Source organism: Scleropages formosus, chromosome 19 (assembly GCF_900964775.1).
Source record: "Scleropages formosus chromosome 19, fSclFor1.1, whole genome shotgun sequence".
Taxonomy (NCBI): Eukaryota; Metazoa; Chordata; class Actinopteri; order Osteoglossiformes; family Osteoglossidae; genus Scleropages; species Scleropages formosus.
In genome coordinates this window covers 14,289,813-14,361,901 of record NC_041824.1, presented here as the reverse complement: position 1 = coordinate 14,361,901, position 72,089 = coordinate 14,289,813, and the positions used below count along the sequence as shown (strand labels likewise).

Sequence of the window (72,089 nt, the reverse complement as noted above, 5' to 3'; positions counted from 1 at the left end):
CTCGGAAGATGGCTTTGGAAAAGGCGACGTGTAACGTGGTGGTGTGGTGGATGGCGCCGGTGTCTCACAGCTCCTGGACAGTGCAGTTGGACGTGGGTTTGACTCCTGCTCAGTGTGTGTGTGTGTGGAGTTTTGACGTTCTCCGTGTGTTCACGTAGGCTTCTTCCCGCACTCCAAAGACCTGTGTTTCGGGTCATTTGGTGACTCTAAATGGCTTGCAATGTGTGCGTGTATGCAGGTGTGTGATACATTTCTCTGTTGTATAAATGGGTGAATAATTGCAGGTAGTGTTCTGTAGTGTGTCTAAAACTGTAAGTCACCTTGGATAAAGGTGCCGCCAAAACACTAAATAGCGATCATTGTATGCTGCTTCGGAGAAAAAGCGTCTGCTAAATGAATACATGTCATTGGTAGCACCTCTTGATAAAGTGAAGTTGAGCAATAATGTTTAAGCCATGGTAATAGTTAGTGACGAAAGATCCCATGTGTGCCCAAGGGATTCGTCATTCAGCCCTAATGGATGTTGCGGTTTAGTGAGTGACACCTATTCAGACAAAGGGTCCGGAATCAAACGCAAACCTTTTTCATGGGACTCGTGCGCCTGGTCGTCGCCACAAACGTTTGAGGAAACAAAGAGCGCACAGTAGAAGTTTCCATGCTCTGTGCTTGTAGGGTTGATTTGATAGTTGGTTTATGATCCTCTCTGCCAGCATTCATTCATTCCAGAGACTCCCCTGAGGGAAAAAGCTTGATTGTAATACCTTTCTGTAGCCCTGGCTTTCACCTGAAGAGCCTGGGAAGATTTACGACCTCTATGATCTCACTTGGAAGACCTCGCTTTCGTCTCGTACCACTTCGCTCCCGCAGGAGGAAAGCACATATTTTTACCCAGACAATCACGTGCTTAAACCTGCGGCCTGTGATCCCAGTAGGATTAACTAAACTCCCGTCTCAATCGCTGTCATAATCATATCTCGTTCTCGCTACCAATTAGCTCATGCATTACATCAGCCTTGGCAATCACTTAGGTGGTGGCTGGGAGTTGCTACTGAGTTACCGTTCTGTACGTGCATTTACCTGGATTTACCCCCGAACGGAAGCCCGACGGTGATGTTTGGCAGCGTTTGCTGGTAACTGCGTAACGATCAGCTGGGAAAAAGTGATTTGTTCTCCTGAAGCATTTAAAGTGTGAGTTGTGCTAATCCCTTAGTCAGGCACAGGAGAAGATTTCACTTCGCTAAAAGTGATTATGTCGTGACGATGATGATTACGAAGGTACGGAGGCTTTCTGCCGACACCTCCTGACAGGGGGCTCAGGTCTTGTTTGCTTTGTGGGAGGTAACAAAACAACACCCTACTTCAACCCACAGGATACAATTAAGGCTTTAGCAGCTAATTGTGGTTCCCTCCAGCCTTGGCGCCGTATTGCATTTCACTGTGTTTCCTAAGCTGCCTAAGGAGGAGATTATCCCATTGCTGGGTTATGTTTATGTATACACCAGACATTTTCTTTGACAGGCCTGGGCGTTACAGGTGTCTGGGTCTCATCTGGGTCTTGTCTGGGCTGCAGAGAAGGTGACGTCTCGGCAACGCTGTTTATAAAATTGGGAGGATCGGCAGAGGTGTCAGCTTGGCACTCGCTCTTTCTACAGCAGCTTGATTTGATCATTTTGACAAAGTACTGGGTTATAGCCGTGCCCATTCATTAAAAGAATTCAAATTATGCATCTGGACCATGTTGCATGTCATGCTTTGTACAAACAACCTTCAGATGGGGGTGGTGTGACGGCTAACTGCCTGCAGTGGAGTCCCATTGGTAAAACAAATGGTCTGGCTGTTTCTCGGAGCCATAAACAAGCCGAGCTTTCTTTGCTGCCAAAAAGAGCTGAAGCAGGCAGTGTTATGAGCGACTCGATCCATTTAATCAGAATTGAGGCAGGAATTTAATAAAAGGGTAGATGAAGCAATTGCGCTGTGCTTAGAAATGCATAGTAGAATGAAAGATTGCATAGAAGGTGTCTAAGGCAAGATAGGAAGAGGTTATTAGGGTACTGGGGGGGGGGGGAAGGGGGAGTTTATTAGCAAATTCCAACTGTTTTAAATTAGTACCCCGACTTCCTGATGCTTGGGTTATGTAACTATGAGAACAGCAGATTTAAAAAGGAATGTCAAGGCCAGTTTCATACCAGTTTTGCACCCTATCATGCCTGTTTCAGTCTGCTTATATGTGTTAATTTAGCTGATGTTTTTCTCCAAAGAAACTGACAGTTTTAATTTACTTCTACTGATTTAGCCATTTGTTTGGCTGTTTCATTTAACTGGAGCAGTTAAGGGTAAGTAACTTGCACAAGGCCACAATAGCAATAGATGAGATTTGAAACAGCAACCTTTAGATGTAAAGGAAACAGATCTAACTAGTACAGTATGAGCTGCCTCACTTCTGACCTCTGTAAGGTTTTTACATTTCCTCATGAAGCAGATACTTTTCTCAAGAGTCACTCCCAATGTACACTATGTAGCCCACACTTTTTTTTTGCCCAAAGTGACTTATAGTGCTAGAAAGACTATGTACAAGGAGTCACTTATCTATAAACCACTGAAACCCACTTTCTCTTTCACGCACACACACACACACACACACACACACACACACTATGGGCAATTCAGAGTAACCAGCTCTCCATGTTTTTGGACGGAAATCAGAGTACTCAGACAAAACCCACGCAGACTCCATATGGACCGAGTGAGGGTCAAACTCGTGTCCTCTTGCGCCATGCAGGGGCTGTACCATGTACCATTGGTTAGAGCTGCCACCTTTAGAGTTAAAGGTGTGTGACACAAGATGCCGGAGACCGCTGGCGTGTACTCGTGTTTCCTTTATTGTCACTCGACGCAGACGATGGATCGGCTCACGGGGAAGGGAGCGGAGGAAAAGGGGGGACCGGGTAGCGGTACAGCGAGGGGCGGTCTTGAGGTGCGGGCAGGGTTGGGCGAGGTCGTCTGAGCTTCGTTCTCCCAGTGGGTGCATCTGGCATCCGCCTCTCATGTCTTTTCCGTCTTTCTCTGTCACTGTCACGTGCCGCAAGGTAGCTGGTTCAAATCTCACCTACTGCTCTAGCGCCCTTAAGCAAGGTACCCTGACTTGTACTGGTTAAATTACACAACTGTGTAAGAATCGTTTGGGGGGAGGGAGTCTCCGCATCCCTGTTAGCTTTGCTTCTTGTTGCTCCCATTTGCGTCGGTCTGTCGGCCCCTCTGCGACAACCCCCAGCTTCCCCCCCTTGCTGTGTTTGTGTTGCGTGTGGATAGGAGCCTGCAAATTCCTGACTATTCTTATTTACACTGAGTTCCCACTTGCGATAAGGCGGCCTCACCTGTGAGGCATCAGAGTTAGTCACACCGAGCGCACGGCTCGCTTCGGAGCTCTGTTCGCTCGGCCCCTCTTTGCCATGACACTCGCTGCCTGCCAGGGCAACGTGGGGGTTCGACGAGTCCGTTCCAGCGCATGAATTTTTGCTGCTCGAGCAGCAACAAGTAATTACTATCAGATGCAGACTTCCCATTAAGGGAATGATTGTGTGAGAAAGTTGAGGTCCTCTTTCTGTCTGCTCTGCTCTGCCTGCGTTTTCCACCCTCCAGCCCGCATCACGATGAGCTCTGGCCGCACCCGCAGCTGCTATGATTCCAGGTAATTTGTGCAACACTTGTTTTTCCTCCTCAGTCCCTGGAAAAGAGCCAGCAGTCACAGCAGGACAAAGCCAGCAAAGGGACTTATTTTTACATTTAGTTGTTTAGCTGATGCTTTTCTCCAATGCAAGTCATAAGGTTAAGCTACACTGCAGTGATTTACCCATTTATGCAGCTATGTAATTTTTAATGTTTCTTTTCAAGTGAAACCTTGCTCGAGGGTTCTACAGCAGGAGGTGGGATTCAAACCCTGATCCTCTGAGTAGAAGGCAGAAGCTCAAATCACTACACCACCTAGTGTTCCCCAGTCCTATCGTTGAACCCCACTGACCCATCAGCCCCACCACCTTCCACAACGACACCCTCCACTGTAGAGCTGGAGATTTTCTCTGAGGTCAAGCAGTGTTTTGCGACACCCTCTCTTTCTCCAGCAAATGTTCTTGTCACATTTCCCATGTAAGGCTGTGTGGGTGTGGGAGTTTGTCAGAGGTTCGGTAGCAGGGAATCCCTTTTTTGGTCATATTTGAAGAGGTGGAGGCCAAAGGCCAGCTGGTGAAAGGAGGAGGGAATGACTCCAGCAGCGTGACAGAGCTCAGCCTTGCGAAGCAGACATACCTCCTCCTCCTCCTTCTCCTCTTCTTCCGAATCTCACAGCTCAGAGTAGCGATAAACCAGATGCAACTTGATTGTTTTCTTTTGTCCCCGGGAGGAACTTCTTTATCAGTTTCACAATTTTTCACTCTTTGTCAGACATGAGTGTTTGCGCTCAGCTCCTTCACCGTGAGTGAAGAAAAAGAACTTTTTCACACTGAGTCCGAACCGGGTTTCAGCCCTTTTTGTCATTACTGAACAGTTAAGGTGTGTCATACACACAGCACTTTCACGACTTCATTTAGCAAATGTGTTCTTCCAAAGCAACGTATTATCATTATTGACTGATATTTGTCTTATTTTTATCCATTTAGACACTTTTCTCCAAATCAACTTACAACGCATACTCTGTAGTGTTACTAGCCCACACACACTATTCACCAAGGTGACTTACACTACCTGATACACTATTTACACTGGGTCACTCATCCATACATCAGTGGAACACACTTTCTGTGTCCCTCACGCTATGGATGGACCTGAACAGCATGTCTTTGGACTGTGGGAGGAAACCAGAGCACCCAGCGGAAACCCACGTGGGGAGAACATGCAAACTCCACCAAGACTAAGCAGGGACTGAACCCACATTCTCTCACACCGCCCAGGTGCTGTGAGACAGCAACACTACTCACTGTGCCACCGTGCCACCGTGCCACCCCCAGGGTGACTTACAGTGGTAGATACACTGCTGTAACTGCACTCTGCACCATCATGCAAACTTGAGCTGTCTGTACTGACAAAGTACAGGGTCACCAGTAGGATACCAGAGCAGGACATCCTCTGGGGACATTTTGGTCCATGTCTTCTATATTAACCTCTGTATCCTTAGTCATGTCAAGCAGTATCATAACATTGCATTTTTGATGTATAGATATATTATCATGGGTTACAAATATTTTATATTACAATGAAAAATGTCCCAGCCATGTGCAAGAAGAAAGAATGAATTTGTTCACTTTTTTGCTGTAACCTGTAGCTTTTCAAACATTTCTGACATGTTAAAACAGGATTATGTTACACTGGTAGATTATCAAGATTTCGCTACTATTTTCATAATCAGATATCTGATAAGGGTTGTGGGTAGTATAGTGCTTAGAGCTGTTCCCTTGCAGGCAAAGGAGGTGTTGTAGGATTGTTGCTCATGGTACTTACCCTGAATTGCTCCAGCAAAGATAATCCACTTTGATAAATAAGTTGTTTAGTATACAAACCCAACATTATGAGTTATTCTGGAGAAACATGTCACCCATGAAAATGATTGAATAAACAGTAAATAGGCCTGGTGTAAATGTGCTTGACTTGTACTACTATATTTGTACTCCTGACTGGAAACCATATAAAGGAATATCTCAAACATAACCAACAGCTGATGACAAACAAGTCTATGTGTCAACAGTTTGGTGAATCGACGACTAAACATGACTGGAGCCATGGAGCGTGTTGGTTCAGTGTGAAACACAACACTGCAGTAAATAATCCAGCCTTTAGATTATTCACTCTTCGTGTCCTCTGACCTGCAGACCGAGGGTGTGGATCTGCATTGGGATGTGACCGTGACCATGGCTGCCAAGTGTTGCAGATGGAGAGGAGCATGCTTTCCCATACCTGGAGCTGTAGTTCTGCTGAGCGATCCAGTCTTACCAAGTCACCTCCTAACCTGCACAAGCTGCTGGCTGGGTTGAAAGATCTAGGCCTTTCAGATGGCGTATTACCTTCCCTTAAAGAAAAGAACCCCACAAACTGATATTATTAAATGGACAATTTTGGGATGAAGCGATGTGTAAACATGCCAAGATTTGAAAAAACTCAAAAGTATCCTTATCCACATTTTAAGTGTTCCATACTGGGACAAGTGAGAATGAAGCAAGTATGATAACCTCACTCACACACACACACACACACACACACACACAGTCTGAAGCCACTCGTCCCAAGCAGGGCTGCGGTGAGCAGGAGCCTAACCCAGCAACAAAGGGCCCAAGGCTGGAGGGGGAGGGGGCACACCCAGGATGGGACAGCAGTCCATTGCAAGGCGCCCCAAGCTGGACTCAAACCCCAGACCCACCAGAGAGCAGGACCTGGCCAAACCTGCTGCACCATCATGCCACCGTGCCACCACACCCCCCTTGGATGATAATGACAGAATGACATATAGACTAAATTTTTTTGACAGTGTCAGCCCTTTTTGTTTATATTACTAAATGCTACAGAGTAACACACCTTTAATGATGACATCTATTATGTGTGATCAGGAGGATTTGTGCAGTTACATTTAATTGGCCAAAGAAGAATCCAGCAAAACAGACAGTGAGGATCTGGCAAAATAACCCCCAATTAGTTTCTAAGCTCAGTTTGAACGGAGGAGAGTCTGTGTGTTATCTTTGTTTTGTAAAGAAGACAGTGCTTGTCTGTGTGAAATTTGCTACATGAATGATTTTTAATTATCATTATCATCGTGGAATTCCCTCCTTCACATTGCTGTAAATATTTGTGTTGTGTCCAGTTCTGTGAGTCATTCAAAGCCCTGACTGAGAAAATAAAATAAAAGCAAACAATCTGTGGGACCGTGGGATGCGACCGGGATGAGAGGCGCAGATGAAAAGGTCTTGTGAGGTGGGCTCTGCACTGATATAGAAAAGCGTGGTGGGAAACCTGGCTGACTCATCACCACGAGCTGCTAAATAAAAGGTTTGGTGCTTTGCTTTACCTTTATGGGATGTCCATGAAAGGCCTTGAAGGGCGCACTCCCTCCCAAAACACAGGCCTCTCCCAGCATTCTTTTGCTCCGATAAGCATGAGTCTTGCCATTTCAGGAACAAAACACAAGGGAAATGCTTTTTTTCCCTTTAAGCATAGCAATTTAGTCTGGTTTTGTCTGGGTTTCAAATTCCACCCACAGAGGCGAGCAGGAAATTGGAGTCAAGAAAGTTTTCAGAGTCACTCTTTTTGATGTTCTGCATGTTGAGACCAGTGGAGATGGCTGATGAATGCTGTCGTCTCAGAGGCATTAATGTGCATGTCACAGTGCCTGGGTGGTGTGAGAAAATGTGGCTTCGATCCCCGCTCAGTCTGTGTGGAGTTTGCATGTTCTCCCCGTGTCTGCGTGGGTTTACTCTGGGTGCTCTGGTTTCCTCCCACTCTCCAAAGACATGCTGTTCGGGTTCCCCCATAGTGTGTGAGTGAGAGAGAGAGTGTGTTCCACTGATGTATGGCTGAGTGACCCAGTGTAAGTAGTGTATCTAGCAGTGTAAGTCACCTTGTGAATAAGTTGTGTGGGCTGATAACACCACATAGAGCTCATTGGAAGTCGCTTTGGAGAAAAGTGTCTGCTAAATAAGTAAACGTGAACAGGAGGACTAATGAAGGAAAGGTACAGTTTATTAGGGTATTTGCAGTTGTCATCTTGGGGGACAGTTATGAAAATTATGTTGGCAGGGACTGAAAATACATTTTCCCATTACATTAACTTTTGCCATGGACACCAGAAACAATACAAAATGACACCAGGAACCAAGTAAAGATCAAACCCCCGCCTCCAACCTACTGTGGTAACACTGCAAGCTGTGGCTGTGGCAGTGCATAGCAGACTACCAATAGAAGGATCTGAGCATTATACCATGCAATTAAAGAAATATGCTTGTAAAAAGTTAAACAGCTGATGAAACAGTACATTTACCCATTTTGCTGACACTTTTCTCCAAAGCGACTTACGATGTTAAGCTACTTACCGTTACTTACCCTTTTACACAGCTGGGTAATTTTACTGGAGCAATTTAGGATAAGTACTATGCTCACAGGTACTAGAGCCAGAAGTGAGATTCAAAAGGCAGCAGCTCTAACCACTAAGCTACCAGCTGCTTTGGGTACAAACTCAGAAGGCCTAAAATATATGTCACAAACTATATACCAGTTTTTTATGGGTTTAAATGTGTTGTATATAGTCATGTTTAATTTAAATGCATGAATGGGTTTTCCTCCAGTGTTCTGAAGGAACTGAGGGCTAAAGTAGGGTTGGTGTGTGGTATCGTGTTATAACAAATCTGAATTGGTGCACACGTGTGTTTGTGTATAGGGGTATGTGCGTGTCCACGATAGAAGTGGCTGAACTTGGATTCCTCTGGGGCTCTTTCATCTTTCAGACAAAGGCTTCACCAGCGGGGGCTGCAGGAACCCTACTGACCCGTGAAACAACAGCCGACACACCCATCCTGCCGTTGAACGGCACTCCCCTCCGACCATTTGACTTTGTCCACATTCCCCTACATTCCACATCGCCCCCGGAGGACTATGAAGCAGTGCCCTTTAGTACTGCAGTGTGATCTTTGACCCTAAGGCATGTGTGCTTGGCCAGCTATTCATACAGCCAGCTGCGAAATGCAGTATTGAGGGCCAGTAAGGTGTTTGTTTCATCAGGACACCAAGTTCCGTGGACAATTCTTCGACCAAGCTGAGCTATCGTGATGCACCACACATTCAGGACTCGAGGCGAGGACGTTCTATATAACTGACAACATTTACATTTATTCATTTATCTGATGCTTTTTTTTTTTTTTTCTCAAAAATTAACTTCCAGTGTCAAGCTGCTCCAACTATTTACCCATTTATACACCCATGTAATTTTTTTTACTGAAACAGTTAAAGGTGAGAGGGGCATGGTGGCGGAGCAGTGCAGTGGGTTTGGCCTGTGCCTGCTCTCTGGTGGGCCTGGGGTTCGAGTCCCGCTTGGGGTGCCCTCTGATGGACTGGCGTCCCGTCCTGGGTGCGTCCCCTCCCCCTCCAGCCCTACACCCTATGTTGCTGGGTTAGGCTCCAGCTTGCTGTAACCCTGCTTGAGATAAGCGGTGTGTGAGTTTAGGGTGATTACCTCAGTCAAGGGCAGAAGAGCAGTTGGTCAGATTCAAACATTTAAGGCAATGCCCCTAATTACTGTGCTACCAGCTGTCCCTGAGATGTGGGTTCAGAGTTAAGTTTCAGATCCACCACAAACGTGTAAATATAAGCTTTTCCCGTGGGGATTCTAGCGTTAAACTAGTGAGAAGAACTGCGGTGACTGTGAGGTAGTATGCAAGTGCGATAAAGCTGGTGCCTGTGGCCTAACGGGAGTGTTTGAGACCATAGCTGTGTTTGTACTGCTTGTCTGAGTCACCCCCTGTACTCAGTAGAGCCTGAAAGGAGACATTCATTCACAAACAAATTCCCTTGACTGTGGCTCAGTTTGCTGTTGCCAAGGAGGACAGACTGCCGCTGACCTGCCAGAACAGTGGGCTCCCGTGGACCCCTGCGGCTTCTGTGGGTTCATGGGACATCCTGACAGAAGATACGGTGACTCAGCGCCGCGCTTACCAAACCCGCCACCTTTCACTTGTACAGCTGAGCAATGCAGAAAGCCCGGAAAGGCCTTTCGAAATGAGCTGTCAGGCCTTGGACAGTCACTGCATCATGGAACGACATGAAGCCACTACCCAAGGTGTATTACGGGGTACAAACACAGAACCGTGATTTCTAATCACTGTAACAAATGCCAGTAACTATAAAATGTAAAGGAGAACGAAGTTGAGCAAGGTGTTTAACTTTGAAGGAACTAAATCACAAACACAGCTAAGAAGGTGAGTCATATTATGTCCATTGTCGGTTGACAATGCATGTGACTGTTAGCTGGTAGCCCACTGGTTAGAGCTGTTGTCTTTAGACCCAAAGGTTTGAATCCCACCCTCAGCTGTAGCACCCTTGAGCAAAGTACCTACCCTAAATTGTTTCAGTAAGATTTCCCAGCTGTATAAATAGGCAAACAAGCCTAGGTTGCTTTGGAGGAAAGTGTCAGCTAAATATATTTAAGAGCTCTTACAATTAGCATTTTGATAAGTGAGCTTTCAATAAAGGGAGGTGTGGTGGCATAGTGGGTTGGACTGGGTCCTGCTCTCCAGTGGGTCTGGAGTTTGAGTCCCACATGGGGGGCCTTGCAATGGACTGACATCCCGTCCTGGGCGTGTCTCCTCCCCCTCCAGCCTTATGCCCTGTGTTGCCGGGTTAGGCTCCGGTTCCCCGTAGGGGACAAGCGGGTCAGACAATGTGCGTGCATGCTTTTAAAGGAACATGAAATGACTAACAGAGTTCCTAAGAGGCCAAGAAGCTGGTGTCTGAACTGCATTGGTGCATTTGTTGCAGAATTATTTAATGTGTCAAGGAAACGGTTTCAAAAACATTGACAGCATGTTGCAAAAATGGACAAATTACAAAGAGGAACAGTGGTCACCAGTCTAAGGTCATTGGCAAGGATAGAAGTCGAATAGATAGAGCAATATGTAGTGGACCACCATAACAGTAAATGGAACAGAGAGCATTAGCAGAAGTCAAATGTCATTTTGAGAAAAGTTATTTTATGTTGTGAAACTCTGTGCACATCCTGTGCAAGGATTCCAAAAACCCATTGCAACCACAAACAACCAAAGACAACCTTTTATATTGAGCAAGGGGCAGGGCGTGGAGCAGCAAGCTTTAAGAATGTGCTGCTGGTGGTTTAGTGAAGGTTTCCATCTGCAAACACATTCCATGTGCATGGAGATCTGGCTGTAATCTTGGAGCTAAAGCCTCTGGGGTTGAGGAATGCCAGGTATTCTGGGGGAGATTACTCTCCTGCCCCTGGTGCACAGGGCAGCTTGCTGGGTGCTCAGAGGTCCAAGGGGCTTCTTACCAGCTACCCTCAAATAACTGGGAAAGGTGATGGTTTGCCTTCTGTATGAATTCCTACTGGGTATCTAGGCTTGATGTCTGAATTAATCACAGATATTATTATCACGTTCATGGTTTTATCAGGAAAGAATTTTCTTGGCTAATTAAACTGCTCTTACATTCATTCAACTGATGCTTTTGTCCAAAGAAAGCTTACACTGTTTTAACGATGCACACAGCAGGGGAATTTTTACTAGAGCAATTCAGTGTATGTATTTTGCCTAAGAAGGTGGGATTTGGATCAGAAACCACTGAGGCCAGAGGGGGAAACTGTAACCACTGTGTTACATGTAGCTCCTCTTTTCTGAAATGGAAACCTAATTCACACACAGTGGCTGAAGCTGCTTGTCCTGAGCGGGGTCATGGCGAGCCAGAGCCTAACCTGGCAACACAGGGCGTAAGGCTGGAGGGGGAGGAGACACACCCAGGACAGGACGCCACTCCATCACAAGGCACCCCAAGCAGGGCTTGAACCCCACACCCGCCAGAGAGCAGGACCCAGCCAAACGCACTGCACCACTGCATCCCCCTAAACCTAATTCATGAAAACAGAAACAAAACCCAATGTGCATCTTGTCAGGACCCAAAGGCTTGAGAGTCTACTTGACAGTATTTCCACCTTTTTATTGAGGATCTGTTTGTCAAGGGTACTACCCTCAGTGAATTCATGTATCAATTAAATACATAAAGGAGTACTGGCAAAATGTATGGCAGGTGACCAAAAATGGTCAAAAGAGGAAAAAATCAAACTAATGAGTCACTCGGAGTAGTTGTGGGAATTTGCTGCCAGTGCTACAACAGGGGAGCTATTCGGAGAGGGCGGTTTATGAAGAATAAATACCAGATTCCCTGAGAAAACACAAGTGGGTCGTGCCCAGCTGGACTCAGAACTGACCGCTGGTGTATAACTTGGCGTTGGGCCACCGCTGAGTCCGGGAACGACTACTACTGTGTGGCACGATGGGGTTCTAAAAACCACCAATTGTTTTCCTCCTTTCATATCAGTTAGCGGTGGATTTTGATCGAAGTTTAAAAGTTTAAGGGAGTGCGTGGGCAGGAGTTAGCAGGGAAGCACAGAAGAATCTTAAGCAAATACAAAGCTGCCTTTTTCAAAATCTTTTGAAGAAACATTCAATGGGAATCAAGTTTTGTCGTAATTACAAAGCTGGAGAAAATGAACTTTGTATTTTTAATGAGAGCAACCTCAGGTTCTTCTTTTAAAGTGTAGCTCTGTAATTTGAGTAGAAAAAAGTGTAATGAATACATTAATTAATCCAGTAAATTAAAATGCAAAGTAAAGCATTGTCTCCTTGATTTTGTTCACCCTGAACTGTGTACTCATACATTTACTAGATGCTTTTCTCCAAAGCAACTTCCAATGAACTCTCTGTAGTGTTATCAGGCCACGCACCTTATTCACCAAGGTGACTTACACTTCTAGGTAAACTACTTACGATGGGTCACTCATCCATACTTCAGTGGAACACACACACTGACTCACACACTATGGGGGAACCTAAACAGCATGTCTTTGGACTGTGGGAGGAAACCAGAGCACCCAGAAAAACCCACACAGACATGGGGGAACATACAAACTCCACACAGACCAAGTGGGGATCAAACCCACGCCCTTTCACACCACCTAGGCACTGTGAGACAGCAGCACTACTCGCTGCGCCACCATGCTGCTGGTGGTAGTCTTCACATATACATCATCACTATTATTTTTAGATTTTTCAAGAATGGTTTAAATTTTCCTATTCATGGTGTACCCCACCGGGATAGTTCAGTGAGTCTGGGATAGGCTCTGGACAACAGTGACCCTGAAAAGGACAAGTGGTTAATGACAGTGGATCAAATTCACTGGTTAAAATTTTGGGTAGCACTAATGCCTTACAGTGCCTGGGGTGTGCATTTGGAGGTGGGCTCAGTGTGTGTGGAGTTAACTGCTTATTCTCCCCATGTTCACCTGGGATTCCTCCTACCATCCAAAGACATGACTTTAAGGTGAAGTGGTGACGCTTAACCTTGTCTTGTGTCCTCTGCTCACAGGATAGGATGGGCCACCATCACCCTGAATTAGACAAGCAAGAACTGCACATTCTTGCCTGCTGGACCTATATCTGTAGGCCAGTCTCAGCACTGTTTTATTAAGAGAACAAAAAATTCAAAGCGGATGAAAAAGCAGGAACATGGATAACTTTGATAATAATTATTACAATAATTTCATGGTAACAGAGGGCAGATGGAAGGGACTTTTGTATTTACGCATCATATTAGCATTTTTCACAATTGCTTAGAGACGATGATGGTGTATATGCGATGTTGATAAGAACATGTGGCTTGACAAACTTTAGAGGTATGATCTATGAAAATATATATGCCGAATGAAATATTTTGTGTGTCCTGTTATACCAGAATCTCTGACCTGCTGTTTTCTATATCAGATTACAGCCCTAAAATATGTTTTATTGTACTTAACATTGCAGCTGCAGTGAATTGATTTCAGTTCCAAACATAGTTAAGTGTATGTAAACAATCGAAACACATATGTACAGTAATTATTCTGTGTGGCATCTGTATTTACAGTCCCCCAAACTGTTCCCCGATCTGGAATCACCGATATTTGAAGGAGACTAAGCATTCTAAACAATTCAGGAAACGTTAACTCGGCTGATAATGTCACACATTATGACAAAGACGTTGATTGTTTTGCTTCCACCTATTTAAACACTGATTACATTATAATAGTTATAGTTTACATTGTTCCAGTGGATTAAATATTTATCTGCTTTTATTTGGATCAGGCAATGAAGTGTTCCATGGGCTGCATTAGCTATTTTTAAAATGTAAAATTTGCTTTAAGAATTGCATTTACACAATTAAGAAAAGCTGTAATATCTTTCCATTAAAAAATAAAAGAAGGAATTTAATTACAAAATGCCAGATTATTATATTCAGAATATCACTACAATTCACATGAAGTCCTGTTGACTTTGATGTTACTCTTTTGGATTTTATGAACACGACCAGCAACGTCACCCATCTATATCTCGATGATATTTATGTGTTGAAAGTGAGCATGACTCTAACATTGGATGAACAAACCCAATGAACACAGTTGTAATGTTTCCTGGTTATATACTGAAATAAGGTGCAAGGATAATATATGTGTGGGGTAGCGTGTGTGTGTGTGTGTGTGTGTGTGTGTGTGTGTGTGTGTGTGTGTGTGTGTGTTTGTGTGTTTGTGTTGTGGGAAGGTCATCATCCTTTAACACCTGCTGTCTTAGACACCAGAGTCTGAGTGACTGTCATCATCTTCTTCTCAGTGTGCACCATCTTCTTCTCTTCAGCTAGTATTTTCAGTCTAAATATGGGGGGAATATTCTTTGTTAGAAATCCTGTAAACACCCAGATGTTTCCTTCCTCCTAAACAAACATCCTGAGCTACGCTGTACACATGACATGTGTAAGACAGCTGCTGAGGTGTGATTCATACTGTACTTCCAGTTACACAAAGAGAAGTGAGGACAGTAACGGTGTCGCTTTGCACCCCTTGACTAATATTTTGCTGCAGTTCACTGGGTAATGATGTCGAAAGAACTGAATATCAATGTAATAATCACGTCTTGGAAAGTCCTACTTTTCCACAGGGCCTTTGTAATGATCACATGAAGAATACATCCCAGCTCATGAACAACAGAAGTTGTGTTTGTCCAATTTGAAGATTTGGCTGAAGGTACCATGTACAAGGCACCTAGAAGATAGGCAAGAAACGGCCACACCTCAATCACTCAACCATCTCAGCCTGTTGCTCTTACTCACTTGAACTCTTCGCTGTCCAGCACCTTCCTGTACATGGTGATCTCAGCCTCCAGCGCCTCGTACTCTTGCTTCTTGTCCTTGATGTTGGCTGTCAGCTGCGTGCTCTCAGCCTCCAGCTGCTGGATGACACTGTTGAACATCTCCAGCTCCATCTTGTAGCGCAGCTCTGTGTCCCTCAGAGTGTCTTCCAGGTTCGCGTTCTGTGGGGAAGCATGAAGATGGTGAAAAGTAAACCGGCTGCATCGCTGTTTCAGCGTTTAACAGTCAAGAGTCAGTTTCATTGTACAAAGTGTGCAGCAGGGTTGACCCTTCCAGATGATAACTGACAAGCATATGGGATAAAAGTTGACATTTTGCAAAAACAGACACATCCAGAGCGGCTTTTAATGGACTTTACGAGATTAAGGGGCTTTAGAACATATACACCCAATACTGTCTGATTACATTTACTTATTTAGCAGATGCTTTTCTCATAGAAAATACAATTTGTTCATTACATTAGGAGAAAGAGACATAGCTGCAGATGTGTGACTCTTAAGGAAAGTTAGTTTGTTTCCTTCACCATATGCACAGGCGTTCATCACACAAGTAGCTGCATAAAACTTTGCCAGAATATCACACCGATTCGTAATCACCTTCCTCGTATTTTTTTTTGAGATACATTATAAACATTTATTACGTCAACAATAAACAGGACCAATGGTTACATTCCTCATGTTCATATAAAAGAGCCCTGCAACCAATATGAAAAGGAATATTATACCTCACTCCGCTCAGCTTGCAGCGTAACCTCTAGCGAGTGCAAATGTCTACGTGTCTCTTTCAGCTGGTTCATCGCCTCTTTGAGAGCTATGGTGCTTTCTGATACCTCAGCAGTGATATTTGTGATCTGAGAAATGCACACATTGACAAAAAGTCAGGAAAGAAAACCACCGGTGTCAAAAAACACACAAACGTCACACACATATTTTGTGCTACAGTGGACAAGCTTTGGTGATAACGCACTACCTCTGTTTCATGCTACGCTTTGACCTCTTCCTGGATATCCAAAACTATCTTCTCGTATTTGACCCTCATTTCCTCTAGGATCTTCGCCAGATCCTGTCCTTTGGAAGTGTCCACCTCTACATGGACACATGACTGGGTGATCTTCTCACGACACTCCGTAACGCACTGTCACCAAGAGAGTTCATTCAATACTCACCCATGACATTATTTACTAGTGTGGGATGGAGTATAAATACCATAATTTCCCACACATATTCCTTGTAATATGCATCAATATATCTAAAAGTTTACAGACACTCAATTGTTTGCAGTAAAATGGCAACCCTATCTAGAAACTGAAAAGTTGTTTGGAACTGTAGTGAGAACACGTTTAAGCCTTATATTTGTAAATACATTTTAGCTATTACTTGAGTAGCAATGCTATTTATTTATGGATAAGTAAATAACGGATGTTCCGTTTTAATTTTATTGTTGCAAAGAAGGAAGAATTTTCATTTCAGTGCAGAAAAAATAAAGGTTGTGAGGCTTGGTTACAGTCACTAGTTAGGGTTAGGGGTTAAGGGTTAGAGGGACAATTGTGATATTAAGCAGGTTACCCATTGTAATGGTCTGGGCAGTTTCTTTATCTTACATCTGCAAAGTCTTCAACACATTCCACAGATGCCAAAGTCTGGAAGCTCCCACAGGTGCTCACCTTCTGATGGCTCTTCTTCAAGAGTATCCGTTTCTCATTCAGGGCCTCAATTTCACTCTCCAGGTTCATGCAATCCACATTGGAGCCGTCCAGACCTTTCCTCATTCTCACAATGTCTGCCTCTACTACTTGATGAACTCTCTTCTCATTTTAAAGCCTGAGGACACATTAGCTAAGGAGTATTGACCAAAACAGTGTACTCAGACACACTCAGACACACACACTAGACATCTGAGAGGTGAGAGGTTCTTGTCATTGTCTAAGCTATGACCTAAAGCTGTGTGTACACAGCCCCTGTGACCACAAATACAACATATTTTCAAAAAAGAAATGAAAGAAAAATTAAACAAAGAAAAAAGAAACTCACTTTATTCGGAAATCTTCCAAAGCCAATCGTGCATTATCAGTCCGGATCCTAAGCGTTTCATTTTCTGAAATCCTGTCTGAAATCTCTAGGAAAGATATTGGAAGATTCAAATTTTGCATTATTCCCAAAAGTGCTTTGTCAAGTCAACGTCAACTTTATTGTCATTCCACTTGTATATGAGTTGTTTGATATTTATTAAAGAACTTGTCTTCATGTAGTATCAGAGGATTGTGGTACATTTACAGCAGTTTGAATGAAAGTTTGTGTCCCAAAGGATCTGGTCTGGCAAAATTTGTCATTACTATTCATTTAGAGTTTGCTTTTTTATTTGCACCAAGCTGTAATCTGTATCCTGGTTCATATTAAATACCGTTAACACTCTTTTTTCATATGAATTTGGGAATGTTTTCTTGATGCAAACTCTAATATAGGACCTAGAATGTGTGAAAACATTCTAAAAAGACTTGTCATTTTGGAAAAGTGCTTTAAAAGGGGTTGCAGTTCAGACTTTGTAGAGATGCTGCAAAAGAACTGCTGAACAATACAGTCAGGGTAAACTTGGCAATGTCAAGCTCACCTTCTTCCTCAGGTCACTGATAATGCCCTCATAATGGCTGTAGTCCATTTCTGTGATACTCCGCTTCTCCAGGTCTTGCCGGATCTTGATTTCTAGTTTGCTGTTGGCCTGTTCCAGGTTGCGCACCCTCTCCAGGTAGGAGGCCAGCCGCTCATTTAGGTTTTGCATTGTCATCTTCTCATGTCGCACGTCAAAAAATCTGTGGTCCATTTGGAGGTGTCTGGAGCTAAAATTGGAGCTAGTCACCTTGGAGATCCGTGTCCCACGTCCTCCAGCACCGCCATGAACACTAGCTGGGTATGCCACCTTAGGTAGCACAGGGCGCTCAGGCTCTAAAGGAAAGCCCTCTCCAAAAGAGTGGTGGCTGCTTTCAGAGATGTATTCAGCTGTTGCAACGAAACTCATGGTGGCAATGACAAAACGTTTGCTGATGCTGGGGGTAAAGGCAAAGTGACTGAGGAGCACCATAGCCTTCACTTTTATACACCCCTCAAGGTCATGGCCATCACCCAACCCAAGTTGCTATCGCTGCATTGCGTACCCTTACATCTGTAGACTCTGTCCCTTCCCCTTCCAGTATGAGCTGACTCATCACAACAGCTTTGAGGATAAGACCACAGATTGAATAAGAGTAAGTTGTATTACATAAGATGGAAGGTAAAAATATTTTAATGGAATCAGACATTGGGGGTGCGGTGGTGCAGCGGGTTTGGCCTGTGCCTGCTCTCTGGTAGGTCTGGGGTTCAAGTCCTGCTTCGGGTGCCTTGTGATGGACTGGCGTTCTGTCCTGGGTGCGTCCCCTCCCCCTTCAGCCTTGCATCCTGTGTTGCTGGGTTAGGCTCCGGCTTGCCACGACCCCACTTGAATGTGCCGACGGTATTTGGATGATGCTGAGTATTTCAGGAGCTTCATGGGGTTACACTACCAGTACACGTTTCAGGTCATAGTGTCTGCAAGCATCATCTGTACATTTTCGGTCTCCAGCTACCACATCACCACATTATGTCTTAACAGCACACTTTCTACACAATTCAGATATAGGATATTTATCAATATGCTCAAAGTTCAACCCAATATTTGTAAGACCTTTAGACATAGTAAAGTTTAATGTGACTGGCAAAGTTCACATTTTAATCTCAACAAAATGAAAGGTCAAAAGACCTGTTGAGTGGATTAAGACAGGGTTCATTTGCATTGTTGTCATTTAGTGGAAAATAACTGCAATCAGTTGTTCTCTCTGTTGAATCAGTGTTATTGTCTCTAAAGGGGAAATAAATTATGTCTAAAGTGAGTGAAATTTATCTAAATTAAAAGCCTGATCCAGTTAATATTTGGAAATTCCAAAAAGACTAATTTTTTCATAACTGCACATATAAGGAGTGCACTTTTACTTCATAAATTTTATTTTCAATAAAATAAAAATGAAGATGTAATATATAACTATAAAATCACAGAGAAAACACTAAAAATCTGTCTCCATGGAACAGGACATATAAAGAGTTTTTTGATTCTTAACACATGGACATAGTTCAGGACATGCTGAATAGTAGAAGTGTGAAACAAAACATCACCCTAATCTAGGAACTTGGACAGTGTTGTATATGACGATAAAAGAGGCCATAGAAATTTACACATGTGGGACCTGTACACTTCCACTAGGGATCCCTCTCTTTAGGACAGGGACTTTTGCTTATAACCTCCATGTTTTGCTGTTGGGGGGTGCGGTGGCGCAGTGGGTTGGACTGCAGTCCTGCTCTCCGGTGGGTCTGGGGTTCAAGTCCTGCTTGGGGTGCCTTACGGCAGACTGGCGTCCTGTCCTGGGTGTGTCCCCTTCCCCCTCCGGCCTTACGCCCTGTGTTGCCGGGTAGGCTTTGGTTCCCTGTGACCCTGTAGGGGACAAGCGGTTCTGAAATTGTGTGTGTGTGTGTGTGTGTGTGTGTGTGTGTGTGTGTGTGTGTGTGTGTGTGTATGTGTTTTGCTGTTGTTCATTTACTTAATCTGCTAATATGCTTCCACTCTGAGGTTAGAGTTGAAAGATTACAGTATATTTCTGTCCAGCGAGTCTTCTCACAGACTTCAGTAACATATGGCAGTTCAAACTTCTGATCTCTTACCATGGAAATTTTGAGGGCCCTGAGCAGGCAGGTTTCAGCATTGCTATTTTAGTAGTTTTTATTTTGTGGTTTGGGACATTCAGTCCCTTGTAATTTTATTTTGGGTCATTTAATTTTATGGGTGGCATCTCATTCCCAAACTGGTGAACAAAAAAGCACATTTTTCCGTCATGTTTTAGTTTCTTTATGTTCCACCACTTTTTCAGACAGGTTTCATGACATTAAAAAGACCCATAAAAACACAGAAATTCCATGTAATAACTCTGGGGAAACAAAGAGAGAAATAGAGCGGAGAATGGAAAGATGGTTGTCAAAACATTTACTTTCATTGGCAAAAAGCAGAACAGACAAGCAATGGGAAAAGACCGAGGTCTATCTATTCTCAGGTATGTAAGAGTTTCATAAGAATATGTAAAAACATTTTGGTCCAAAGTGCCTCATAATGCCTAAAACTTCTAAAAGGCAAATTTTAAAATTCATTTTACAAAAATAAGACAAGATATATTTTTTCTAAGGGGTGCGGTGGCGCAGTGGGTTGGACTGCAGTCCTGCTCTCCGGTGGGTCTGGGGTTCAAGTCCCGCTTGGGGTGCCTTGCGGCGGACTGGCGTCCCGTCCTGGGTGTGTCCCCTCCCCCTCCGGCCTTACGCCCTGTGTTGCCGGGTAGGCTCCGGTTCCCCGTGACCCCGTAAGGGACAAGCGGTTCTGAAGATGTGTGTGTGTGTGTATTTTTTCTAAAAAAAGAAAAGCACAAAAATATTTAAATAATTTAATAACACTTTTAGGAAAAAAAATCTAATCAAATGTACACATTTTTACTCCTGACCTTAAGTTTTTGAAAAAAAAAAATATTTGGACATGCTGTATAGACACAGGGGGGTGCGGTGGTGCAGTGGGTTGGACCAGGTCCTGCTGTCCAGTGGGTCTGGGGTTCGAGTCCCGCTTGGGGTGCCTTGCGACAGACTGGCGTCCCATTCTGGGTGTGTCCCCTCCCCCTCCGGCCTTTACGCCCTGTGTTGCCGGGTAGGCTCCGGTTTCCCGTGACCCCGTATGGGAAAAGCGGTTCAGAAAATGTGTGTGTGTGTGTGTATAGACACAGTTTTGAATCTAAATTCTTTTGGTCTATTTCCACTTTTTGTAGCAGATTCATTGCACAAATATATCCATCCATTCAATTTCAATAGCAGCTTCTGCTGAGCTGGACTGTGGAGAACCAGAGTCTATCCTGGAAGCACTGGGTGCAAAGCGAGGGGTGGGGGATGGGTGGGAGACACAGGATAGGATGCCATTCTATCATGGGCAAATATATGTATATTATAACAATGAAAATATTTTAAAAATTTGTATTTTTTTAAAGGGGGTACAGTAGGTTGGACCAGGTCCTGCTCTGCAGTGGGTCTAGGGTTTGAATCCCGCTTGGGGTGCCTTGCAGTGGACTGGTGTCTTGTCCTGGGTGTGTCCCCTCCCCCTCCGGCCTTACGCCCTGTGTTGCTGGGTAGGCTCCGGTTCCCTGCAACCCTGTCTGGGACAAGCGGTTCTGAAAGTGTGTGTGTGTGTGTGTGTGTGTGTGTGTGTGTGTGTGTGTGTGTTTGTGTGTGTGTGTGTGTGTGTGTGTGTGTGTATTTATTTTTTTAAATACCCTATTGACTTTATTTAGTCCTCATTGAAGTTTGTTGAGTTTAAAGTTTAGAGATTCGAAGGTTTAGACAAGAACAGGGCAACACATTTTTAGATAATTTTCTTCCAGCTGGAAAGAGCCAAACCTACAAAAACTTCTAAATTGAGTAACCTTTAGAGTTTTACAATATTATCATTTATATGCAATATAGTTCTGCTGTCTACCATGATGTTAATACCATCAACAATCACAAATTTACATCCTATACTTTTTAGTGATCAAACACAGTTGCATAAAAAAATGAATTTTAGAATTAAAATTAAAAGAACTAATAAAATCTATTTAAAAAAAAAAAGTGATACAATTAATACACTGAGTACCTCTTGCTGGGCCTCAAAAATGTAGCTGTAAAATCTGGAAGATCATCCTCTGTCAAAAACATATGGGGTCAGCAACCATTAATATCAGTACTCCGATTGCTTCTACCAAAGATGTCATGTGTTTTCTGGCACATCTCCTTGTGTCCCACAGTGCAAGAGCACGTCCGTGATCTGGTGTTACAGTAAAGTGAAAAGCTTTTCTGTAGAAGCATACTGATCTTGGCAGGCCAGCAACATTCGTGACACGGGTCATTCTTCAACATGATGACCATCGCCTTACATGGCAACTTGAATGGGGTCAATATTATCCATTACAGATAGCTTTTTGTCTTTTTTTAAGTACGTATATAGCTGGCTTGACTGTTTTTGGATGTCTTTCTCTGAGCTGTGAAAGGGATTGTTCCCCCTCCCCTACTGACACACACAGCGAGAAAGGTGGACCCTGTTAATTAACTGCAAAAAAAATGAATTTGTTGAAGCACAGAGATACAAACCATAGCTCTTTGCATAAGTTTATCAGTTCAGTCAGCAGAGAGATAACTTCATTGTTTTGTGGTATCAATTTTTATGTAGCCTGTTTGCTCACAGGAATGTTTTAGTACATGTGACACCTTGAGAACTAAACTTGTCATGTGTAAGCAAAAGACATGCACATGTACATGCACATGCACATTGTCTGAACCACTTGTTCCATACGGGGTCATGGGGAGCCAGATCCTAACCCGGCAACACAGGGCGTAAGGCTGGAGAGGGAGGGGACACACCCAGGATGGGATGCCAGTCTGTCGCAAGGCACCCCAAGCAGGACTTGAACCCCAGATCCACTGGAGAGCAGGACCCGGACCAACCCACTGCACAACTGTGCCCCCCTCAGCATATACCATTTATGAATATTGCACATCCATAAATGAGGCATTCTTTCATTCATGTTGATGCATGACAAAAAAAGTTACTTCAGCACACCAAATAGAGAATTTTACATTTACCTTATACTTCTCTCAAAAATAACTCATAATGTTAATCTACTTAAATGATTTACCCATTTATGCAGCTGGGTAACTTCACTGGAGCAATTGAGGGTAAATACCTTGTTCAAGGATATTACAGCTGGAGGTGAGATTCAAACCTGTGACCTGTGAGCAGCTCTAACTAGTGCTGCTATCATCTGTCCTGTTTACATTTATTCTTTTAATAGACCCCTTTCTCAAAAGCTATGTCTCACTCAGCATAAACAAAAAACCTTAAAAAAATCATAAATCTCAATTTTAAAGGGGAATTGAAGCAGAAGTTGACCCTTGACATAACTTCTAGGTCACTGGCTCTGACGGAATGCACACCCACAACCTTTGGGTAATTCAGTGAGAAGTCCAATGCACCAAAGAGCCAAATGTTAATTGTAAAACTGTAAACTGAGTTGAGATTTGTGTGTAATTTCTCTAGTCTTTTTCTAATAAGAAATAATGTGATATAAAAACTGATATAAAGCTAAATTAAATTATTAAAAAATGAACCAAATTCTTGATGAATCATATCGTCACTCCATGAATTCATGGAATCCAGATGAATTGCTGCTGAGACTGAATCCCCCATTTCCATGCATATAATCTCATAGAGATGTTCAAAGGCCAACAAAGGAGTAATAAAGTAGATTTCAAGAATGCAAAGGTAAGGAGTTCAAATGCAAAATATATGGTGTTTATTATATAATCAAATAACACAAAGGAAAGCACTAAAGGCTTGAGACAGATGGGGCAGAAAGGAACATGAATATTATAATGTGTTAATCTGGCATTATGATGCTCACCTTCTTGTTCAAGTCATTGAAAATTATAGCAAGAACTCCTGGATCTTACTTCCAGTGTCCTGTTGATGCTCCTAAAGTATATCTCTTAGTTGTGGACCAAATCCTCATTCAGGTCCTGCAACACTTGTTTCTGGTTAAACCATTATCCAGAGCTATAGAAGGTCATTGATTTATCCAATTACTATTCATTATTGCCATAGATGCTGGCTGAAGAAACCACCATTTGCATCACAGACCACACACACACACACACACACACACACATTTTCAGAACCGCTTGTCCCATACAGGGTCACAGGGAACCGGAGCCTACCCGGTAACACAGGGCATAAGGCCGAAAGGGGAGGGGGACACACCCAAGACGGGACGCCAGTCCGCCACAAGGCACCCCAAGCGGGACTCGAACCCCAGACCCACCGGAGAGCAGGACTGTGGTCCAACCCACTGCGCCACCGCGCCCCCTCTCATCACAGACCATTGGAAGTCAATTGTAAGAACTTGGAATTTGACTTTAGAAAGGCTGAGGAGCATGAGTTCAATAGATAAAATATATTATGAGTTGAAGACCCAAAATACTACACAATAACTCATAGTTCTCCTTGAGCAAAGATCTGCAGTGTCATCAGAAGGCTGGAGCCCTACAAAGGGCAAAGGGGCTCTCCTTTAAACTCCAACACAGTCAAGACCTGGGACAGTGTTTTGTTTCCAACCAATGGCCACACCTGGATCAGCTATGAAGACAGAACACGTCTACCTCCTACACTAATCAGGCAACAACTTTAAGAGGGTCTCAATGTTGGTGTACACGGTTCAGTGACAAGCACAGCTTACGTGTGTTGGACTTGGCCTGTGATCCTGTCAGACCATTTAGTTTAATCATGATTTTGATTCGTGTACTCTTTCTTTACTTTGCATATTTAGATGAGGAGAGATACCACCTTGGCCACTGCTATCCAGATGTTTTGTGTCATAGTACAGGCATGAAAAGCGCTCAGATGTTGTCCAGGTATTGTAGTGTGCTGCTCTCTCCCCAAATTCAAATGTTCAAAGTACACCTTAGTATTATTAAAACCAAACCTATGGAGGTGGGATGATAAGATTAATCATGTTGCCAAAGTCCACACTGTGATCAACATTAAACCAAGGGTCAGAGGACCTAATTTAGTGAAGTTGAAGTCACACATGTAGGTTGTGTGAGAGCGATTCTTATAATTTGCTAACAGTTTTTTTAATCATAGCAAGGTTATAGCATTTTTATTCAGATTTGGTCAAATTCCTTGTTGATAACATTGGTCAGTAATCTTGGCTTAGCATGAAATATTACCCAGCTGATGAGCATCTAACTATATAAAACTCTTGGAGGAATTGATTGAGCACGTTCTCAGGTGAGGTGGATGTTTCTAAATATTAAGAAACTGCTTTGTAATCTAATGCCAGAGAAAATCATACTCTGTGTAGGAGGAAAGAGATTTTCCTCAGTGGACTTGCCTGGATGCAGTAAGTGACTTAAGACAGTCTTTCGCACTGATCTCTCTATGTAATTACATGACTGCAACTGACAGACATGAGAAACTCATTTTCAAGAACACAATCTTGATTTGATGCTTAAATTTAGTTGTGGTAGTTATGCCTGCCATTAGGTCTTTGGAGATTTACCACTAATAATCAAGCTTTTTAACAATGGCTTTTCAAATAGTTTTTGTTTGGGATAGCACCATGAAGTAACACGCCAAGAGATGATTTGATAAAGAAAAAATGAACTGCAGTGTCAGGGAATGATTTATATGTTAATATTCCAATGTTTACTTTATATTTCATAATCATGGCAATTTTTTTGTATGGTGTTGGCCTCTGTTTCTCTAAAATTAGTGAAATCAAGTAGCTATAGACAAAACATCAAATTAATAAGCAGAGGATGGCGAAAGAGTCCAAAACAATACTCAGGTAAACCTACTCAAAATTCTCAAGAAGAAAGTGTCTTGCTCAAAACTATGCAAGAATCATTTTACTTGTTATTTATCAAATTAGGTTTTTAAATTGGGGCAACTGATAATGTAATGGTTTCAGCTACTGCCTTTGGTCCCAAAGGTTGCATGTTTGACTCCCACTTATAGCTGTACTACGCTTGCGTGAGGGGGTGTGGTGGCATGACGGGTTCAGTGGGTGTCTGCTGTGTGATGGGTCTGGGGCTCGAGCTCTGCTCGGGGTACCTTGTGATGGAGTGGCATCCTGTCCTAAGTGTGTCCCCTCCCCCCCTCAGCCTTGCACCCTGTGTTGCTGCATAAGGCTCCGGCTCACTGTGACCCTCCTCAGGGCAAGTGATGGATGGATGGACAGATGGATCTCTGAGCGAAGTACTTACTCTACACTGGCCCACTAAAGAAATTACCCAGCTGTATAAATGGGTACATACTCGTAAGTAGCTTAACATGGTAAGTCACTTTAGAGAAAAGCATCAGCTGAATGAGTAAAGGTAAATCATTTGGACAAATAGCAATGTTTACAGTTCTGGTATGCTTTCGTAACAGAGATCTGTGTTAAAAATATATGTTGTAATTAATCATACTGAGGCAATAAAATCAGCCATTCTTAATTAAACTTATGAATAGAAAACAAATTTAAGACCCCAGTATTGCTGTTAATCATTAATTGGCTGATGCCTTTGTTCAGTTCGGTTTGTATACTAAGCTACATGTTACCCATTTGCACAGCTGGGATATTTTTACAGGAACAGTTAAAGATCAGCATCATACCATATTTACCATAATTGGAGCAGCCCTTGATACAAAACACAAAGGCAACACAGCAGTGGAATAGTGAACCAGCAATGTTTAGAATGCAAATTATCCTTTAATGACGCACGATTAACTGTCCCATAACGAGAAAACCCAGATGCAAAATATTAATAATTTTCAAAATCACCCACTTTTGAAATCATCCCAATTAAATGGATTTATACAACTCAACACTAGAAATAAGCCTGTGACAATCAGTTTATAATTGCTATAATGCTATATCAAAAATGTAATACAATCTGAAAGGTGTATTTCATTGCCATTAGATTCATTGACTTTGCCCTGGCATGTTCTGATTTTCTAAAACTACCAAGACTTATGCAGAACACATGAAAAACTCCAAGAAATTTCTGTAGGGTGGCATAGGGAAGAGCTTGAAAGAGGAATCCATTGGAAAAATGGTTATCAGGAAGTATTTTTATTGGAAAAAGCACAACAGAAAAAGAACAGAAATGTAAAATGGACTATCTTGAGCAACATATTAATCTACTGCATGCAGGATGTTTGGGAAAATGTGCTTGAGGAATCTTATGATGTTTCCTCCTTGGTCTAGGTGCTTGAGGGCACCACTTTCCCAGTGGCCAGAACTTGGGTCATGGTTACTTCTTTTGTCTCCATGCTACTCTGCTGTTCCAGAGCATCCTGGTGTTGGGCACCATTAGTGTGAAGAACAGTAAAAAGCAACCCTTTTAGCTGATTTTCACTTATGACTTGGGTGCGTTCTTTGGGCAAAATTTGGTACTACAGTATAGTTATCTCCTTCTCACTCCTATTTTTGATGATGTTGTTTTTTATTGTTAGTGTAATGCTATCTTGATAGGAACTGCACTGTTCAAACCTTTTCCTCTCTTCTCCTTTGGTATCCCTCACTGTGACTCACTTGATGTCTCCACCATCCAGTAGCATCTTGTAAATGCAGATCTCATCCTCCAACTTCATCTTGAGGTTGAGCAGTAATTCATACTCCTGAGTTTGCTGCTAGATGTTGGTGCACAGCTGCACGAGCTCGACCTCCATCTGCTGAATGGCATCCTTGTATTTCTTTATCTCCATTTGTAATGAAACTCTGTGTCTGTCAAGGAAACCTCTAGGGAGTAGTTCTATGGAAAGGTAAGATGGAGGGGAGGGAGCAGTTATTGGCCAATGGTTCTTAGCAGTTTCAGCCCAGAAAAATAACTCCAGTGCAGGATGGAACTGATGTTTGAGAGGGACTGACCCATTCAGGGTGTAAAAGACAGGGTAAATGATAGGATCTAGGATGCAACAAACATTTGCTAGAGGCTGACCCTTCCCAAGAAAACAAATTATAAATGGAATTCAGGTGCTCCCACCTGAATGGGAGTATAAAATACATCTGTCCCTTTTTTGACTACAAATTAAAGAGAATGAAGAACAAGTGGGGTGCGCGGTGGCGCAGTGGGTTGGACCGGGTCCTGCTCTTCAGTGGGTCTGGGGTTCAAGTCCCGCTTGGGGTGCCTTGCGACGGACTGGCGTCCCGTCCTGGGTGTGTCCTCTCCCCCTCCGGCCTTACGCCCTGTGTTGCCGGGTAGGCTCCGGTTCCCCGTGACCCCGTAGGGGACAAGCGGTTCTGAAAATGTGTGTGTGTGTGAAGAACAAGTTTGTGGGTATGTATATAAGGACATATCAGCCATTAGTTGTTCTTATTTCTACTTCTGTGGTACATAGCTTATGATATTACTTGCAAATTAAATGAATATTATACCTAACTCTCCTCAACTTGCCGTGCAGTTTCCAATGAATGCACATTTTTATGCATCTCCTTCAGCTGGGAGCTGTTCTCTTCCAAAGCCTCTGTGCTCTCCGTTACTTGAATGGTGACTACTGAGATCTGCGAATTAAACATATTATCAGAAACACATGCCAGAAACAAGAGGTACGCGAAAAGACGCCTTTGGCTACACATTTTCATTGTATTAGACAAAATTAAGGAATATCGATGTGCCTTTGTTTCATAACAGGCTGCAGCGTCTTGCTCATTTTTTAGAATTATCTTCTCATACTTCGCCCTCATCTCCTCCAGGATTTGTGTCAGCTCCTCTCCTTTTGGAGTATTCACTTGCACATTCATGCCTGACTGGGAAATCTGGTTGCGAAGCTCCATAGCATGCAGTCATATTAAAAGTTTTCAATTAATACTCACCGAAAACTTTTAGTAGCTCAGCATGCAGTGAAATATCATAATTTTCCACTTACATTAAAATGTGTCAGTATATTTAGAAATTTGAAGATGTATTCAAACAGAATGATAATGCTCATGAAAATAAAACTTGTTTGTAGCTGTCGCGGAAATGAATGTACACATTTTTTTTAACATAACTGTATACTGACAGTACTGCATATTACACGTTAATGAAAGCAAAGAGACACTTTTTGTTTTTTATAAGCTGTCAGTTCAAAAATATCATTTACAATTTTCATTATCACGCTATATTGTCTGAGGAAAAAAACGTGTGAACTAATAAATCTAGATTTTCATGCACATTTAAGATAGGGGGTTTGAGTTTAAAGTCCATGCTGTAATCTTTATCAATGTGAAGACCAGAATGCCTTGGTGTCCAGAGTGATCCAAAGTCCATTTCAAAAATGTTTTGACCAAAATGTCATCATTAAAATGATTTCTTAAATATTTGCACTGACTGACTAAAGAGAGCTGGCGTTAAAGGCTTCTCGAAAATAACAGCTAGCGCTGGTATGGAAATGTCAAGCTCACCTCCTCACGTAGGTCTCTGAGAACAATTTCATAGTGGCTGTAGTACTTTCCCATGAAACTCTTGTTCTTCAAGGCTTCTTGGATCTGAATTTGTAGCCTGCTGTTGCCCTCCTCAAGTCTGTCCACTGTCTCTAGGTAGGAAGAGCCAGGCGCCTATTCAAGTTCTGCATGATGTCTTTTGCATTGCCCGTGGTTAACCATTGCTGGCCCTCCATGCCCCTTCTGGGCATGAAACTGGAGTCAAAAACTGTTGAGGTCCTTGTCCCACTTCCTCCAGCACCAGCACAGATGCTGGATGCATAGACCATATTAGCCCTTACAGAAGGAAAAGGCTGTATACGAAAGCCCTCTCCGATAGGCTTGTATCCAGTCTGAGCGACACCTTTGACCTCTGAAAAATGACTCATGGTGATAATGGCAGGTAAGAACCTGGGCTATCACCAGGAGAAAAGACAGAGTGAGGAACACAGTAACCTCTATTTTTATAAATCTTCCTGTTGTCTCCACCACCACACCCTAGAGTCTATCGCTGCTTTGCGTACCCCTCCTTGCTTAGACTCTGTCCCCTGATCTACCCAGAGCTGACTATACACTTCAACCTTGAGAATTAGGCCAAAGGAATAGTCAAAAGAAAAAAGAACAGATTGAACATCTTAATATAAGGGTTATGCTTAGGGTTAGAGGTCAGAGAGTTTAACACTATGTAGAAATAATTGAATTGAAAATTTTGGGTTACTAAACAATTTTGAAATTTGATTTGTAACAGTTGTTCATTCTGAGTTCTCATGAATAAGTCCTATCACTGAAGAAGGACTCGAGTGTGAGGTGAGATTAGAAGGGTTACTGACTGATGTGCTTAACTTTGTTAATGCTGCTGAAAATGCCATTCTTCCCAGATAGTCTGATTTTGCTTTTGAGCTCAGATGAAAGTATTATAATCTAAAAGAGCTCCATGAAAAGTATTTATTTACCTCTGAAATAGATACTTTTCTTGGTAATACAGACAAATGAATTAGTTACTGATTTACCCTTGTTGGATTGTGAAAAAAAAAAATGATGTTGGCAATTAAATTAACATATTAAATCACAATATTAACACTAAATATTAACAATCAGGCTTAAAATGATAACATTGTCAAATGATAACAAAAAAGTAAATGGGAAAATCAATACTGTACAATCTGAAGGAGCTCTGGAGAGCAGGTAACCAAAGACCTATAGACTCTATTTAGTGAAGTTGAGCTCAGGTGGGTTTAATGATATTTATAGAATCAGAAACTTCAAATGCACTTTATTGTTCTAATAATGGTAATAATATGTTTTTAAAACAAAATATTAAATAGTGTAATCACACACACACACTGAAACTGCTCGTCCCAAGCAGGGTTGTGGTGAGCCAGAGCCTAGCCTGGCAACAAAGGGCACAGGCCGGAGGGTGAGGGGACACACCCAGGATGGGACATCAGTCCATCACAAGTCACCCTAAGCAGGACTTGAACCCCAGACCCACCAGAGGACAGGCACAGGCCAAACCTGCTGCACCACCACGCCCCCCTTAAATAGTGTAATAGTATGTAATAATAGTATGAACTGTCAGTCCAAATAGTCCAGTTTGTTTGAACCGCATTTCGTTGACAGTACATTGTCATTTACAGTGCTTTTGTGAGGTTTCGCTTTGATTTCATGGACAGTACTGCCACACACCTTGAAGGGATGCACTGGATTATGGCTCCATTTGGAATCTGATGTCTTCGCAAACACTTTAACCAGGACATCCTGCGCATTTTTATTGCCTCTCCACTAAACATTAACTTTTATGTATATACAATTATACTTCTTCCACACGATATGGACTCGGACATTGTATTACCTTTTTTATTTTAAATGCAAAGTGTAGTCATTCATCTCCCAGACCTGGAGAGACCTCATACCTTGATCTTCCAGGCGTGAAAACATTTTTGTCACATTCTTTATATTAGTGCAGCTGACATAATGTATTATTCTTGAATGTGCTCATATTTTTATTTGTTTTATTTTTTACATGTGATGTAGTCTCCCAGATTTTTTCTGATGCAAATGATGTGTGAAGTTTAGGCTCCTGCATTGTTATCATGAAGAAACATAGAGCCCTGAGCATATTAATTCATAAATCATGCTTTGGTGCATTCAGTATGTGATCTTTTCAAGATTTGGGGCTTTTTGTCCACTTGGTCATATTTTGTAAATTTACCCAAAAACGAATCATATAGAATTAATGCAGAACTTGGAAAAAATCTCAACAGAACTGTACTGGCAAGGAAAGAAAACCAAGAAGTCAGTGAAAAGACTGTAAGTCAAACATTTGCTTTTATTGGCAAAGAGGCACAGTAAAGAAGGGACTGGATTAAAAAAGAATGCTGGCTGAACTGGGCACATACATCAACTGCTGTCAATGACTTTACTTAGGTCTCCCTCATTTGGTTATCATAATCTATAGCCAAACATGGAGAACATATTACAATAGTTTATTTTGCTACCGTTTGTTTGATAGGCCAATTATTATTACAATGTACTGCGCCATAATTTAATGTACTGCTTGTTGGGGTCCAGAAAGTATGAGGTTTGAGATGATGTGCCATTTATGTTGACCTTTCCTTGGTCTCTGTGGTTGAGGATACCACCTTCCCATCCACCAGGGTCTGTGTGACTGTCATCACTTTGGTCTTGATGGTCTTTTGGTCATCCAGGGCATCTTGGAGTCTGGTGTAAGTGAAAAAACAAGTATAGTCTGTCAGCTGTAACGAGACTTATGCTTGTGGATCATGTTGCTGGTAAATTTGGTACGACAATTGCCTCTTTCCTACCTTCACTTGTGATACTGCTAAATTTTGAAAGTTATCTATTCAAGCCCTCTAGCTGACCCTTCTTGGGTCTCTCACTGTAACTCACTTGAAGTCTCCACCATCCAGCAGCCTCTTGTAGGTGGCAATCTCAGCCTCCAGCTTCATCTTTAAGTTGAGCAGTGCCTCATACTCCTGTGTCTGCTGCTGAATATTGTTGCGCAGCTGCATGAGCTCGGCCTCCAGCTGCAAGATGATGGTGTTGTACTTCTCAATCTCCATGTTGTAGCGTAGCTCTGTTTCTCTCAAGGTGCCCTCCAGGGAAGCTTTCTGTGGTAGGATTATGGATAAGGGACAGGAGAAATGGCAGGTATTATCCAAAATAGGAATCAAGAAAATATAGAACACTGAGAAATGTCCAACTGATGATATGTTGACGTAGTAACTGGGCTCAGATTCACCATGAACCCCTCATTACCCAGGAAATACACAACTCTGGGAAGACAAGGGTCCAAAAAACCAAAATAAGGCTTACCAAATTTTTCTGTGACTCCAGATCAATCTCCAGTGTCTGTAGCTGTCTGCGCAAGTCATTCACTTCTGTACGTGCCCCCTGGAGAGCCTCTGTGTTTTGTGTCACCTGTACCTGCACCTCTGAGATCTACAAGGAAAGAAAACAGATAGTGTCAGTGCTTGGCAAAACAGTGGGGATAGTAATGTGTTACGGACAGAGGAATGTAGCAAGTAATAAAATCATACTGTACCGCCATAAAAAACAAGCAAGTAAAAGTAGTGAGAGAAAAGCATTTGTACCTGACTTTCATGCCAAGCTTTCAGCTCTTCCTGATTCTTTTGTGCCATCTTCTCATACTTTGCCCTCATCTCCGCCATGATCTGTGTGAGATCCTGTCCCTTTGGAGCATCTACATCTACCTGCACACCTGACTGAGCTATCTGGTTTCGCAGATCCTGAACATCCTGTAAGACAACAATAGGAAAACTGTATAGTCAAGCCAAAACTCTGACAACAAAGTATAATTTGTACTTGACCCTTAAAAATAATCTCCATCTGGTGTTACATGTATGTTAATGTAAAGTTAAGAGAACCATTGACAAAACTGAAGTCCATGTAGTTGGAAAGAGTTGGACTCTACCAAACTACTAAAGCAACAAAAAAAGATCAATTGCATGAGTGACTTGGGTTTGTTGAAAACAGTAATACTCACACTTTCATGATTCTTCTTGAGGAAGATCAGCTCCTCCTTGAGAGTCTCGATCTCGCTCTCCAGGTTCATGCGACCGATGTTGGTGTCATCAATCACCTTTCTCAAGCCTGCAATGTCAGCCTCCACTGACTGGCGGATGGACAACTCAGACTCATACCTGCATTCGAAAGTATGATGAGCTGAGGGGTACGCAGAAGGATCCGTGCAATGAATTGCTGTGCTGCGCTTATGAAAATTCACTTACTTCACTCTGAAGTCATCGGCAGCCAAACGGGCATTGTCAATCTGGAGTACGAGGCGGGCATTGTCCACAGTCGCGTCAAATACCTGCCAGGCCAAGACAGCAATGGAGACTGAGTTTATGAGTTTATATCTAGACACATGACGTGGCATCTCAAAGACAGGGAGAAATAACAATAATTCCTAGGTCATAATTTGATACACACATATTAACACAGATACATTTAGCTTTTAAGTGCTTTGGTTTGCAAGTATGGTAACATAACTGCAGTGCTCCATGGCTGAACGCAATGGCACAGATGTTTAATGTGTTGAATGGTGCAAAAGGGAGAATCATCATTGTGCACTCCCACTATTACATGTCCTGGCTGGTGTCAGAGATAAGGGCCGGGAGTCAAGTAACAAAGTCCCAGGGGATAATCATTAACAAACTGTCGGCTGGAAAGCATGCTGACGTGTCCAAATAACTGATCTAAATTAGCATAAGGTGGGGGATGGGCTGGATTTCCTGTTTCTGTAAGCAGCAGAGCAGTTGTTTTCTTAAGCTGTCCATTTTAGCTGTTAATCATATCCTGTCATAAAACAAAGGAAAATAAACACTTTGGGAGAAGCACAACGACAAAAACAGGCCACATTGCTTTACACTGGTGGCACAGATGGGCAAGAGATAGACTGAGAAGTCAGGGTCACTGCTTAGCATAACACCATATCTGTTTCGTTTTAAGCCTTCCAAGTTAGATAAAAAGCCGGCAGGAAATAGTTGAAGGTTTTTCTACAGTAATTATGCCTGCCTGTCTCCAGAGCAACAGCTTTGACTTCAGCTGAGAAAAGCCGTTCTGATCTTCCCTGTACAGCTACAGTACATTTGTGAACCGTATGCGGTCTGTTCACACAAATGACCCGTTAAAAAACTCCATAACCTAATTTATATGTCAAAAACCAGTTTTGCATGACATGTTCTAAAACCCCAGTTACCGAAAAATGAAGAAAGTCACTGCTGAAAGCAAACAGGTTCAGGACTTACATATTTTGCTGTCTTTGAAAAAAATGGTACTTTCCACCTGAGGCAGTTCATGAACAACTAAACTAACTTGCCAAAAAAACATTTTTTAATGTTTTTTTTTAACATTTTTGACCAAAGGTTTTTGTGCTCGTTCGAGCACGTCATGTATGAGTCTTTGGATTATACGGGGTGTCATTAGCTACATGTTAAACAATTACAAAATCAATAGTAAATGTCGAGATCGTCACTTCGTCTTGTTGTATTTTGTGATAACGTGACATTCCCCCACCCTACAGTAAGATAAATAATGAAATATGCCCCACCCTAGTCAGATCAGTTCCAAAGAAGTAGAGGGAAAGATTTGGAAAACATTCACTTTTTTCTTGCTGTTGTCAGTCATATATTGTGCTTTATTCCCCTTCATACATAAAGTTGTAATACAGCACATAAAGCCGAAAAATTAAATTACATTTTACTGTTGTAACAGCAGACTCTTTTCTCCGTGTTTCATTCTGATGTGCCTCTATATTTATTACCTAGGACCTTGAGTATCCTAGGTAATCCATTACCTTTTACCTCTTAGACCTAATGTTTGTTTCCCATAAAGTCATAATCAATATTAGAGCTGGAGATAAAGAAAGACAGTTAGCTAACATTTCTTTCATACTTCTCAAGTACACCATAGTAACACCTTGCCTATATCCCAACACATGAAGCAGATCCCATGAACCCCTTTATCACTTCCAATTTTATCTCGGTTTTCTACTCAGGAATTCTACTAAACAATTGTTCTATGTGCAACCTTAGAGCTTTTCCCACCTCTGCTCGTCCGGCAAGTTTCAGATAACAATGCCCTTAAGTCCCTCCCCCCTTCTGCCCCCTCAACACTCAAGTCCTGAGCAGCAGTGAGACTTAGCCTGTGCCTTTTCCCTTCTTTTCAAACTATTGGTGACCTTTATCTGTGGCCTAGCACCCTATCCCCTCACCTTCTTGCGCAGATCATCCAAGATGGCATTGTAGCGGCTGTAGTCATGGACATCAGGACCACGCTTCTCCAGGGCCTCCCGGATCTTGATCTCCAACTTGTTGTTGGCCTGCTCCAGGTTGCGCACAGTCTCCAGGTAGGAGGCCAGCCGGTCGTTCAAGTTCTGCATGGCCACCTTCTCGTTGCCCATGATGCCACCTGCATCGCCGCTAATGCTCACCTGGAAGGAGGAGGACGCGGAAACAGGGGTCACACGGCTTTGGACCCCTGAGTAAGAGGCAGAAGAAATGCGAGCCCCGTGGCCTCCCGCACCACCATGGATACTGGCGGCCCGCATGACAGGGGTAGCCGCAGAACGGTTTATGCTGACATATGCTGAGGGCACTCGGCTGGAGGACTGCGAAAAGTAGCTGCTGGATTTGAAACTCATGTTTGCTGGCTGCTGATGGAGTTCAGTGCAGGACTGCAGTGACTTTGACACGGAGAGATACAGGATGGAGCCTGTGCTGACACATTTATATACTTGCTCCAGCTTGGCTGGTTCCCATTCCCCGCCTACTGGCCCACCCCTGGCTCCTCCCTCTCTGCCTGCTTTTGTTCAAAAAGTTTATACCGTCCTATTTATTTTTCTGCACCTACCTAAACTGTCCCTGTGTCTATGTGATACTTCATAGTATAATTTAAAACTTAAACATATAAGTTACACCTATTAAAACAGAATTTTAAGTATATATATATGTGTGTATATAGATTGTAAAATAAAACAAAAATAAAAGAAAAATGAAAAGAAAATGAAATGGCAGGATTCCTGGAAAATGTTTCAGAGATGGTCTTCATAGTTTTTAAACAGAACAATACTTGTAAATTATAAAACTGTAGTTTGTGGCCAAGTAGTTTACACTCTATAATCAGCATGCATTCAGAATCTTGATCCTTTCATAGACCTGTTTTCAGGACTAGGGTTAAACTTAAAGGTAACAATTCACTGACGGATAATGAAACAAAAAACTATCGCTTCATTGCCTGAAATATGTAGTGGTAACATTCTGTGAAAAATATAACGATTTAAAATATTCACATATTGGTAAATTGATATTCCTGCCTTTAAGCTGTTATTCCGATTATAAGCCACTACATTTTTTTGTGATTGAAATTAAATAAACTCTTTGCTTAAACATTCAGGTATGAAAAGCCTGAGAACTTTTCAAACAGTTAGTTGCAGCACCATACTAATGTTTATGACTTAACTGCTTTTCTTGAATAACTCATCATACCTGGCACTGAATGACTGAATGACTTTCTGCAATAACTCAAGTCTGAACAAAGCAGTCATAGTTACGTCAAAAACCACAGAGTGATTTGTCCAAAAAATACCGGACATTATAAAAACTTTGGATAGATTCTTCATTGATTCAATTAAGGAGTTCTCAGTAATTTGGCACATGTAGAAGAGTGACTTGGTGAGTCTTTTTGGGTCACAAAGATCCCAGTCTGCGTTGCAGAAAATATAAAGTAAATATTGCCCTGTAAAAAAGGTTGTCATGATCAGCTCCCCTGCCCAGACCACCGGACTGGAAAGAGCTCAAAGGGTGAGAACAAAACAAAACTTCAGGCATCTTTGACAATCTTTCAGTTTTGTTTCTTGGATGTAAGCTGATACTGCCTCCAGCGTTCCTCAAAGATAAAATGAAAGATAACACCAGTGTGAGGGAACTTCATTGTGTGTTGTGAACAAGTTAATGGGTTTGCCAGAGGCCACTGTCAAAAAAAGTGGAGAAACAGAGCAGAGACATGATTACCTAATCTCTCATTCTTGTCTTGCCCCCCTCCCCCCCATGAGCCCCGGTCACCAGGAGGAGATAGTGCATTGAAGGATTTATGACTTTGTAAGAGGTCAGCGGCCTTTGGGCTGACAAGCTAGAATATTGTCACTCTTGTACTGGACACCTCAGTGACCTTTGTTTTACTATAAACAAACAACCAGTTGTGCTTTCTTGACAGGTTTTGTAAACTATGCTCATTAAAAATTTTGTGTAGAAGGAACAGGGCAAATATTTGTTGAAGGCTCATGTACGGCACTAAAAGGGACACCTTGCCAGGGAGACTTTGGATGGAAAAAAATGGAAAATAACCACTTGCAGAGGTATCCTGCCAAAAAGGAACAGAGACCTCAAAGTACATTAGAGTGCAAGTGTCAAATCATCTGTAAATATCACAAAATGTATTAATAAGAATATAGCATATATATAGTAGCACAAACATTGGGTGAGGTGAGTAACTGTGAAGTGATTATTTTAATAAAGCCATGAAGAGGGGAGGTAAAGTCAGCATGCACTATGGTACTCCCAGAGTAGGGTTGGCTGCTGCAATTCATTGATTATTTTCAATTTTAAACCAAGCAAACTCATTAATTTCATAAAAGGGGTTAAGTTGTTCAGTTCTCTAACACATTGGAGAGTCTCCATGTAGTACTGGTGCTGGTTAATGTGGGAAGATGGCTTGGGAATCTGTAACCTGCTCAGGGTTTCTTGTGCAACAGGTGCCGAGTTTCTGCAAGCATGTGACCTCTTATCTGACGAACAAATGCCAAAAGATTTCACAGTGTTATCCTGAGATATGCCTGCAATCAAGGCAAATGAATCTTGTCTTTTGATTTAATCCATTAATGCCCTCTTCTTCATTCTGGGTGAGCTGGTAATAACACCTGAAAGTGCCTGCACAGGTGTCGTAAGTGAAGCAGAAAAGTAATAGACAAAAGACCAAAAATGTTACGTCAATTGGTCATTTCAGTTATTTATTAGGTGTGGTCTGACAAACAATTCCAGAAACTCTTAATTATATAGTTCTGGGGAATTCTTTGTGTTTCTCTGATGACTTCACTGCACATTGATTCCAGCAGCTGTCACTGAAGGTGTTGCTCTTTGTGATCTGTGTCTCACAGAGAATAACTGACACGTTTCGTAATAGAATGAAGCTTTACAGCTCATAAACCGGATGGAAACCATTCATTTCAAACATGGTCAACAACTGTAGAGAGTAGAAACACCATCTGCTAAGCAGGTGTGCTAGTGGGGCAGTTATATAATAGAGAGTCGGGGTATTCATGGTGACCTTTTGGTTCGGATGTATTTACCCAATATATGTCTTATTTACCTATATGGCGTGATCAATCTTGATAAAGTCATGTGTTCGCTCAGTCACTGAGTGACTCATGGTAGCGTAACACGACTGTCATTCACTTGTGCACTCTTGCTATTCTTCCATGCTTCAAAATTGACTTTACTCTTCTGTTACACTGCAGAAAGAAACTCCCCCCTCCAACTTAAAGAGGTCTAAGTTCATACAAGTTCTGGCATGCTGTGAAAGCAGACCCACACCAGCACCTAACGATCAAGCCCTCTTGAGACAGAGGGGTTGCCAAACTCTCTCAGGACACTATTTTGTGTTCCAGACCTGCCCAGATCTTTATCATGTCTACCCAGAACAGGCTGCTTTTTGCAGTGACTCAACATCAAACCCAGCCTGGGCTTGAACCTGGGGCTCAGTTCCAGTCAGGGTCTGAAGATCCTCAGAATCTTTGTGCTGCTTTTGAAGTTACTGGGGTCAACCCTTTCCAAGAACCACTTTGTTTGACACCAAGCACTGCTGTGTCTACAACTCTCCCTGCACATCTGCTCGCTTTGTTAGTGGGTGGATATGGGAGTGGGTGGTGTGGCATTTAAGGACATGTCCTTTCAAAACAGGAGGTTGCTGGTTCAAAGCTCACTTTCTCCTGCCTCTGTAGTACCCTTGTTTCTACAGCAGAAGTACACAGCTGTATAAAGAAATAAATGGTAGATTTGGATAGAAGTGTTTGGAAGAACCAAGGAGTTTATGATAATAAACTTTTTCTCAGCTGGTTATTGCATGATTTTTTGAAATGTAAAACCGAAGAATCTCAAACTCGCTTCCCTCCAGATGACCTATCCATGCATTTACATTCTGTCATCTGTCAATATCACCCTTGTATTTCTTGTAATGTCAATTCTGTAAGTATAATGTTATTGTTAACATTATTTGTTTCTAAAGAAAGAAAGCTTTGTACTCTCCACCAGTTATACATGCAGCACCCCTTGTAATGTATGCTGGTTTAAGTGGTGGTACGAGACAAATTGACTGTACTCTGAGAATTGTGTGTCTGCATCTATATCTCTCCATCTGTTGTTGAAATGCCCCTTTGTTTTCTCTGAGTTGTATGTTGCTTTGGAGAAAAACTTGCACATGATTAAATGTAAATATAAATGTGACTTTCCTGTTTGATATTTGGTAATTAATGCAAGTAGACTAAAGGTAATTTTTCATTTTATATTTCATTTTCTGTGTGTAGATTCCAGATATGCAACATTTGGATGTGCTGCATCAAATAAAGGAAAGTATCCCTACAACCTTGTGTTTATAATTCAGTAAAATGAGATCCTGTCTAAATTTCATGTTACTACATTTATAAAGCAAAATCCAGTTTTAGAAGTTGGAGAAATTTAGAAAATTAATAAATGCAGCTCGGCATTGGCTAAAGATTCCAGTGCTCGCACGTTTTTAATGGTAGGTCACTGGAGGGTTTGAACATCATTCAAAGGCCACCTGAAATAACAGCTACATTTGTGCTGGAGACCCATACTTACAGGCCCTGCTTTGCTTCTAGGTCACTTAGGCCCTAGCTCCTGTCCACTAAGTCCACATGGAAGGGAGTGGGTGGGATGACTCCTTCATTCTGGTCTGGCTGGTGCAGTGTATCATTGCCTGAAGCTGAGGGGTTCATGCAAGGTAAATTGTGCTGTTTGCTTTGCCCAGGGATGATGATGGGGGGGGGGGGGGGGGGTGCGGGGTGGAGACAGCAATAAACTCACCCTTAGTTTTGACTCATGTTAGTCTGTTGATAAAATCTTATAGGTTCTTGACGCCTAAAAACCATGATACATAGATTAAAAATGAGGGTGCTACACGCCTCTTTCTGTTTTTCACAGGAAATGTTTTCCAAGATGGGAGGGTTGGGTGCTTTTCTCATTTTTTCCATCAGGGATAAACTTGGCACGTCACAAGAAAGTTTAGACATCAGCTATATGTGAAATAAGAAGACAGACATTCACCATGTGTAAGGTCTTGTAAGTTTTTAAAAAAATTTTTTGCTCTGCCTTGAGCCTTTAAATTCTTTACTACTACAATGGTTTCACTGTTTGGACTGTGGAAATGAAAAGATGCACTGTGTTTTGAAAAAAAAAAAAGTTGGAAAGCTTGTTAAAGTCCATTAATGAAAAAGGACTGTAGAGGAAGGGCAGGGAAAATAAATTGCTCCCCTACAACGTTTGTGTGCCGTATACCTAGAGATGAGGAGACCACCCACAGGGTGGGAGAGGACAGATAAACACCAGGAAATCTGTGTCACACCCATGTCATCTGGGACATCCCTGTGCTCCAGCTCTACAGTAGCAGTCCTGCCAATGTCTGGAAGGTCTGGGGTGAGTTGATGTGCATGGCTGCAGCTCCTGGGCTTCAAAGTCCTGCTGACTCACTTTCTCCTTTTGGTTTTCCACATCCTCCAGTAGCAGCAAAAGCAGCAAATTGGTTGAGTTTGAACACTTGACTGGAACTGGGCTCCTTCTCCAGTCTCCCCCACTGTGTGCCTCCACCAGCAGCCCCCGGCTCCCCAACCCTCATCGCCGCTCGGACGGTGAATGCCTCATGTGTTTGCAGAGACTAGCAAACGCATGAAACCAGTTCAGAAGCTCCCAGTGAAAGACCAGACGCTTGTTTGTTTTGGCCTGGTGTACATAACTACCAGGAACACAGCAACGGCGCAGAAACAGCCAATTCACAGAGGCAACAAAACCCAGAACTGCTAAAGTATGATTGCTTCTGCTACGGCAAGGGTTGTAAGATGTCTCTGTCCACGTTGTCAGCATGGAAGCCGAAAGCCGAAGCGCGGCAGACCGGTCGCACACCCCTTTCTACGTCAGGTTTGGCTCAGGGTTCGGGACAGCAGCTGGAGGGCGGGCAAAATGGAACAGATCCAGACATGACCTTTGACCCAGGAAAGGCAGCCATGGCTGGGAATCTGGTTCGTATTGAAGCGTAACAAAGCACTGTGGTTCTGCATTGCCCCCCTCCATCCACCCCGACTCTCTCCAACTACAACATGCACACACGCTTGGCTGTAAGAGAAGACCTTGCTCAGCCACAAGGCCTTCCTGTCGCAGGGCCAAAACAGAATGAGGAATGCGTACACAAACAGAACACAAGAGGCATGAGACGTGCGATAAGGCTAGAGTGACCAAGTACGCTAAGCAGCACTAGCAGACATGTTGAAGACAGCATGTCCATAATTAAAAGCTTCAGTCTCATTTTCCCCCAAGCCCCACTGGGAAAACAAATAACGTTCTCTTTACATGATTCTGTTTATACTTTGTGATCAACTTGACTTATGTTGGTTTTGAGAGTCGGAAAAAACCCGGTGAGCAATATGAAACAGGTTTTTCTGTTAACGCTAAAGTAAGCCTTGTGTCAATTAAAATCGCCCTCCTGATTTTTGCCAGTCTACTTCAAAGCCGCCAACGAACAACGAAATTCCTTGAACTGAATGTTCTTCTTTTATGAAAATGTCTTAAAGCAACCAGTGAAGCGGAATTGGCACCGGGAGCAGATCTGTTCGCCTGCAAGAATCCCACGGAGGGGCGGGTGGGGCTGCCGCTCTCAGTCACACAGCCGCCTTGGACCGCTGCTGTTCCATATAATGAGAGTATGGTCTCTGTTCACCATAAGTATTCCCTGATGTTTTGAAGCTGAATACTGAAGCTCAAACTTGGGTTTCCAGCTCGCACTGCTCATGCAGACACATCACAAATGCGGCATTTTTATCTCATGAAAAGTAAGCCGTTGTCACAGACTATCTCCTATAATCCACATCAGAGCGTGGAAAGTGAGACCGTTGAACATATTCTGCATATTCTACCCTTCCGAAAAACGTCAGGAAGAGTTACCGGCTTGACATTACTGCTGACACCACGACAAGACCTCCACCCACTTGGAGCACTGCTCTCCCATTAGGCTTTGGATGCCTGGCCAGAAAGTGGTGTAATTGTGCAACCCCATGACTCTCTTCAGACTGAGTTTCATATGTGCTTTTCAATCAGATTTTCAGCAAATCTCGCTCTGCAGCGGGAGATTCTGATGCCACATTTCCTGAACACCACTCCATGCAGGTGCACCACCTGAGGTTATGAGTCCGAACACAAGATGCAGTGACAGGAAGTACTTGGTAGGATTGAATCTGCAGAAAATGGGTTCTTATAAATAGCTGCATTTTCACTGCTCAGCTTGAGACCCTTCATGGCACGTAGCCCAAATGGCCTCTCACCCTGTCAGTAGCTATGAGACCAAAGTCACACACAGCAAAGGTCTTGTTTAAGTAGTGAGAGGAAAGCCCCTTAAAGCTCATTGCCCCAGTCCACATCTTTAAACTTAACATCACAGTCTGATGTAAACATCCTAACACTCATGATATGAATATATCTGGTTGTGCAAGTCAGTAAAACAAGGAGAAGTTACACTTTCATTTCTAAAATTAAGCATTCCATTCTGTCCTTCTGCAGCACCATGTTTTCCTGTCATTAGAATCTGTACCTATAAGTCCAAGATGGACATGAAAGCTGGGTATTATGTCTTATCTTTCATTAATATCGGTATTTATGGGGCATTTAATTACACACTGACTGCTATGAAACGCCATTGAGATTTGCTGAGCTGTAGTCACGACATGGAAATTTGAACACAATGGTTACAACAGTGAGGCTTTCAAATATTCTCTGTGTTACACATTCCATGAAAAGACCTCTGTCTGTTCTCAGTGGAAATTCATCCTTTCATTGCTTGTTGTTACTCGCCAGCATTATGGTAGGTTTCCAGCAGTACCAGAGTACTGAGTCCAGCGTAGAAATGGATAAAGTCTGTTGTCCCACTTGGGGTTTCTTCATCGTAGTCATGCAGCATCTCAGGTGTAAACCAGAAAAATAGCTTCAGAACATTACACAGCGAACACACAATGAGTTTATGGAAAGCTTGTAGCTGTTCTACAGATTTTCGTACTTTGCGCTATTATGCATTTCTAGTCATCTTCGCTAGACTGGTTGCTGTAAACATTGGCTAAAGAACAATTCTTTTGGTGTCAATCTGTCAAGATAAGCATCTTCTGAGAAGTCTTTTGGCCTGTCATCATTCAGGTTTGTCCAAACACTGTGAATCATAACCACTTAATCTTTTTCAGTATGTAGTTGTATGTCATACAGTTGTGCAATGAAATGTTAATGGTTATGCACCTTACTTTGTTACATACATAGCACATTTGTTGCGGTATTGGCGGCGTATCGGCTCTAGTAGTTCCATCAAGTAGCAGCAGGTGGTGTAAGTAAGTTTTGGCGCTTTGCAAAATGGGATGTGGCACTCAGGTAAATCTCAAGAGGTGTGTCTGTCATTTTATGAACGCCCTTAAACTCCCCATCCATCAGTATCATGTTTCATCACCATGGCAGCGGTGCCCTTTATCTCTCTCTGTTTCCTACCACCATAGTTCTGTGGGTGTAATCCTGGCACTTCTGGAATTCCTGTCTCTGTCTATGGCTTCCTCATCATCTCACATGAGACCAGTTAAATAAATTTGGATTATGACAATTTTAAACAAGGGTCAGCGGCAAAAAAAATGAAAGACACATTCCAATGTTTATTCGTACTAGTCCGTTGCAATGCTTATGGAAGATGCAATAAAGACAATAATACCTGTCTACCTGGCTCACTTGTTATCCCTCTTTCATTTTCTCTCCCTTGTTCTCAGGTTTGATTATGGCTTCCGAGCTTTGTCGTCAGCAAACCTTTCCTACTGATATGGATGTCCTGCACACCACTGCAGTCCTGGTTGAATTTAACCCTTTTGGAGTCCGCACTTCTAATGTGTACATTGACTCATTCAGGCTCTTTGTATAAGCAGGTTGAGCAGATCGTTGGGCTGCTATGTTGGGGTGGTATTTCTTAGCAACCGTACATAAACTGTAGATTTAAACATTAACTAAAAACCAAATAAAATCATTGACTGACTGCAACCTTCCACCCACAGCTCAGGATTCCACCAAGATAAATGAATGGAGCACATCTTTATTTCACCAAAAGACAACACTGCTGACGCACACACAACCTGCAGATTCCAAACTCCCTTATCTCTCCACGGAGGCTGGCATTAGGCGGGCCCTGTTAGGTCTTTGATGTTGGCGGTAATCTAGCTGTCGGGAATATCAATAATTCAGTCTAGGACAAAAGACATGACACTTTAGCCTTTAAACAGTTCAGTATATGGTGGGGAAATGATGGACAGAAATGTACTTATTTTTCTTCTCTTTCAGTAGGAATTGCTACCTGCTTTTTTCTCAGAAACGATTAGTTGCTCTTTTCCATTCCAATAACAGGCATTTAGATCGTTGTCCCATCACTCCTTTCCACCATCCTGTGAGCTTGAAGGCATGGAAGGAAACACAACGGTGACTAAACAAAGCACGGATAGGGGGAGCAGAAAGCCCCCCCCCCAGGCAGACATAAACAAACCAGCGTTTTTGTTAGTGTGGACAATGTGTGAAGAAATGTCCAGAAAAAACAGAGTGGCTGAAATGTCCTCTTCTCCTATTTTCAGGTATACAACAGTAAGGAAGAGGCCAAGTGTCTCCACCTGAGGAGTCCCTACAATGCTAAGCAAACAGATCAAGTTCCAAAATTGTTCCAGAGGTTTTCTTCAGTCCAGAGACAGTCAATGACTATTAAAGTTTTAGACGTACAATGTGTGACAATGCCCCACCACCAGCATGGTAAAGGTCCTGGTCCATTTTTTAACACAATAGTTGCATCACCCAGTTATCAGAGACCAGCATGTTGCATATCTTTTAACTGACCGAAGTTAGTTTTTACAGTAAACCAGGCTCCCTCTGACTTTTAGTCAAGTAAAACCAACAAATACGTAGCCAGTGCCAGCTGTCATGAATGGTGAGCTGTTTGTGTACCACGTAAGTGGAAAACAAAAGGCTGAGATGAAAATATGACCATTTGTGTAAATGTGTGCAAAATGGTATCAAGAAATGTAGAATCAGGGTTTATCATACTCACGAGGAATGAGATGGTCACTCGCTAATACCCCCTGAGCACTTTGGACCCTCACAGAGACACCTACGTAAGTCTGCAAAGACAGATTACAGATGACATGTTTTTGTTTGTTTGCTAAGAGAGGAGGTGAGGAATTAAACACCTCTGTATATTTCCAGACCCCATAAATCACAGGCAAAGGGTCTGATTCCCTTTCACAGTAAATTTATTGTCTACTGCTGCACCCTTTCTCCTTTCCCAGGCCTCCCAGTCATAGCCAAGGCACCCCTCCTCCCCTGACACTAACCCCCCTCACCTTCACACACACACACTCCTTTGCCACACCGCTGCCCTCTCCCTGATCTCCTGACTTAGTGCATTCCTTTTCCCACCCGTCATACCTGCACGCCTTTCACAGAAAGCCAGAGTCCCAGCTTGGCGTTACCCTGAAAGGCCATGGATAAAGGTTCTGGTGTTTCTGCTTTTCTGCACCTCACTGGCTTCTGAGTTAAAAGGAAGAGAAAAACAGACTAGCAGCCCAAGCTGCAAATGTATTTAGTGAAGTACTTACACAACCACTAATTCAATTCTGCAGGCACCCAATATTTAAGAGATCTAATTAACATCGTGAGAATTTTTTTGCATTGAATCATGCCTACTTGCGATATATGATTAGCTTATGCAATAAGCAGTTCATCCACAACTTGTACTTTTCATTTTATAAATTAAATCTCAGCTTAGATATCACAGTGGTAAAAACCTACATTTATCTAATAAGTAATGTAATTAGACATCAGTAAAAAAACAGTCAAAATGCACTGTGCACATTTTGGAAAGCCACCGGTATAGCAGCTAGTTATTTTAAAGTCCCTTTGCACTAACCTGCTGGTTGACTAGGAAACCTTAGCAAGAATTTTATATCTTTTTAGTGAGGCATATAAAGCTGCCATAATTTGGAGCAAATTTACTCATTTAATGTCAGAGAACTATTATAAACAGTGCGAAGAGCTTTACAGCTCACGGCTACTTTTCCTGACTGTCCACACCTGCCACCCATCCAATGACTGTGTAGAAACCAAGAACCAAACTCTATAAATACATTAAATGTGCATTTTAACCAGGGAATTTTTGAAGCTGTTGATGTCTGAATTACTTATTGCATGTAAGGCTACAAACCTGAAAGGATTAAACCACACCCGGCTGTGTAGCTGTTGGAAATAAAACAGTAAAGGGTAGGGATACAGCCTCAGTGTGGAGTAACAGTTAGTTATTTTCTAGCAACTACAGCAGCTGTGTTTTTGTTTATTTTTTAACTCAGGACTTATGCAAGGTAAAATAGAACTGTCTTTAAAATTAGCAAGATTATTGGCTGCTATTGCGCCCTCAAAAATACTACAATTCTAAGCAGCCAAGTTGCTCGTTTGTTCTGCTTACTGTTACTCACTACCATAATATACAGTAGATATATTTATTAAAAATGTGTTTAATGTAACAGTGGAGATGGTATCACTGGTGCTTTTTACCAGTGTAATAGCCATAAATGTAATTATTTGTATATAAATAAATGTTCCAAAGTAAATATACACATACTATACAACCTATTTTAAAAGCCCATGTGAAACATCTTCCTTCCTTGCTACAAGGTGCCATAAGTTGTTGTCAAAATATTAAACCACTAAAGAGCCATGTAATGTATGCTTAATATTTATTTATTTATGGTTGCCATACTTTTGAATGAAACATCCCTTAAAAGTGCAGTACAGTGGCACCGTGAGTCGCCCTGCTGTCTCAGAGTGTCTGGGTGGTGTGAGAGGACATGGGTTCGATCCCTCCTCGGTCTGTGTGGAATTTGCATGTTCTCCCCGTGTCTGCGTGGGTTTCCTCTGGGTGCTCTGGTTTCCTCCCAATGTCCAAAGACATGCTGTTCAGGTTCACCCATAGTGTGTGAGTGTCAGAGTGTGCTCCACTGATGCACGGATGAGTAACCCAATGTAAGTAGTATATCTAGCAGTGTAAGTCACCATGGTGAATAAGGTGTCTGGGCTCATAACACTATGTAGAGTTCACTGGAAGTCACTTTAGAGAAAAGTGTCTGATCCATAAATAAATGCAAAAGTCTTCAGTGGCTTTCGCTGGACATAGTTCAATGTTACTGCAATTACATTTTCAAAGTTCGCTTGCAAGAAATTAATTTATAGATCACAATTCAGTAAGCCATGTAATAAATATTAAAAGGACATCATGTTTTTATGTAAAATATCATTAGACCTACAGAGTGTTTTATAATGGAAAACAGAAAGGAAATATGCATTCTGAGAATTGCTGAGAACTGTCAAAACTTATCTTTAACTTTTCCCTATTTTACCGTTTTAATAATTTGGAGGTGTTCCCTGGGACATCATATGCTTTTTTCCGCTACCAAACTTAAATGCATTTTTTTCGCAAGAACGACAATTTCATTTTTGTGATGCGTTTGAAAAACGTGTTCTCTGATGCAGTGTGAGGTGAGGGGACTCGGGTCTTTTATCAAGATCACATATCACGACTCTAGAAATGTCCCGTTGATTAAATCACATGTTCTGACAACAACAGAGAAAAAAGCTGTACCCTCTGAAACCATTCTGAAGCTATTCTGGGAAATTAATGACTCACCCACCACAGCATTTCAGTTTTATCCTTAGGCCTATGCAAAGTAAAAAAGAGAAATCTTGAACTGTGCCAGCAAAAAGCTAACTTCTGTTTGTCGTGAACAGCAAACTGGTTTACTCACCCAGGAAGTACAGTCAACATCCTCATTGTTGGACACATTAATATGGAAGCCTTTGTTGCCTACTGAAATGTACTGTATACTCCAGTCAAGCCACATTATTGTGGATTTAATTAGGGCACTTCCAACCAATCAAGCACTGTCAACATCCGCTTGTTTGGCAACATCTCATTTCTATCGATGGTTGGAAGATTTCCATTTTCATGTTCCTTTTTTTTGTTTCCAGTCAATATATTTCTGGCCAATCAGTAAAAGGACGTTGACCAGCAGTCCAGTTTCTTGCAGGGATAGCCCAGTTTGCCATTGACAGACAGTTATATAACGTCCAAAACTGGTGTTATTATCTCTGATCACTGGCTGAATGAGGGACAGAATGTTCATTCTTTCAAACGATGGGGTGGACATTCCCTGGTCGAGCTCTGTTCTAAAAATGCCGATGGTGCCAGCAACCAGCCAATGAGGAGAAGCCCAGTGGCGCTACAGAGATGGAGAAGTGCAACGTCTCCTGTGAGAAGTTTTCCTGCAGCAAACGGAAGGGGCCAGCGCCGTCTTTAATTTAATGTAAAACACAGGCGATGACTCATAAGCAGGCGAATGCTGGCCACAACCAAAACGGCCAAAAAAACCACAGTGCGTCATTTGCTGCAGGCTTTTTCCATGGTGGGTTCCCGTTTTCTTTTCCACGTCCACATCATTAGAACTTCATATAGGAAACCTGGCAACACCACACCCTCCCTGCATCCGCTGAAGCACGTATGTGACGGGCTGCGGCACTTATTGTAGACTAGTATTCAACACCTTCACATCAGGGAAGTCTAAAAAGCAAATGACACAGACCAGATAAACTACACAGACATTGTTCTGCTTTTGTTATCCCTCCCTCCGGGCAAATGTAATAAGCTTGCTGAAAGATCATTGTCCTTGTAAAGAGGATTAAAAGAAAACGGTATGCTGTGTTGCAGACAGAAATGCGTTGAAATGCTTTCACAATGGCTGCTGTTTTCCTGCAAAAATGGGCAGTGCCCAAGGACTGGATCGAATTAGGCAGAGCCCTTCATTTAAATGAGGGAACAACGATTTGACTATGAGCACCGGCCGCATCGGTGAAGAGAAGCTGAATGTGGCGTAAAAGATCAGAAGGGCCACGAACCAACTGGCTGGCTAAAGTTTAGTGTGCACAGCAGAAAAAAGCCATTTAGAAATGCTGTCTGACACAAGTAGCCATATACAGAATAATGGGTGACTCACAGTTTTCTATTTTTTCTGAATTCTCAATTCAATCACTTAGGATCCCTCTTTAAAACTACCTTTTATCTGAATCAGTGTCACAATAGAATAATTTTGATAACACTAAAATACCAGACTGGTTGAGATTATTAAATAGCCTTTGTCACATGTTCACATGACATTTTGCTTCCCTTATGAAAACAAAGCCAAAGCTGAATCAACACAAAACAAAGCTGGGAGTGGCACTCTCAGTGGGGGCAGGGGATGGGGAGTGGCAGTAGTCATGGACCTTGCATTACAATCCTACTCTTGCCAGGTACCAGGAGCTGTGACAGTGTGTCTTTGTAAGTGCACTGCCATGGGGTGGTCATGGCAGTCTTTTATGTGGAACAAGGCACATCTTTGCTTACAATTTTTGCAAGTGTTGTCATGGCTCGGGGTAGGTGGGATGGAATGTTGTACACCTGCTTCACGAACATTAAAATGTGCTGCACTATAAATTCCGGCAGCGGAATGCAATTCAGTCCTGACAAATTTATGGAAAATTCCCTTTCTTCCGATACCTCACCCCTCCGTAAGATAAAGGTCAGACATAATAAAACTCTGATGTCTGGGGGTCACATTCAAGCATGAAATCTGTTTAGGAATCAGAAATGACTGCACAAGTTCCATTAGTGTGTTTGGCAGACATTGCGTTGCTTATGTTCCGGTCGTGGAAGCATGGAGTGACTCACGTTAAATAATCTAGTAGTGAGAACTGGCACACCTGTCAGTGATACTCTGATTCACCTTGCTTGGGAAGTTGTACAGGTTGCATTCTGCAAGATCTGGCAATGTAGTGAGAACTGCAGAAAAGATAATGTCAAAACATGACAGAAATGAGTCAGGAGAAAACTTTGCTGTTAACACTGCAAAAATAAACTGTGATGTGTTGTAATTAATAGCTATTTAGTTGTCCTACAACTTTCCAGACAGTATACTGCACATCAAATACAGCAGTTGTAGTGGTTAAAGCCTTTGCCTTTGGACTCAAACCCAATGTTCCAATCACACCTCCTACTATGGTACGCTTCAGCAAGGTGCTTACTCTGATTTGATACACTAAAAATGATTGTATTCTATCAATGGGTAAAAACACCAAAAGCTGCTTTAAGGAAAAGAATGAACTATATTAAGAAATATGAGTGAACAAGAGCAAATGGATCCTACAATCAGTGCAGGGACCTCAACAATAAGCGAAAAAGCAAAATGCTCTGAATCAAAGGAAACTATGTTTGTTTTCACCTGATCTTATCTTTGCTCTCAATGTCTCTCAATTCCTGTCCTTTTCCTGTCAATAGACCGTGTGAAACCCCCTGTTACTCAGCAGCCTTCAGGACACCTCTGGGAGTGGACCAAGTCGCTCTTGGAGGAAATGGTCTAGTTAGCTGCGAAAACAAGTTGACCCCGTAGTGTTCAGCAGAAGCTCATGGCAGAAAGGAGAAGCAGCTCATCAGTTCAGTTACTTTGGGTACATCCAGTTTGCCCTTCATACTTTGAGGCTTGCTGTAGTGATGGTGCCATTAGTTGCATCTCTGAAACACACTTGGACCCCATAAATATGTTATATTTATTCATTTAGCTGACACTTCCCTCCAAAGCAACTTACAACTATTTACACAGCTGGGTAATTTTACCAGAGCAATTTAGGGTAAGAACCTTGTTCAAGGACACTACATCCAGAGGTGGGAATTAAACCAGTGACCTTTGGGTTTAAAGGCTGCAGCACTAACCACTACACTACCAGCTGCTCCACCCTATTAAGCATTACTTTCCTCTGGTAAGGTTATTCCAGGTAAGTTTGTGTTGACAGAGCTGCTCTATGGAATGCTTTCTTATGGAAAACTTATTGTCTTGTACTTCTGTTCTATGTTGCGCCATGGTCTCCGGAGAAACGACATTTCGTTCCACAAGCTATATAGACGAATGACAATAAAGACAACTTGAGCTTGACTTGAGCTTGAGCTTTTGTGTCATACAGGTGGTACTCAATATCTTCTGCTATTATAGCTGCAACAGAGAAAGAATTATGCAGAAAAAGTTCATGATGCAAAGTTAATTCAAATTTAAAGCTTCAGGACAAAGTTAGCGTGACAAAGCAGGTGTAGTTAGTGGTGTTGGTGAAGTAGTTTCAGCTGAAGTGTAAATTGCAGGAATGACTGAAAAAAATAGTTAAACGCAATACATGTCTTTGTTTTAACGTTTTTAAAGGATATTACCTGAACCTTCAAAAATAAAATTAATTTCTGAAAATCTCCTAACTCAGTCCTTATAACACACTATTCCCAAAGACTCCTCAGCTCAGTGCAAGATCAAGCCAAGAACCAAGAATCCAGCAACCATCTGTCAAAAACCAACAGGATGCATACGCCATATAGCTAAAAACTCCTACTTGACCAAGTATATAACAGTTTGTCTCTAAGCGATTCTGTTTTATTTTGAAAAAATGTTGTTCAATTTGCAGAATGTTTGGATTCATTCAAATTGCTCTTTATTTAAAATGGCTAGCAAGTGAAAATGTGAGCTTCCTGGTGGTAGAGGAAAGAAACCCTAAACAAGTAGATTTAGAAGTTAAAGTAAAAATAATAATGTTGCCATGAAATATGATTGTAATACTGCGCGGTGGTGCAGTGGGTTGGACCAGGTCCTGCTCTCTGGTGGGTCTGGGGTTCGAGTCCTGCTTGGGGTGCCTTGCGGCGGACTGGCGTCCCGTCCTGGGTGTGTCCCCTCCCCCTCTGACCTTACGCCCTGTGTTGCCGGGTAGGCTCCGGCTTCCCGCACCCCGTATGGGACGAGCGGTTCAGAAAATGTGTGTGTAATACTGCTCTATATTATAACTCTCTGTTAGTATTCACTATTATGATGAGATGCGTTTATAAAATCAAAAGAAATGGCGAGATAATTCCAGATTTCAGCTACTTGAATATTTCCATAAAATAATAGAAAAGAAAAAGAGAAAACATGCCCTTTCACATCTCTCAACTTATATTCACATCAACACATCATCCATGGTCCTTGTTCAAGGTGAAAGAAAGTCTCACATTCTCTTATACTTTTCTTCACCTCTGCCTGTTCCATGTTCTCAAAAACCTCAGAGCACTTGTGTTGTATAAGTGTGTTTCAACCATATCAACAATTGCTAAAAGTGGAAAAAAAACAGCGTAGTCGTGGAGTAGGTTTTGTGATTCTAAAAAAGGAGTTGCACATTTGGAATCTTAGTGGGATCATTGGACGCGACATCTTACCATTTATAAAGACGTTTTCCCCTGGTATACTGATTTATGTTTGAAAACAAGTTTTGTTTCTTTTGTTCTGCAATTGTGGTCTGAGGTTTTTATGACTTCTCCCTTAAGCATTTGTATTTTGAAGAATTTCACTAAAACACTAATATAGAGCACGTTATGATGAAGCTGGCTCTACTCCTACGTACGTGTAGTTTTCAACAGGGAAACACTCCATATGTATTTAACACTTGAGTTAGTTCATAACTTCTCCCAGGCGCCATTGTTACCAGAACAAAGCCAAGGCGGGACTTCTTAAGCTCCTTTCAGGTAAAACCTGAACATTGAGGAGCTGCACGTCCTTCCAGTGACCACACCATTGTCCTTGTGTCCTTAGTTTCGGCCCCAGGATTATGGCCTGTTTGTCAGGAACGGTAGGCCACAGACTGCGAAATGTGCTGTTGCTGTTCCTGCAAGCGATGAAAGAAATCCATTTTGTTCACCTGTGCTTTAGGTGAAACGCACACCTGTCCGCCCCCCGGCTGTACCTGTGGTCACAGGGTGCTGTGCTTCTGGACGTGTCCCTGATCATGTAGCTGCAACCAGCTTGACAGGTTGGACGGAAGGTTGGGAAATCAGTTTGAAAGGCCAGGTCACATTTCACCAGTACGAGAAGAGCACAGCTAACCTTGCAGAAATATGTGATTAAAACTCTGTTTTAAGCCAAAGGATCACCGGATTGTGAAATAACTCAGTGTATCAGTTAATTAGTTTCACACTTTAGCCATTTGTCTCTTTTAACCGCTCATCATGTCATAAGCAAACACCCTTGCTTAACCTCATCAAGAGCCACTTCTGCTATCAGCCATAGCGTGACAACATTTGATTATATTACAGATCACATGTAAAATGGTGCATTTTGCTGCACACCCTGTTCTTCTGGCCAGGCCTTACTTCGAGGGTAAGAGGTAGGGGAGTACACCTTGGTGGTCCAAGGTCCAGGGTGGGACTGTTGATAATCCAGGGTGTGATGTTTATACAGTCGAAAGCCTCACTCAGGATCTCTATGTGCAGCAATGGCACACCTTTCACACTATCTGCCTGCTATGAAAATGAGACTCCCTTCAACCTCCACATCAAAAACCAAATGGATTTAGCCAAAGGGTGCAAGCGTGTGTTGGGCAGCCTGACAAAGCCACTGGCTGCACACAAGGTAAATGGGCTGGAAGGGAAACTCTAGAGGAAGATCTTATGCATCTCCAGAGTTTACCTTTGAGAGCACTGATAGCTCAGGAGTAACAGACAATACCTCTGAGGAGGGCGAGACAATAGAACCTGCACAACCAGTGTTGCCTGTTGTTGAAAAACAAAGCACAAATGGGAATATCATCTGAATCCCATTCAGCAACAACAATACAAATACAGATTTTGAAAAATTTTCAAAATATTTCTTTCACAGGAAGAGTTTTGAAAATATTTTTGTCATGCCGTTATTCACTTCTCTGCAAAATGGTGCCAGTGTTTATGCAAAGACTTGCTAGTTAGACCTATGCTTAGTGTAATGATGCATTGTAAAATACCTTCTGTCTATTTATAATCATAAAATAGAAAAAATGTTACATCAGCAACTTCTGTTTATTGTTGATTACAATTAGTAATTATTTTTTCTTTAATACCTTACATAATGTAGATTAATCCAATATTCACCTGAGATCAGTGGAACATATTTAAGTTTACAGGTATAAGTTTCCAAATGAAAAGCAAAAGCATACCTCTACAGCAATTAGTTTGTTAAAATACATATATTTTCAATACAACTGATTTTCCTCAACACCTGTATCAGTAGTGGCGGTTTTTAATTTTGCCATCCACTGAGCAGATCAGTTAGCACTTCTTTAATAACAACTTATCTCAACCTAGACTTAGCACACAAAGGTTTTTCATGAGAAGGTTTGACAACGGCTTAAAATATGTCCCAGCATACGTTTGTTTCATAAGATGAATACTTTGAAAATACCGTGTAAATGAAATTGCATTAAGTGAAAAATTTCTTTGTGGACTGATTGTTAAAAGGTAAGCATTGAGATGGTTTGCTGATCTGAGTCATAGCACAACATGGAAATATAGATTCAAATGGGAACTCTTCGGCTAAAGCATTGCCCAGACAGGATGGTATCTTTTGCTTAATGAGTTTGCGGTGCTTCCTTTTTTCAGGATATCTACTTTGGAATTTCCTTTTTTTTTCACTTGTTTGAAAATCAGATTTATGCTTCAGTAGTCATTGGTGAGATATGAAGGAAATGGTTTGTTGTTCAAGGTTTCCATCACGACAACAAAAGCAACTGGTATTCTTGGGTATAGGGGCTGTTGGCCAATGACTGGTGACTCAGTCCCTGAAGGGGGTGGGGGGAAGGTGTGGTTGTGGCTAGCTCTGGTTAACGGCTGGCTTCATGGCCACAGACAGACAAAAAAGCTAAGAAGTAAAGCAGTTTACAGATTTAAAATCCAAACCATATATAGCAGACTGACTGACTGAATGAATGAATGAATGAATGAATGAATGAAAACTTGCAGCAGTATACAATAAAAAACATACATATGGCAATGAAACATGAAGACATAAACTAAATTAATTACGCATGAAACATAAACTATGAAATATGATAGATTATTTATCATACATGTCTTTATGTCTTTAGTTGGTATTCATCCGTGAAAATGGATGAAGTGTGATAATGTGTATAAGGGCACACAAACAGGAGGCCTGCATAGAACAAAATTCAATGCTCTCATAGTGTGAAACACACACACACACACACACACACAAATCTTTGTTGAGCTTGTGCCCTTAAGATATTTACACTCTTTGAACCCCATTTTCAGTAAATCAGGGTATGCTTTATAAACGATTCCTTTTAACCTGCCTTCAGAATTTTCATAGACAAGCAGCTGCAATTAAAGCAATTTATTTTGAGTAAGGGGGAGGCTTTGTGCATTAATTTAAAAGGCAATACAAATCCATGAGTTTTAATGAGCTAGCAATCCAGCGTGTGTGCTGTATTTTAAAAATCTCTGACATGACAATGATCTGTACCAATATAATAGGGGACCATATGAAATAGAACAGCGACCCAGTACCACCTCTCACTTTGCAAACATCTACCAGTAGTGTGTAGAGTTTATATACAGCTGGAGTCCCTTATGCCTGAGTACTAGTCAGGGAAAAACCAAAAGAAAAACCAAGGCTAGGTATGCCTGTTATCTGTACAAGACAAGCTGTTATCAGGTCTGAAGCCCATTTGAGGCCCACGCATTCCAAGAAGTAATCTGAACTTCAGCCCCTGAGTTACCAAAAGAGTGGCCCCTGGAGTAGTGAAAAAAAAGACAGATGTTTAAAGAGGGAGGAGAACTGAACAACAGGTAATTTTGTCTTGCAGATTAGTATTTCAAACCAGGAATGCTGTGTTCCAGCCCCGCCCTCTTGTCCCCGCTCTACTCCACCCCTCCGCCCCCAGTTCCTCCTCCCTGAGCGTCTGGTCCAATGAGCTCCTCCTCTGACACCTCCCCTACAGAAAGGCGGTATAAAACAGATTAGTGCTCAGCTCTTGGTCTATCTCCTCGACTGTTGTAAGTGCAGCAGACAATCCTGCTTCCCACTTTTTAACTCTTCGCTCTTGCCGCTGCTCCCACCAAGACGAGATGTCAATGAAAACCAAACAGACCACCAGGTACTCCGTGGTGTCCTCCAATGTTGCCCCCCGAAGCTTCAGCAGCATGTCCTATTCGGGCCCCAGCCAGAGTATGTCCAGACAGAGCTACAGCGTGCGCAGTTCCTTTGGACCCAGCCGTGGAGCAGGGGCTGGTTTCGGAACCGGCGGGTACATCTCCAGCAGCTCAGCCTACGGAGGTGGAATCGGCCTGGGCATGAGCGCGGGCACAGGAATGGGCTTCGGCACCGGTGTAGTTGCCCCCATCACTGCAGTTACCGTCAACAAGAGCCTGCTGGCACCCCTCAACCTGGAGATCGACCCCAGCATCCAGGCTGTTCGCACCCAGGAGAAGGAGCAGATCAAGAGCCTCAACAACCGCTTTGCCTCCTTCATCGATAAGGTCAGTCCTTGTACATTTTCTACCTGTTGCTCCTGTACTTTTAGTGATATGAATGTGCCAGTCCAGTGAATGGTGTGAACCTCCACCGAGAAAAGTTCCGCAACTGTATGGCTGAAGGATTAATAATGTGAAGAAACGGACTCTGCATAAAATGTGGCCTTAAAGGGCTGATATTCAGGCATGCAAGAAGGTTAGAGGAGACAGAAAGTAATTCTGACGAGACAGCGAAAGTGTAAAACCCAAGTTCTAAAGTAGGATCCATTCTTAAGGACAAGAATATAAAACTGGCCATTTGCTTTTTCTTACTCAGATTTATTAGTGTTTTATAGTTACTGGGGATGACGAAGTGATCAATGATGGGGGATCAGAAGGGGTGGTGCAGGGTGTGTCCTCAGTAACCAGAGCACCAAATGTACATACCTTGAGATAGTCCAGCCCAGGGGTGGGTGTGGTGCGGGGCCTGCATTCAGCCTTCCTGCGCTTCTCCTTCCCATAAAAGACCACACACCTGGAGTCCACTCGTGTTACATAATACACTCGTATCTCTTTTGTTCTTTGCACTTTTTGTGTGCTTCGAGTCCACGGTGTCACGTCAAACTTTGCTCTCAAAGAAAAGCTTTCAGATGGTGTGACCCGTCTGTGTGCTGCTTAAAGAAATGCTCTTTAAGGGACACGGCGCATGAAAGAGCGGTTTCCAGAGACTTTTGAGTGCAAAGCTTTTTGCTTCTTGCCAGACATTGTGTTCCTTCTCAGCGGGCGGTTAATATTTAAAAAGGTTGCTCCAGTGTCGTGTTTCCAGTCAACACCATGTGTTTGGTTACATAAAGAGTTTCTGCTGGAAAGTAAAACAGTCAGACGGATTTCACACCATGTCTTCCTACAGGACTTAGACAACAGGCCGTAGTTCCCTTCTTGAGCCATTTACTATCTGCTCTTTTGTGACTAATTAACGGGAAATACTGCAGGCCAAAGACTGATGTGTACAACGTGTCACAAATCCATTTCTTTCGCCGCATTAGTGTGCTCTAGAGCCATTCCCCTCTGCAGTGAAACAGAGGTTAAATATTTACCATATGGACTATCTGGAAATCTCTCCGCGCTTTTTTCTCGTTGTTTTACAGCCATCGGCCCCACCTCTCAACCTCACCCTTGTAAAACAGGAAACGGAGAAAGATCCGAACGCTCACTAGTTTCCAGGCTCCCCCAGCCTCCTATTAAGGCCGCACGTCAGCCTTTCCTCTGGAAAAAAAAAAAGGCCCGAGTTCCCAAACGGAAACACATGCTTTGCCGCCTCGTGCTCAGCACACGGGTTAAAAGCCAGCTGTTTCTCAAGGGTGGCATTCCTCAAAGTTTTAAGTATAGCACAGCCCATGGCTCCCCTGTTTGAGCTGGATTTGCTGAGTCACCCTTAACCCACACTTAAAAATCAGAGTCCAGCAACACGGCCCACGGAGGCTACGAAAGCAAAGCAAATTCAGCATGCCGGCTCTTCCTCCCCCATCCCCCACAGGTGCGCTTCCTGGAGCAGCAGAACAAGATGCTGGAGACCAAGTGGAACCTCCTGCAGGAGCAGACGACCACCCGCTCCAATATCGATGCTATGTTCGAAGCCTACATCGCCAACCTGCGCAGGCAGCTCGATAGCCTCGGTAACGACAAGATGAAGCTGGAGGCCGACCTGCACAACATGCAGGGTCTGGTGGAGGACTTCAAGAACAAGTGAGTGGCTGTGTCCGAGCTTCTTGGTGCGACGTGTGTGAGGACTGTCATGTGAAGGCCTCGTGACAGTGAGCATCTGCATCTGCCTTCAAACCAGCTATGCTGATCAAAGGATTCCTGAAACATTCAATGTCATTTTAAAACTACGAGAATTTCTGTTGACGCAACACGCATCAGGCAGCAACAAGATGACGCAGCGCAGTCGCACGACTCGCACAATACCCGACACTTGAAATTAGTTTGTAAACTGTCTGGGCCTTGAGGGAGTAAATTAAATAAGACGGAAACGCCTTCATTTCTTGTAACTGCCTCTTCTGCTGAGTCTGGTGTGCCGTACGATGGAACCCTTTGCGGATAGTCAAACCAGTCGAACCAAGGGCGTGGCACGTAACATTTGCACGGCCCTCTACTTCCCTCTGCTGACACATCCGCTCATAGCACACTTTGCAGAGAAATTTTGGGCACCGCTGGCTTTCATTATTTCTTGGAACTCAGGCAGCTTAATTGAAGTCAAGGCCTGAGTGTTTGCTGTGTGAGCCTGTGTGCGTTTGCTGCGTCGGTTAAAAACACAGATGGATTTATTCACCCTCCTCTCTCCTGGCCTTTTTTAATTTCCCCCTTGTGCTAACACGGCTGTTCCTTGTGGTCCCGCAGGTATGAAGACGAAATCAACAAGCGCACAGAGTGTGAAAACGATTTTGTGCTCATCAAGAAGGTAAATGCTTCCACCCGCCTGGCCCCCACCTTTTCACATTATGACTGCACTATAAAACCATTGCTTAAGGACATAAGAATTATTGCAGATGTTGCACAGATTACGTTATGTAAGTATGTTTTGACACATGAGTTGTAAAAGAGGCATGTTCTCCTGTTCCCTAAGGATGTGGATGAGGCCTACATGAATAAGGTGGAACTTGAGGCCAAACTGGAAAGCCTCACTGATGAGATCAACTTCCTGAGACAGATCTATGAGGAGGTACAGCAGCGGGGCTTTTATATACCAGTTCATTCAGTTTATACGAAGATGTGTGTTTGTTGTGTGTGTGTGTGTGTGTGTGTGTGTGTGTATGTGTGTATATATATATATATATATTAGATCACATTGAACAAAACTCTGTGTCACTGTTTCAAGCATACAATTATACAATTTGTCATCAAACAAAGATTTTACTCTGAAAGGTTTCTTCAGTGCCTGATGGTATGTCCATCTCTACAGGAGCTGCGTGAACTGCAGAGCCAGATCAAGGACACCTCTGTGGTGGTAGAGATGGACAACAGCCGCAACCTCGACATGGATTCCATTGTGGCTGAAGTGCGCGCCCAGTATGAGGACATCGCGAATCGCAGCCGCGCCGAGGCTGAGTCGTGGTACAAGACTAAGGTAATGTGCGACACCACCATCGCAACCATCTCACTCTCTTTGCTTTGTGTAGCACTGCTCTAGTTTTCATTTGTGATGACATAATTGAAGCAGATCTTGTAGCTGTGAGAGTCATTCTGTGTCTTTTTTGCATTTTTCTTCAGTACGAGGAGATGCAGACCTCTGCCAACAGATACGGAGATGACCTCAGGTCCACTAAAACAGAGATTGCTGATCTGAACCGCATGATCCAGAGGCTCCAGTCTGAGATTGATGCTGTGAAAGGCCAGGTAAGGCCCCAGCACCTAGTATTGTTCTTCTGGTGATTTGGCTCCTCCACAATCATGTTGGTATCCACAACATAGAGGACAACCTGTGAAGGGTGGACAGCCTTAGCTGACTAGCTGTGTCTCTCATTAGCGTGCTAACCTGGAGAACCAGATTGCTGAGGCTGAGGAGCGTGGTGAGGATGCAGTGAGGAATGCCAAGGATCGCATCAAGGAGCTTGAGGAGGCCCTACAGAGAGCCAAGCAGGACATGGCCCGCCAGATCAGGGAATACCAAGACCTGATGAACGTCAAGCTGGCACTGGACATTGAGATCGCCACCTACAGGAAGCTGCTGGAAGGAGAGGAAAACAGGTTACCATCTCTGAATTTATAGACAAACCTGTCAAACACCCAACAACACATGTTTAAGTACTGGTATTGTTTAAATCTTTTCCTTTACAACTAAATTTTAACTTCTGCCTTCTGTAAAAGGTTGGCCAGTGGCATTAAGTCCATCAGCATCTCCAAACAGAGCTATGGCCGTAAGTAATGATCTTCTGAATTTACTGCTTTGGTCTAATTTTTTCTGTGATCATGAGTTCACAGTTTTATTGCGAACATTTAATGTACACACTGTTTCAATCTCATCTGCAGCAAGCTTCAGCTCCTTCCCCATGGAAAGTGCCGGTAGCACCTACAGCAGCTACTCCTCCGGCAGCTACGGGGGCAGCTATGGCGGTGGCTACAGCAGCGGCAGTGGCTACGGAACTGGCTACGGCACTGGTGACGTGACCCAGAGCAAGAAGAGTGTGGTCATCAAAATGATCGAGACCAAGGATGGCAAGGTGGTGTCGGAGTCTTCGGAAGTGGTCCAGGATTAAGCGAGAACCCTTCACCCTCCTTCTTCTCCAACCAGCTGTCCCTACATCTACCCACCACATGCCCCACATGCAAAGCTGAAAATCTCAAACAGTTCGTAAAGCAATAAACCAGTCAATAACAACCAAAGTCGTAGAAGAACCAAAGAATGTCACATACTCATAGTGCCTTAAACTTTCCATTTCGTACTAAAACACATGCCTTTGAAAGAGCCTTCACTTCTGATTGTACCCATGTGTGTCTGTTAGTGCTGCATGTCAGCTCTGCAGCAAGCATGCTCATTTACAGATGCCATGGGCTCAAAAGTGTTCTCCAAGGTTTCCCATCCTCTGAGGTGCTGCCTTTTGCTATGAAACAATAAAGTGTGTTTGTTGTTAAACGGAGATCTGTATGTCTCAGTTGTGTTCCATCAGGTGCGATATCATCAGCCTGCTTCTAATTTTATCATTCATTGTTGGGGACCACTTCCACATTTAGCATTGCGGTGATCCAGACCATATCCTCTGAACCACAGCACACAAGGCTTTTCAACCTTAGCGTGATTCCACCACTTTACATAATTGTTTTTTGCAAATGCCAGTCAGTGATATCCAGCACATACATATCAGTCAGTAAGCCCCTGCTGCTAACTGAACTCTCCACCAGCTAACCAAGAGCAGCACGGAAGAAACACATCATCTTTTACACAGAACATACTTGAACATACTATATGTGAAAGGAGAATTAGATTTAGTTTGGCTGTATTTACTGAAAAAAAAGTGCAGTACATTTTCTTGAACCACCAGGTGAAACATAGGTCAGATTAGAGGCACATTAAACAACAATTATAAATCTGATACTCACACATTTTACAACAGGGTGCCATGCGACGATGACTTAAGAAATGATATACCGGTTTCATACAAAGGGATTTTTTTGTACTGCGTGACGTTGTCCATTACTTATTAATTTCACTTTGAGAGCATATGTTCTATTCTGTACAACAGCATCGTCACTGGTTATGGGACATTGATCCACACAAAGTGTCTTTGTGCCAAAAGGCATCACCCACTGGTTTCAGTCTCTTTTTCCTGGCTAAATTTATTATATTAGTCTCCAAATTCTCCTGGAAATAATGACCACTAGTGTAAATACCTACACACACAGTTTCCGAACCACTTGTCCCATACGGGGAACCGGAGCCTATCCAGCAATGCAGGGCATGGGGTGGGGACACACCCAGGACAGGACACCAGTCCATTGCAAGGCACCCCAAGTGGGACTTGAACCCCAGACCCACTGGAGAGCAGGACCCGGTCAAAACCCACTGCGCCACCGCATCCCCCCTAACAAAAACACCTACGAGTGTATTGATAATTACAAGACATGATCACTCCCTATACACCTGAAAGACTGCTACCATCCTCCACCTTTGGCTGCTTGGTGGTACCACCCACAAGAGCTCCGAAATCAAAAGCACAAAGGTTTTTGGTTCTGGCTCCAATGTGGTGGAATGACCTCCCCCTTTCACTCAGAACTACTGAATCTCTCAACATTCAAGAAGGGTCTCAAAACTGATCTCTTTTGGTCTCACTTTCCCCCTGATCTCCTGAAAATGTATGCTATGTAATCTATTCAAAAATACAAAAAAAAAACCTCTATATGCAGCTACTCATGTAATGTACACTGGTCTATATGGTGGTATGAGAAATTAAACATACAGAAGAACTAGCGTCTGCATCCAAATCTCTCCTTTTATTGGTGTAACGCACTTTTTGTAAAGCTCTCAGAGATGTGCGCCCCCTTGGAAAAAAGTGTCTGCCAAATGTAATAAATGCAAATGAGAGTAATGTGAATAAATGTAAATATAAATGTAAATGATTTTGAGAAGGGTTAGGTCTTTTGGAATATACCTATCCTACACCTAACACGATTAATTCATTCTGTGAAATGACCCTGTTAGGTGAAACCCCATTGTGAAGAAATCAAATTAACATTAATCCTTACGGGAAAAAAAATAATTGGTTCCCAGATGTCACCGAAAATGAATAAAAAAACACAGAAAGTAGAAGGAATTTTATGCCTGACAATGAGGCTCTGTGTAACATTATAAACAAATATTTGATACTAAGTGATCAAGGATTTATTTACACTAGTGCAAGAGTATTCAAGCTATTAAAGGTGTTTATGTTATTGGAGCCACATGCAGGAATAAACAGCACAAAGAGAGCAGAGAGGAGAAGCAAGATACTTGACCAGAACTGATAAATGGAAAGTTGTAAAAATGGAGAAACTTTTTAAGTGGCATAGCACAAGTTGTAGGTGCATTGGAGAAAAAAATCAGCAAAAAATAAACAACAATAATAATAATATTTTTCTTACTTTTTCAATCAGAATATTAGATTGTTATGATTAATTAATACTGTTAATACACACACACACACATTTTCAGAACCGCTTGTCCCAAACAGGGTCACGGGGAACCGGAGCCTACCCGATAACACAGAGCGTAAGGCCGGAGGGGGAGGGGACACACCCAGGACGGGACGCCAGTCCGTCACAAGGCACCCCACGCAGGACTCAAACCCCAGACCCACCCCAGAGCAGGACTGCGGTCCAATCCACTGCGCCACCGCACCCCCCATACTGTTAATATTTACATTTATTTATTTAGCAGACACTTTTCTCCAAAACAACATACAATGGATACTTAGTGTTACCAGCCCACACACCTTATTCACCGCGGTGACTTACACTGCTAGATACACTACTTACAATGGGTCACTCATCCATACATGAGTGGAACACACTCTCTCTGTCACTCGCACTATGGGGGAACCTGAACAGCATGTCTTTGGACTGTGGGAGGAAACCCATGCAAACACAGGGAGAACATGCAAACTCCACACAGACTGAGCGGGGATCGAGCCCACATCCTTTTGCGCTACCTAGGCGCTGTGATACAGCAATGCTACTGATATGATATCATTCTATCTGTCAATCTATCCGAGTTAAAAAAATGAATGGTTTAATTGTAAATTATTAAAAGTGAACTTAATTTTAAGCTCATGCAATAGGCGTTTACAGAGTATTATGTTACCAAGCTATATTGCAAAATGAAAATTTAAAAAAAAAAAAAAAACTGCAACACTATGCTACTGCTTCTGCAATGGAATGACCTTCATGTAAAGCATGTGTACTCATTATGCATATTTACTTTTTTCAGCTGGGTGTTAAAATTTCCCACATTTCCCACAGTGCTGCAAGATACACAAGAATGTTGTTGTAGGCTAATGTAAACTCTTGGAAAATCTGGGATTGTGCCAACTCTGTTTTAAAGTTTTGTTTAGTGTATGTCAATAGCATGAGTGTCATGCGTATCGTGAGGGTAAATATAAGTGGGGGGAACACCTTTTGAACAAACAGGTCTTCTTTTTTGCCAGACCTTGCTCATTACAGCGCTTGGTATCATGTCCCAAATTTTATTGGGAAAGTAAAAAGCATAAAAAGAGCCTCGCTGAACATTTTTGGCCCCAACTGCTATGAATTAACCGAATCGGTCTGCACCAGAGGGAAGTGCTGAACTGTCATTTAGCAACGGAAGAGGGCAACATTGCGTCAGATCAAGAACAAGGTGTTCATTCACATGTAATAAATATCAGGTATCAGGTCATGCCACGTGACCTCCATCCTCCATCAGCCCTGATCTACCCTTGCTGCGAAAAGTGTCTGTCTCCTAGAGGGAGCTCTGGTTTAACCATAGAGCTAAAAGAGATACTGTCACCTGCACATTCCCTTTTGCACGTTGCGCTCTCCATGCTGGATCCTGTCTAGACGTGCCAAAATTGTCACAGACTACTGTTTTTATACTTTAAGAATGTAGTTTGTTGAAACTCCCAGAAGGAACCATTAATTCCTCCAGGCTATAGTGGTGCTGCTGAATGTTCTTATTTCATAAATGTCTAATATCTTTTTATTTATTTGGATCAAGGTTTAACTACTGCTGCTGCCAGTCTCAAACATAGCTGTATTGTCACTGCAACACACACACACACACACACACACACACACACACACACACACACAATCCGAAACCGCTTGTCCCATATAGGCTCATGGGGAGCTGGAGCCTAACCCAGCAACTCGGGGCGCTAGGCTGGAGGGGGGGGGGACACACCCAGGACGGGACGCCAGTCCGTCGCAAGGCACCCCAAGCAGGACTCATACCCCACACCCAACGGAGAGCAGGACCCGGTCCAACCCACTGCACCACCACGCCCCCCTCTCCGCAACCCCTCCTCAGATAATCCTGTTTAAACATTCTGCACTTTTCTCCATTGCTTCATTGCAAGATAGAAATGGAAAATAACAACAAAATGACATTAATGGGAATAAATTCTTATTGGGGTTCTCAAGTGTCTCACCAGTTGTCATGGACTTGTGACATTCTGGTGCTGGAAAACAGTGTCATTCCTCTATATAGCTTGTATAGAGTGGAAGAAAATGTCATTTCTGTGGCGAGCATGGTGCAACACAAAACAGGAGTACAAGACCGTAAATAAATACACAGGACAGGACGTGGACGTGGACACGGGCTGTGAACTGTAGGCAGTGAGTATGAGGACACTGTTTTCAGGTTTTTTTTTTTTTAGGTTGCAGATGTTCTGAGAAGCAATCCAGTATGATGAAGCTGCACTACATTGAGTAAACAAGGTTATCAGGAACAAAGGGAAATTAATAGATGCAATAACACACTTTCATCCAGCTCTGCTAGAAATCTGTGCCAAATCTGTGTGGCTTTGCTCACTCCCATTTATTCTCAGGCTCACAAGTGCGAACATGTACAAGGATCACTTAGACCCCAGGAAGGCATCTGATATGCACTATAAAATAAATACATTGCACTGCGATATAAAAGTATGCAGAATTTATATTAATGACACCTTCAGAAAGGCTAATCTTTTCATTTTTATTACCTACATTGGCTGTGTATCAGTGTGTGCACTCACATGATTTCCCTTTTTCAAATATGCTTTGGCCAGGACCTTCTTTCGTGACTTTTCTCCAAATAGTACTGAACATAAATTGTACCAGAGCACATGCGTCTTGAAAATGTACATGAAAAATCTGCCGGTAGACAAATAATAGTGAGCTTTCTGCATCCTGGAGGTGCTGAAAGAGAATGGCAAGGGTTAATCAGCATCATCAGTGCCACTAATAGGCTTTGTGAATCCTGTACCTTGGGACTTTGCACGATATGTGTGTGTACAGAGACCCCCCCCCAGCTCAAGAACTGGGACAGTGCTAGGAGAACCAAAGTGCCAGCAAGCTGCAGCCCTCTGACACAAAAGTCTGCAGAATTTCACCAGATTTTGGTCTTACAACACCAGCACCTGTAGTTCAAATAGAGAATTCTGCAATTTTTGTAATTGACTTTCCTAAAAGAAAAAAAAAACCTGCTGCATTTTTTGATGTTCTTCATGATGCAGCCGCAGGGCAACTGCTCAGTTTTCTGTGAGGTGGCGAGACGAATTTGCCTTAGGCATCTAACCAATATCCTTCCCTCTGCCTCCCCCTCATTGCTGATATCTCTCCACCACATTGGTTAGACTGGTCCTAATCCTAATCCTAACCCTAACCCTAACCATGCAACTACACATGCATACATTCTCATGGGAAATGCAGGGGGGCCTGAAGACTGTATGGTGGCCAGTTTAGATTAGACCCAAATGTATTTTACAAAGCAACCTTTCACACATTAATAATTCTTTGAGAAACTTATTAAAACCAGATTAAAAAGTTATTTGTGTCTTTTGGTATGTGTTACAAAAACATAGCTTTTCATCTACTGCTGAACATGGGTCTGGTAAGGATCATTTTCTAAAAAAAATTGACAGTCATACAGTGGAACAACCACAACTCCTCCTAGAGTTGGACTGATGAGGGAAAAGATTAATTTAAACAATTTTAAATGATCACTGTAGCTCTAGAAAGAGTTGTGGTTGTTCTTCCATTAAAGAATTATGGAGATAACTGTGCTCTTGGGAACCTTCCACACTGCAGAAGGCTACACCTTATATAGACAGATGTGTTTCCAAATCATGTCAAACCCATTGACTTTACCACAGGTGGACTCCAAACAAGGTGTAGAAACATCTCAGTGATCAATAAAAATGGGATGTACCTGAATTTCATTTTAAGTGTCACAGCAAAGGGTCTGAATACTTATGTCAATGCAATATTTCAATTTTTATTTTTAATAAATTTGCAAAAATGTCTAAAATCCTATTTTTCACTTTGTCATTATGGGGTATTGAGTGTAGATTGATGAATAAAAAATAAATTTAAAAGATTTTAGCATAAGGCTGCAACATAAAAAAATGTGAAAAAGTGAAGGGGTCTTAATACTTTCTGAATGCACTTTATCTCTTCATTTTATTGCAGCTTGCAGCTAGTGATGTTAAAACGTTGCGCTTCAGCTCACCAATCTGAGAGGGGCCATCTGTTTCTAAATGAAATATGATGGCTGATGCATGAAATTACTATTTTTTTATAGGAAGAATTTAGATGTGTGCTTTATGACAGTGAATGTTGAGCACACTGTTATATAAGAGGGGACAAAAAACCACACTGGACGAAAAGCAGCATTACTGGTACTACACTGTTCATTCTGCTGACAGAAACATTACATGGGGTGGACTGCCCCTATAGCCACCAGCATATATTACAGGCTGAGGCTAGCTCTGTTCCTTGCTTAGATTCTCTGGTCGTTGTGAGGGGCCCTTAACCCTGGGGAACATCTAACCATTGTCAACAACCACTTGTCCTGAGCAGGGTTGGGCCAAAGCAGCCTACCTGGCAACACAGGGCACAAGGCTGGAGGGGGGAGGGGACACACCCAGGACGGGAGCCAGTCCGCGAGCCAGTCTGCCGCAGGGCACCCCAGGCAGAACTCAAACCCCAGACCCGTCAGAGAGCGGGACCTGGCCAATCCCATTGCGCCACCGCACCCCCCTTTTAGCTAACAAACGCAACACCTCCTCATCTGTCTGCCAAGTATAATTGTCATTTACAATAACCAGACTCATCTACATTGCCGCAACACAAGATGAGCATAAAACTTAAAACTCCACAACATTTTCAGTCAATAGAAGAACTTAGTTCACTTTTGACTTTTTTTTGTTATTTCCAACCTACTGGGTCGTCTTTATAGTTCAGAGCTCAGTTTTCTTTGCGGCCAACATTTTTGCTGGGATTATTATGACATTTCTTTTGTCATTTCGTTATTTATTAAGTAAAATATCAGGTTTTGTATGTCGGTGTGTTAACGTGGGTGTGTGTTTATTCTGCAGGGACACGCTTTGATCACAACGCATATTTGGCTCAGTCTGACTGACTACAAACACTTTCACTGCGACCTTCCCACATCTGAATGACCGCCATTAACAACTGCCTACTTTTAGCAGCATGATGCTCGATGTCTATCCCTCACGTTGCTTCAACGCATCCATTTCAGCAGTGCAACCCAGTGGCTGGGGTCCCACGGGCTGGAGTCCTCAGAGCCATGCCCCACAGCCCGCAGGCCGAATGGCTGCCTTCCCGCAGAGCCGTGCAGTGGGCGGCCCTGGGGCTGGCTGCTGTTCAGCAGGAGACTCTGCACAGACAGGCAGGGTCAGGGCGTGGAGAGCCGGTCTTAAAAGAAGGGAGGGCCACGGAATACCACACGCCGGGAAAAAACTCGCCGCCGACAGGCTGTAAATCGTCACATTGTTCCACAGGTGCAGGCTGGGAGCTGTGACAGGCGCTGGCCAAACAAATATTTCTCAAGAACTTTGGTGGAGCCTGTCCTGCTGACTGATACCACGTCAGTGTCTCTCAACTCGGCGGTGATCTGATTAAAATGATAAACTTTAAAATTTAATTTTCATTGAGTGAGCTGGCCATCCCCTTGTAAAGTGAGGTTAAAGGCCAAGATATTACTGTCATGCTCATGCTGTCTGAGCAAAGGCGCTGTTGAGTCTTTCTTCGATGCTGTGACAGGTTCTTTGTGCTACAGGAAAGGCGGTTGATCCCTCCGCCGAACCGCATTTGAGCAACAAGCACAGCAGTGGCTGGAAAGTACCACTGGGAAATGCACTGGTCGAGGAGCAGAGGAGAGTTGTCCCATAACTGGAAATGCGTTGGTATAAATGAGTAACCTTTTATACAGTGTGAACTGTTTAGGGAATAAGTGTGAAGCAGAATGCAGGCACCTGGAGGCACCTGGTAGTGTAGAAACTAGTGCTGTTGCCTTTGGACACAAAGGTTGCAGATTCCAATCTCACCTCCAACTTTAGTGCTCGTGAGCAAGGTTAAAATTACCCAGCAGTCTAACAGGGCAAATAATTGTAAGTTGCTTTGGACAAAGTGTAAGTTTAATAAATAAATAAATGTACTGTGGCCATTAGAGGAGTATCTGTGTTGGTGTGACAGGACTTTTTCACAAAACATCTGTAATGCATGTAAATTATTCATCTCATATGGACGACAGGAGATAACAGCGTAAAACCGATTCATGTACTACTTGACATGGTCTGGATTTGACCATGACTACGACCACACACACACACACACACAACTCCAATTCCAAAGTAATATCTAAGGGATTGAATGTGACTGGCCATTTTCAGTGGTAAAAGCCTAAAGTAGAAGATTGGAGAGCACACATGAGCTTACTAAAATAGTTATATTTTATGTGACTTCATGGATGCTGATGAAGCCATCCTGCTGAAATGCATCCCTCGGTTTAAAAGACATATAAATATGCAGGTTAGCATTTGTGTGCACTTCTATCTTTGCTTTAGTTTTCATACCAGGAGGCTCTGTGCACTTAAACCCTTAATAGGATTTTTACATCTTGCATCTCCTTGTTTATCTGAAACTTTCACCAAAGAAACCTACAATTACTCAGCCATTTACATAGTTGGGTAGTTTTACTAGGGTAAGAACCTTGCTTAAGGGTATTCTGGGCAGAAGTAGGATTTGAACCAACAGCCTCAGGGCCCAAAGGCAGCAACTTGAACCACTATACTACCAGCTGACCCCACATGCAAGGCCTCTTCTGTTTGTTAATTTGCTAAAGTCACAATATGCTCTAATCTCGTCTTTGTGTTTGAAACAGGTGTGTCACAAGTTTGTGATAAACTTATTGAACAGCCACAGAGACACCTGGCAAAGCACAGTGAGCAAGAGGCTGTGTCATTCATCAGGGGAAGTCTGGGATCCCTTAGTGACATTTATTGCACATTTGTGTTGAGTGCAATGACGTAAACCCACAGACAGTCAGTGTCACAGAGCCATGGGGCATATCTGAGTGATATCATTAATTGAGTGGTTGGGGGAGGGCTGAACCCTTACTGGCAAAGTGTCCCTGCCCATGCAAATTCTTGAAAAACACTGAATGTCTCTACCTGCAAAAGACAGGCAGTGCAGACACAAAGAGGTGATAAATTTCCTTTTGGGTCTGAGGTGGCAGGAGGTGGAACACAGGTGTATGCTTGGGTTTGGGTTAACTTGATCAACCGTTATACCCCAGCTAGACCCCTTCGCTCGTCTACTTCTGCTCGCTTGGTGGTCCTGCACGTGAAAGGTAAAGCACGGAGGTTCTTGGTTCTGGCTCCGTTGTGGTGGAACGACCTTCCCCTCTCACTCAGAACTGTGGAAACTCTGTCTACACTCAAGAAGGGTCTGAAAACTCATCTTTTCAGGACCCATTTCACCCCAGATCTCTCCAGCTTATGTACGGCGTAAATGTTCATGCACCGTAACTTCATGAGCATCACCAGATAAAGCCTTTATTCAGCCACTATGCCGGCATTGTTTTTGTTTGCTTGTGTATCTTATAATTAAAAAAAAAATAAAAAAAAAATGGTAGGAGGGTATCAGGATTTGTCTATCGTGTTTTATGCACGCACTTGAACGATGAACCTCGGTGCAGCAAGTGGTAGGTAACAAACTAGGTTTACTTGAGTCACATGTTTGCAGCTGTGTCTCTCTCTCTTAATGTAATGCATAAATTGTACTTTTGCTGAGATGTATGTTGCTTTGGACAAAAGCATCTCCTAAATGAATAAATGTAAATGTAAACTTTTGATGACATATCAGCCCTTTGCCAGTGTTCCAAATCATGATCAGTTCCCCCTTGACTGTTATTATTACTTATTCATTTAATAGACACTTTTCTTCAAAGCGACTTACGATGTTAAGGTACTTACAATTATTGACCCATTTACACAGCTTTGCAATTTTAGTGGATCAATCTTAGGGGAAGTACCTATTACAGCTAGAGGTGGGAATCAAAACTGCAGCCTTGGGGTGTAAAGGCAGTTGCACTAACCACTACACTAGCAGCTGTCCCTGTAAAAGGGCTGTAGCTGTGGGAAGTTTATCCAGGCTATGATCATGTCAAATGTTTGGAGCTGGGTTTCTAGTGCATGACATCAGACCACTTCAACGAATCCAGAATGCTGCTGTGATTCTGTTCTCATTATGCCTAGGTTTTTGCACATCTCTAGCCTACTGGTCTCTGTTTACAAGATACTTCTCAGAACCCAAATCAGATTTAGAACTTTTGTATTAGAATTTGGATTGACAGGAGCACAACGCTATCTAACATATACAGACCATATGAAACAATAAATCCCTTCAGGTTCACCGTGACTTGCATAAAGTTGGACATACCTTCTAGTCAGGCCTAGAGGGCACAGGCACAACCATCACTTGTCTAAGTTGGACCCTCAGTGGCTGACCTGTCTTCCTCAGAATCTTTCACATTGTCAATTACACAGAAGCACATGTCTATGGATTGTGGAACAAAACCACAGAACTCAGAGGAAACCTCTGTGGACACAGGAAGAAAATGCAGACTCCAAATAAACTGAGCCCATAGACTAAGTTTATGCATGTGTGGCTACCCTGTGATGGACTGATGACCTGTTCAACATGTACACCTGTCCAGCCTTGAGCCCATCGATTCCTGAATAGGTGCTGGACTGCTGGAACCCTCACCAGGACAAGCAGTTATGGAAATTGAGTGGTCTAACTGTTCAATGCATTCTACTTTTAATAACTTCTGATTTTC

At 42.7% G+C, this 72,089-nt stretch overlaps 2 protein-coding genes and 1 pseudogene across 2 annotated transcripts; 1 reads left to right on the top strand and 2 right to left on the bottom strand.

The window, feature by feature from the left end:
* Window positions 1-14,331: 14,331 nt before the first annotated feature.
* LOC108939116 (keratin, type I cytoskeletal 18-like) lies at window positions 14,332-17,943 on the bottom strand (annotated as a pseudogene).
* A 13,460-nt stretch (window positions 17,944-31,403) lies between these two features.
* krt18a.1 (keratin 18a, tandem duplicate 1) lies at window positions 31,404-35,753 on the bottom strand. Its single transcript, XM_018760622.2, has 7 exons — window positions 35,253-35,753; window positions 33,268-33,350; window positions 33,024-33,180; window positions 32,611-32,775; window positions 32,333-32,458; window positions 31,907-32,127; window positions 31,404-31,717 (listed from the first exon to the last, which is right to left on the bottom strand). Exons 1-7 carry the CDS (start codon window positions 35,679-35,681, stop codon window positions 31,597-31,599), a joined length of 1,302 nt encoding a protein of 433 aa, XP_018616138.1. The 5' UTR covers window positions 35,682-35,753; the 3' UTR covers window positions 31,404-31,596.
* Window positions 35,754-56,265: 20,512 nt separating this feature from the next.
* krt8 (keratin 8) lies at window positions 56,266-61,374 on the top strand. Its single transcript, XM_018760521.2, has 9 exons — window positions 56,266-56,764; window positions 58,275-58,483; window positions 59,138-59,198; window positions 59,364-59,459; window positions 59,700-59,864; window positions 60,008-60,133; window positions 60,264-60,484; window positions 60,605-60,654; window positions 60,767-61,374. Exons 1-9 carry the CDS (start codon window positions 56,354-56,356, stop codon window positions 60,991-60,993), a joined length of 1,566 nt encoding a protein of 521 aa, XP_018616037.1. The 5' UTR covers window positions 56,266-56,353; the 3' UTR covers window positions 60,994-61,374.
* Window positions 61,375-72,089: the final 10,715 nt, after the last annotated feature.

Bases quoted from the DNA above. Each gene is read 5' to 3' on its own strand.
- krt8 (XM_018760521.2), top strand. From the start codon at position 56,354: ATGTCAATGAAAACCAAACAGACCACCAGGTACTCCGTGGTGTCCTCC. The intron at 58,484-59,137 runs GTGAGTGGCTGT...GTGGTCCCGCAG, and splicing joins GTGGAGGACTTCAAGAACAA to GTATGAAGACGAAATCAACA. The intron at 59,199-59,363 runs GTAAATGCTTCC...CTGTTCCCTAAG, and splicing joins ATTTTGTGCTCATCAAGAAG to GATGTGGATGAGGCCTACAT.
- krt18a.1 (XM_018760622.2), bottom strand. From the start codon at position 35,681: ATGAGTTTCAAATCCAGCAGCTACTTTTCGCAGTCCTCCAGCCGAGTG. The intron at 33,351-35,252 runs GTGAGGGGATAG...TTGGCCTGGCAG, and splicing joins TGGATGATCTGCGCAAGAAG to GTATTTGACGCGACTGTGGA. The intron at 32,776-33,023 runs GTGAGTATTACT...GTTGTCTTACAG, and splicing joins TCAAGAAGAATCATGAAAGT to GATGTTCAGGATCTGCGAAA.